Source organism: Hypomesus nipponensis, chromosome 19 (assembly GCF_054491055.1).
Source record: "Hypomesus nipponensis isolate SF chromosome 19, ASM5449105v1, whole genome shotgun sequence".
In the NCBI taxonomy this organism is placed as follows: Eukaryota; Metazoa; Chordata; class Actinopteri; order Osmeriformes; family Osmeridae; genus Hypomesus; species Hypomesus nipponensis.
The window spans coordinates 13,173,750-13,244,989 of NC_140379.1; the positions used below are offsets into that span (position 1 = coordinate 13,173,750).

General features: G+C 45.0%; 2 protein-coding genes across 6 annotated transcripts; one reads left to right on the forward strand and one right to left on the reverse strand.

Moving 5' to 3' along the window:
- Positions 1–399: 399 nt before the first annotated feature.
- On the reverse strand, positions 400–14,988 carry kif18a (kinesin family member 18A). Of its 5 annotated transcripts, none has more exons than XM_084682944.1 (18): positions 14,902–14,988; positions 14,017–14,365; positions 13,693–13,850; positions 13,359–13,463; positions 13,040–13,150; positions 12,702–12,899; positions 10,883–11,059; positions 10,661–10,735; positions 10,312–10,421; positions 9,128–9,290; positions 8,581–8,745; positions 7,606–7,727; positions 7,270–7,520; positions 6,692–6,751; positions 2,484–2,856; positions 1,934–2,026; positions 1,742–1,839; positions 400–809 (listed from the first exon to the last, which is right to left on the reverse strand). In XM_084682944.1, the coding sequence occupies exons 2-18, from the start codon at positions 14,330–14,332 to the stop codon at positions 673–675; spliced, it is 2,712 nt and encodes a 903-aa protein (XP_084539070.1). In that variant the 5' UTR covers positions 14,333–14,365; positions 14,902–14,988; the 3' UTR covers positions 400–672. The 5 variants fall into 5 exon arrangements, with proteins under 5 accessions (XP_084539070.1, XP_084539069.1, XP_084539067.1 ...); XM_084682943.1 differs by having other exon boundaries at positions 14,812–14,926; XM_084682941.1 differs by having other exon boundaries at positions 1,742–1,836; positions 14,840–14,907.
- A 73-nt stretch (positions 14,989–15,061) lies between these two features.
- Positions 15,062–48,465, forward strand: mettl15 (methyltransferase 15, mitochondrial 12S rRNA N4-cytidine). Its single transcript, XM_084683135.1, is given in 7 exon segments — positions 15,062–15,512; positions 15,948–16,210; positions 33,457–33,593; positions 40,152–40,343; positions 41,759–41,937; positions 45,818–46,093; positions 46,096–48,465. Coding segments are annotated over 6 exon segments (1,182 nt in total). The 5' UTR covers positions 15,062–15,512; positions 15,948–15,967; the 3' UTR covers positions 46,251–48,465.
- Positions 48,466–71,240: the final 22,775 nt, after the last annotated feature.

Genomic DNA, 71,240 nt, shown 5'->3' on the forward strand with positions numbered 1-71,240 from the left:
AATCATGTGCATTTGGTGAGGGCCCAGACCTCATTCCCATTAAAGACCTTTGGGATGCATTGGAACGGCGATCGCAAGCCAGGCCTTCCCATCCAACATCAGTGCCTGAACTCACAAATGCTCTTTTAGCTGAATGGGCGGAAATAAACGCATATGCCCCAAAATCTTGAGGACAGCTTTCAACAAGAGTGGCAGCTGTTATGGGGGGGGGGGGGGTAGAGGGATCCATATTAATGCGTGATGGTTGTAGAATTGGGAATGTTCAATAGCGTATTTTAGGTGTCATGGTCAGGTGTCCACATACTTTTGGCCACAGTGTATATTTTATTATAATTTTTTCAAGAATATGAAGGTAGGCAAGAATTTGAATATCAACAAAACAAAAGTACTAAACTAATATGAATTTCATCAACTACATTTATTCACAGTCAAAACAGCATTACGATGCAATGGTCAACAATTGTAAGCCATTAACAGCTATTTTTGAGGATCTGTACAAAAAAAGTTGCAACTATTGAATGTCTAAAAACAATTTAAATGGCAAAAAGGACATATACAAGTAAAATTTCCATGTAGCAAATCAAACATCAAATCCATAGGACTTATTCCATCTCCTCTGCCCAGTATTTACACAGGGATCCATTTTATGCCATAGCATTCCTTTTTTTTTTTTTACAACCTCTTGGCCACTTTCTTGAGCTGTTGCGATGTCTTGTAGAAGAGAGATTTGGGCTTCCTGACCTCCAAGAAGTTGAGGTTCCCCTCCGACACGCTTCTGACCACTCTCCGAGGCTCGTTTTCTTCTGATCCTAAGGACAGTGAGGCCAACAGGAAATAAGAAGGACCGTTATTAAAGATAGACTGAGACTGAAACTAATTAACATTCAGGACAAGGACAACCGATGAGTGGGGGTTAAGGATGTGGCTCCTGCACTGTTAGAAAGGACTTAATTGTATGAGATTCATCAGTATCTGCCGAACATGTTTTTTTCCCATTTATTTTCAACATGCCTCTATAGGGAGTTCTCTCTGAAGTTATATTTTATGTACATGTTTCAAAGAACATTTATTTATTATTATTATTATAAAAAACAAACAAACAAAAACCTACATCTGTGAAGCCTAAATTAGTATAAAAAGGTATGGGAAATAACTGTGGGGAGAAAATCTGAAGGTTTTCACACAACCAAGGAATTGGTGAGTGGTTTAGAAACGGAATCAATGCGTAAACACAGGCCATAGCAGGCCCCTGGTCCTGTCTAGTCCTGACCTACGTTAGGCTGCAGCTGAGAGATGTGTAATAGTCAACATCCTGTGTAGCACAAGGTCAGTGAGGCTAAGAAGATTCCAAAAAACAGAAACGTATTTAAGGGGGAAATGTTAAGATTTTTTTAGCCCCTCAGTTGGGCAACATAGATGCCTTTCCTCTGGCTGACCGAAGCATCACAGCAAACCAAGGCCACTTCACCATCCCATGTCAACATGGGCCAACTAATCAATGAACTCAATACGAGGAGCTTAGAGTACAGGACATCTTGTGTCGTTGACTCGTGTCAGGCTTGGAAAAACATTTAACCCAAACAAGCCTTGTACTGGGGGTCAGCGAGAAGAGAATGGAATAAAAAGAGGGATGCTGTATTTACGGTTCATCCTGAAGATAATCCTGTTCTGTCATTACTTTAAATTCCTTTTGACCCTTATAATCAGTTTTCTAAGGCGTGTTGTTAAGTGGTGAACTCACCAGGCATGCGCCGCACTCGTAGAGGCCGGCTGGCCAAGGAGGCAGGCTCCTGCTTGATGCGCTTTGGTGCTGTGTGGTCTGCAGCCACTTTCATACTACTGAAGAAGAAAAAGCGAGGGAGAGAGAGAGAAAAAAAGTAAATAGATATACATCACGGATAAATAAGTAATGGGCCGAGCGCGAGAATCGTACCAGTATTTGCGTTTGCCCTGCGCGGCAGATGTCATGGCCGTGTAGCGAGGCTTGTTATTACGGCTCAGGTCAAACAGGGAAGGTATAGCCAGCCTGGGGGGCACATATTGGACACACAAAATAAGTAATTGGTTAATTTACCTAAATATCTAATTGAATCCTCAACAGACCCACACAAAAGCATGTTGACAGGCCTCTAGTGTGCTCAGTGCCATGCCAAAGATGTAACAGCTGAAAAAGCAACCGTGTAATGTAAGAACTGGACATGGTTCCTTGAGATGGAAGAGGCTTAAAACAGGAAAATCTAGAGGAATTCTGAAACCGGATCAAAACTTGCTGCTTGAAATGTTTTTTTTTTACCCCATCTGAACAGGAGAAATGTTAATGTAGTCATAGTAGAAGACTTGAATTCTGCCGACAGTCAAAAAAGGCCCTCAATCTCCAAGAGTGCTGTTGACTTTCTCAGTTCTGAATAAGTGGAAGAAGATCTACACCTTGAGACATAAGAATCTGTGGGGGTTTGCAACTATTAATGACATAATCACTGCACCTTTTTGTGGGTTGGATGGAGTCATTCAACCTGGAAGGTTGTAAATGGATGGAACCAGTGGGGAGGGACGATGTGGACTCTGTCTGTCTGCCTGTGGTGTTAGCAGGGTCATCACAGTCTGTGATGTCGAAGGTCATGTTGGGGTCATTGGTGTCAGATGGGCGAAGAAGCAGGAGAGAGGAGGGAGTGTTCTGAATTGGCTCTGGTGTGTACTGGAGTGGATACATTTCTTCCTGTTTCAGTACTTCCTGTAGGACCATGGGGCTGTGCGGCTGCGAGTAGCCAACATTGGAGTTTGGATTGGTAGGAGGAGACACAGCTAGCTTCCTTCTGGTTGGCTTCTTCTCAGGTTGGCCCTGGCTTGTCTGCTCTCCTATTGGGCGTGGAGAACACAATAGTTCGCAACATTGGTAACCAAACCCAAATATTAAAAGGACTAATATCACATTATACAAATATACTGGTGTTTAGTCTATTGTTGAATTCTGCCTGGTTTTCCTTCTCATAATTAACATAAGCTCAAAAGGGCCTTTATGTTTTTTATGAACACAAATTTGTAGTAGTCTATATAATTAAAACATATTTAAAGCCTGTGAACTTGTAAAGCCGAGTGAGTCAAAGCCCTTTGTTCTAACTGAAGATCAGTCATGAATGGTGTTGACGTGCAAACCTTCGATATCAATTCTCCAAAAGCAATATTCTCAGACGCTGTGTCTACACACATCCATAGTGCAACTGAAACATGGAGGATGCTGCTATAACATCAGGACATTCACCAACTTAAGGCACCAGGTTTCCATAGCAATATCATCCATTGCTTGACCCTGTGTCGGAGCACCATAAATTATACTTTATTGAATTAAATGTTTAGATCCTTGGGTGGCAGTACTCGAAAGACAGCATACCACACAAGAAACCACACACACAGGCTAAAGAGGGTGGATAACTGGTGATTGCCAGTAATACGTGTTGTAATCTATCGTCAGCGGGTATAAAACAGACGCGTCTCGAGAATGTGACGCTGGTGACCTTTAACTCACAGCAGACACAAATCAGAGGTGTAGGACACTAAGGGACACGTTTATGCTCACAAATTAAGTTTCACTGGCCCTGACTCATGCTACTGAGACAGGGACATGCAGAGGTAGAAAGATGATAACTTGCAAAACGGAAATTCAGAATGGAATCAAGAGAAAGACAGAAGAAAAGAAGTTCCAGATTGAGAATAATTTCATAAAAATAACACACACACACACACGCACACACACGCACACACACGCACACACACGCACACACACACACACGAGATTAGACAATTACTATGGACAACGACAACACAAGCTGTTAAAACACTTAAATGTAACTACCAGAGACGTAGTTTGATACCAAACTGTCATTTGGGTGTTTATAGCACAGATGAGCAGCTCTAACACAGTAGGATGACTCACCGGCTCTACAACCTGTCGGATAGAGAACTGGGAGGATGACCACGTCACACGCCGTGACTCAAACAGCCAGGGCTACATACCCTTACTTATGTCGAAGACCGAGAAAGCTACTGAACAAAAACAAACCAGCGTATGACTAATCACACAGGCCTGATCTCTAACTGAACAAACAACTCAAAAACAACTCTTCCAAAGGCTAATCATTAAATATTCATCATCATCATCCTCATCACTCGTTCACTACAGAACAGATGCTTTACCCTGGCCCTACACACAGAGAGGACTGCGTTTTAAAGGGCATGGTGTTGTAAAACCGAACGCCACAGGCCCCCATAATCCTACTGAGATTAAGTCTAAAAATATAATCCACTGGAGCTGACATCAAACCAGACCAGAGGCTGTTGGTTGCAATGGTCTGCAGGTGCTCAGGTGTTGCAGGGCCCTGGCTCTGTGTGGAAGCGTGTGTCTGGGGTGAGGAAAGCTGAGCTGGAGTCGGGGAGGCACGTTGCACAGTGGCATGACGCGGGCTCACTTGTTGCAGCGAGACCCACAGCAGCTGCATCGCTCACATGCTGACGCCAAACAGAGCTGCCCGCCCCGCTCCAGTCCCGTGGAGCCAGCTGACACATGGAGCTCTCCAAGTGAAGGGCTGCTACTTCACCACGTCTGGACAGAGGAGTGGAGCAGAGGGCTGAGACCCACCTGCCCACCTTTCGCTTGCTTTCAACCGCTCCAATCATCTTTGTCATAAAAACAGACGACCCTCTGGGAATAGTAATCATTAAAAAAAAAAAACAGTGAAAAAGGCCAGTGTCTTTTAACCGTTCATAGGAAAAAATAAATAAAAGCTAAAATAGAAAAACTGATGAAAATCTAAAGACAAAACTAAAAGGAGGAAGAGCATATTTTCAATTTGTCAAATCGAATTCTTAAACAGAGGAGAGTCGCATACGGTGTGAGAGGACAGTACGCACACAGCCCACACAGTATGATTAATAGACCTATATATTAACGCAAATTGCAGAATGCAATATTTAGCAAATTTGCGTCAGGGCTCAGACAGACAGGAGAATGGGGCAGAGATAAATGGCACTGCTATCTGACGGCAGGGAGGGGGTTTCTGGCCCTGTGGATAAATGGGGGCCAAGTTCCTTCAATCACATATTTTTGGATTGCAGGGGATTAATACATGCATGAGGTGCTATTTCTGGTGGAGAGCGTTGAATTAGGGTCGCCTGGCTGCTGCCTGCTGCCTGTACCACTGAGAGGACAGGCAGGGGTGTACACTGGCTTGCTCTGTCCCTGCAGACACTCTCTCTCCCTCCCTCTCTTCCTGCAGACACACAGTCCCTCCCTCCCTCTTTCCCTCCCTCTTTCCCTCCCTCCCTTAACCACTCTCTCTCTCTCCCTCCCTGTACTTCAACCACTCTCTCTGTCTCTCTCTCTCTCTGTCTCTCTCTCCCTCCCTCCCTGCCTTGTGGTGGATTAGCATTTTCATGAATGAAGCTGGAGAGGGTTGGGAGGAGGCTGGGCGGAGGGTTGGATTCCAGATTGACTGAGTACAACATAGAGAGCAGGAGGGGAGGGGGTACACGCCATAGATGGAGGGAACGAAGGAGTGGAAAGGGGAGGAGGCGAGAGACACAGAGGAGTCCGGAAGGAAGAGAGAATGTAGGAGAGACAAAGGAGAAGGAGGTAGAAGGATATAAGCAGGGGAGGAAGTGAGAGATGAAGGGAAAGACAAAAGAGGTCAGAGCTGTGTGAGAGCGACAGCAAGAGAGAGCAACAGAGAAGAGAGAGGCAAAATAGGAGAGGGGAGACTGGGAGAGAGAGAATCGGGAAAAGAGATGGAGAGTAAAAAAAGAGAGAAAGAGCGAGAGCAGTCCAGGCTGTGCTAAAAGGTGATAACAGGCTGTATACTGGTTACTGCCAGGGTGTCGAGACATGTGGAAAGGTCACACGTATGATAACCTCTCCCCCCCCAACAGACGGGAGCACTGCGGCTCAGGGCAGGAGCTCATCTAATGCTACAGACAACAAGCCAACGTTGCAGGGAACACACTCGCACCTTCAGTCTCATGAAAAACATTCATTGAAGTTGATTTATAATGATGGTGGTGGGGGTGGAGAAACAACAACCAATAACTGCCATTTTCTCTTCACTCCATTTCCTGTCCCTGAGCTGTGGTCGTTGTGTTTTTCCTTAAATCGAAACATTTCCCACGATGCGTTACAATTACACGTCGACCACCTGTTCTGCAGAAAATATCATTACCACCAATTTGGATGTCCATATTTCAACATAGCTGATCTGTGTCCCTAATGGTTACAACCCCCACCTGGTATGCTCCCTTCCTCTGAAGGCACTTTCAGTGTTATTTCATTTCATGAACTGCACCAGAACAGGAAGTCTACTGAGCTGCATGGCGGTAAATCAAATTCATTTCACTGCAGAATTATTTGGCACCCCAGATCCCCTCCGCACGTTCTTTTCTGTAAACTATGATTATGCAGGAAAAGGTCATTTTTATTATCACTTCACTTACAAGATGTCAGAGAGCCACAAATAAATTCTAATACATTTCCACCACACACCCAAGCATTAAATTGTCACTTAAAAAGACTAAAACGGTCCAATAAAATAATTTATCTAACTATTTTAGGAAGGGGTGAGAGAAGGAAAGAAGCCAGCCAGCCAGCCAGAGGCTGTAGGGGAGCAGGGAGGGAAGGCCTGCAGGGGGACAGGACAGACACGTTTACCTTTACATGATGGAGAGGCTAGGAGACGAAGGGACACTCTCCTTTTGTGGCTGTCAGCACCTGGTAGACAGACACACAGAGTTACACACTGCACATCACACACGCACACACACAGTCCTTTTTCTTATCATAATGCACACTTCAGATCAACTGGAGCTCAAGGGATGCATACAGCATAATCCCAAGGCCATCTTACCGAGACACCCCCCCCCCCCCCCCACAAATACAATGAGACCCATTAGTAATGGGTAGTGGATTGTATTGTGTTTGTAGTACTGGAGGGTTGGGGGGAGGGGGTGGATGAGAGGGGGAGAGAGGACTGAGAGGTCGAATGACGGTGCATTACTCAGCTCCAGGCACAGGAGGAGAGGGAGACAGGAGGACAGGCAATGAGAGCGAGGCCTGTGGTGTGACAGGAGGACAGGTGCAGGGTGCCCCAGCTGATGGACAGCATCATAGCCATCGAGGAAGGCTTGCCGGCACCAGGGTCCTGCCATGTTGTCAGCCCCACAGGCGGGATGTCATCAGAGCGAGAGGAGGGATGTATATAAGAGAGAGAGACAGTTGTGGTGACTCACTACAGGGGCTGTTCAGATGGCCGGCGAGGTGAGAAAACGTCAAGATGGACGCCAGCCTGGAACCCTCGGCAAGTGACTCCGCCCCTCTCTGCTGCTCCGTCTTCTCCTGGTCAGCCCAGACCACGCCCCTCTCCCTCAGCACCAGGTGCTCCAATTGCTGGTTCTCAGCGTCATCACTGGTCGTTAGAAGCCCCGCCCCCTTCAGGGTGCCGTAGTGTCTACTATAGGCTGGTAGCAAGACGGTCAACAACCTAGGGAGAGAACACAGCAACATCAATGTCTCTGAAACTTATGTCCTGATCTGATGGGAGAAGGAGGGCAGATGACGCTCCTTACTTCCTGGTGTGCTTGTTCTCCTGGTCTTGCAGGCCAATCAGGTGGGTCATCTGCTCAATGTGCTGCTTCAGGTCCTCCACCTGCAACTGAAGCCTGTGGCTGTGCAGCTCTTTCTGGAGAGGCTGAGAGGAAGAGGGGACAGGTGGAGCAGGGACGGAAGAGAAAGAGAGAGGGTGGGGTGAGACGGTAGGTAGTGACTTATTTAGCGCCAGGCTTCCTCTGAGAAGTCATCTTCCGGGTAAGAGCTCAGGCGTGAGAAAGTCAAGAAGCAGAGAGAACATTTGACCATCCGGTGCGTCACTGTTCTGGTCCACTTCCTGGAAGACTAAGGGGAATGCTTGGAAAAAAAAGAAAAGAAAAAGAAATAAACTGACATGGTAGTAGGTAACTGGCTGAGCAGAGGGATAAGTAAAGATCATTGATTTATTCTCCTCAGAGCTCCACGAGAGAGAGAGAGCGAGCAGGAGAAATAGGAACGAGCACGCCTCTCATTACTGGCCGAACAGCTGGGAGCAAAACAATAGGTATTACAACACCACTGGACACAGCAGCGGACATTCAATAACAAACCAGCCAGCAGAACTACACAGGGCCAACTCATTCTAGGTTTGGCACTAACCACCCACTCAAAGACAGCCTTGGATATATCCCTCTAGGTGACCAGTAGCCGAGCAGCTAGCTTGGTTTGCTGCTGCTAACTACAGTACATCAGTTGGGTATCCTTCTCTGTTGCTTTGAACTTTGTCTCTCTGTCATCCATCTACCTCCCCCTACTCCCTCTCTGCTTCCTGTTTCACTGTCTCACCAGACCCCCTTCCTCCCCCCTCAACCCCAGTTCCCGCCCTCCGCTCTGGGGCACCACCTCCCCCGGCCTCCTCACCCCTCACCTCCCCACCTCCCTCGGCCTCCCCATCTCCCCGGGCCTCCCCACCTCCCTCGACCTCCCCACCTCCCCACCTCCCCGGGCCTCCTCACCTCTGGGGCTTGTGCCTCTTCTCCCAGCAGCTTCATCTCGTTCTCAAGGCGGTGAAGCCAGCCGTCGTTTTCCAGGAAGCGCATCTCCGTGTCCCCGAGCCGCTGGCACAGGTGCTGCTGCTGAGTCAGCAGGGAGGCCAGGCGCCGCTCGTGCTTACAGGTGGCCTGGACAAATAGAAACGGAAAAAAAAGTCAAAATAACAATAAGGACAAACAACTCTGTCACTGCTGACCGTGGACGGGAGGGAGGCTCTGGTCAAGGCTGGGCACCTGTTGTCATCAAAGAAACATTGCTGAAACTTCTCAATGGGGTTTAAAGGGGGAGGTGCTCAGGTAGAACTGGAACAAGGGCAGTCTTTTTGCTAGGACTGAGGGCCTGAGCTTGAGTGAAAACTTTGGGAAACTGACAACATTCCGGTTTAAAGAAGTGTTGGGTGTGTGGTGAGCAAATTAGTAGAGGGAGATGCTGGGTTGATCTCTGCACAGTATCACAGTAAGGCTAGTAGCCTCGGGCGCTCCGCGCCACACGCAGCCTCTGAGAACACACCTTGTCGGTCTTGTCCTTGGCGCAGAAGAGCTGAACCTGCAGGTTGGTCTCTTCGCTGAAATGCTGCCGTAGCTTGTTATCCTTCAGCTGGCGTTCCAGAAGCAGCTGCTCACGTCTGATCTGGGCCTGGCTGGAGAACACGCTGTGGAGAGAATCTGACATCCTGGAGGGGAGGAGGAGGACAGATGTCTTTTTTTAAAAGGTTGTCTGACAAAACACAGGTGGTTGCTGTAGAATCAAAGCATGAAAAAGGGATGAACAGAAAACACTTTATTCAACGACAGGGAAAAGGTTATTGTATTAATGTCAGCCATTTTTCTTTCTCTCCCTCTTTCCCCAATACCATTCTAAAAGTTGTCCATTCAACAGGTATGAATGATGCTTCAACCAGGGAGAGAGGGAGAGATGCGTGTCAATACATGTGCAGTTAGACAGGAGGGAGGGTAGAGGAAAAGGGAAGGCCAGGAGCAGACAAGAGGAGAGGGGAGAGCTAGGACAAGAGCGAGGAGGGAGGGGAGAGCGAGAGGGAGAGATGCGAGGAGAAGAGAGGGAGAGAGGAGGAGGGGGAGCTAGCAGCTTGTCGCTGAGATGTGACTGCACTCTCCAATGTAACCCCAGTGACGTACAAGCCGCCGTGGCCTTGCCAGACTGCTGAATTTTTAATAGTGTGAGAAGCGTGCGGCCTCTCTTCAGAGCCTCTCATTGTGCGAGTTGTGAATTCTGATGCCGGTGAATGAAATGCGTGGGAGTGAGACTCATTCAGCTTTCCCCCCCTTCCACTCCTCCTCCAACCAGAACCACCACCTCCTCCTCCCGTTCTATCTCTCTCCTTTTTTACAGACGCCTCTGCAGAGAGGATAGTGGAAGAGGTATTCTGCTATCTGGGGCATCTAGATTTATATAATGTATAAATGTGTATGTTTATATTAAACAAACCTTGGCTCACAGCTGCCCCCATCAAAAATGCATAAACTCCTCATCCACTGGGCATTGTACTTTCTGCTCGTCGTTTTAAATTATGGATTTCAATAATAAAAATAAAGAATGGTGTGAAAGGACAAAGACCCCAAAGCTCTAGGTTACAATGTTTCAGTATCTTAAGCGAGTTACTTCCGGCCTTTCTGTAACTGTAGCAGCCTGTGCCACCCAGCCTCAGGCCAACACCACCAGCCACCCAGCCTTACTTCTTCATCTCTGCAAGTTTCTGACTGGGGACGGGATTGGAAACGCCTGGCGCCAGGGGATGCATCTTCCTCTCCTCATACTCCTTTATCTTGTTCTTTAACAAGATTATCTGGAAGGCCAAACAAAATGTGTAGACATATTTAACATATAAAATAGACAGAAAGAGATAGAAAGGAAACTAATAATACAATGGACTAAAAAACACAGACAGTGGCCAGGTCTCGGGCATTAAAAACAGAAAAAAAAAAAAAAAAAAGAAGCTAATCAGATATTTAAGGAAGGCTCAATGTTTTTTTTCTTCTTCATTAGGAAGTAGAATGGAGCTATGGGTGCATGGTCTTTATTTACCTCCTGCCGCTGCCTCTCACATATCACAGCGTACTGGCTGATGTGACTGTCCAGGCTCACTACATTACTCTTCAGCTGATACCAGGATGGATGACAAGCACAACAAGAACAGTTACAATAAAAGATAGAACATTGGTGCATTCGAAATAATCAAACTAGCAAATAATAATATTTTCTAAAGTCATTCAGACATTCAAGAGATGAACAGGAAAGGGTACTAACCGAGGACTTGATCTCTTTGGCCCGGTTGGCGTACTTTAACGTGTTGTGGGTGTCGTCGTAGGACTTGGAAGAGGGGCTAACATTGGCGATCATGACGGTCCTACAGTTCCCCCCCAGCGAGTCTTTCAACAGGCGGGTCAGCTTGCTGTCCCGGTACGGGATGTGAGTGTTCTTATTCTGGAAGAAGTCAAAACAAAACAAAAGTTCGATAAGTCAACCACTGAAAATCCAGCTTGAACCAAGACAGCGTGGGCCGTCCGGGTCCACTAGGCAGACAGACAAGCTTTACCAGGCCAAGACCAGCCTGTTGCTCCCACAATACAAAAACAAATCCTCCAATGTTATATTTCCCGTTAGATCTCACATGCTTGGGGTGCTGCGTGACCCCAGCTTGCAGACTCACACTAACAGCACAGATGCATCCTGGGTAAATTACAGCTGTTCAGGAGTGTCACTCACAATATAATGAATTTCAATGACAGAAGTTGACTTGCAAAAATATGGTGATGGGAAAGGAAACAAAGGACCTGGAGCAGCCCAGCTGTTTTCCCAGGTTGAGGGTCCCACATCTGGATTCAGAAACATTATATTTCCATCAGGCCCTTGGAGACACTGACAGGTGGAATATAGCTGGAGCAGATAAAAGGCGGTGGTCCCAATTAAGCACAGCACCTCTTTCCTCAGAACAGGATTTATAGAGTAGGCCGAGGCTGAAGCCAGGCAGACAGGAAGAGGAAACGGACTGGAGAGGAAATGAAGGAGCAGGAGGGACGGATGGGAGGACTGGACTGTGGAACAACTGCTTCGCTCAGTGTTCAGGACAAAACGGAACTAGGCCATACCTGGCTAGGTATGCCTGTCCCCTTACCCCCGAGAGGCAAGAAGGGTGTGTGTGTGTGTGTGTGTGTGGGGGGGTGTGAGGTGAATGAGTGATCACGTTTCGCTACAGCAGTGGCACGTTTGTGCAGCATTTCCTAAATGTAAGTGCCTGCTTGTGGCCTCCCTGGGACAGCAGTAAAATGAGACGACTCGGTGACAGGTTAATGTATGCAACTGGAATGAAATAATACCCAAACACTGTGCTCTGCTCTCCGCTACCCTCCCCGCAGCCTGAGCCAAGACAAGGATCCTTCAGTTACACAGAAATGCTGCTGCTTGTCTCAAACCCAAACGTTGGCTTGAGGAAGTTGTCAGCCGCTGTATGATGTACGATGTAAACTGCAATCTGTTCTAAAAAAAGTTATTGGCTCTAAAACCAAGACAACATTAAAAAAGAATAACACTAAAGACTAAACAAAAAGCAGAATAAATTAAGTCAATGCCTCAAGATTATGAATTAAAACACACTTCATGGGAAAATAAATGAAATGCAGATCAAATCAAACATTTAACAAAAGAATAAAACACCCACAGTAAAAAAGCAGCTGGCAGTGGGGCTTTGACAGTGAGGAACAATGCAGCACCATCAAACACGGTCATCCTTCAGGCTATACTCAGTTGAAAGCCAGAGAGTTCACGTAGCCTAAACATTTAAAATCCCATTTGGACAGCTCGCTTTGTAAAATTAAAAACGTAAGTGTCAGACTAAACAGACGGGAAAGCAACTATGCAACATGTCTTTACTGGGCCATCTACATAGGAATACATGCTGTCTCAGCAGTGAGGCTGACACACACTTTCAATATGATCCGTTAAATACTAATACTAAAAAAATATTGATACTAGCTGCCCACAAGTAAGATCTAAAGACAATTAACATTAATTATCATTGCAATTAATAATCATTACTTGTGAGATTTTGTTTTATATGTGGTTCTACCTTGGGGTTGGCTAGGGCGTTGATGACGTTGCCGAGGGCGAGGAGGGAGCGGTTGATGTTGGCACCCTCCCTCTGCCTCGCCCCCCTGGCGTTGGTGGCGCTTGCCCTCTCGGAGCCCGCCAGGTCGATTAGGCTCATCTTGGCGACGCGCACGTTGGGGTTGAGGCTGGCTGACTTATCCTGCTGTCTCAAGTAGATCTACCAAGGAAAAACTCAATCATACACACTGCAGTGGACTGATACAAGAGGAGAGATATAGGTGGTGAGACGCAGAAGAGGAGATACAGCATAAAGGAGAGACAATTTGGCTTATTTAGACCTGCAGAGCTCACGCCTACCTGGAACACAGCGTGGGACCGCGAAGAGGTGGCGTTCATCTCGGTGGGGTGTTGAGTCCTGTTGCGGTTACCAAAATCCAACGCCTCCAGAATGTGCTCAGCAGACTTGGGCTGAAGAAAAACACATACATTAATAATTAAATAATATCAAAAACAAAAACTCCTACTGTACATTTGTGCATCAAGTTATTTCACTTCTGTTTGTCACTCACTGAGATAAACACAGATTTAAATGTAATATATATATATATATATATACATAAAGAAATTCAAACAAAGGTAAATTCTAAATGCATTTCAAACCCTGGTGTCTCCCCACCTGGTGCAGTGTGAGGCCATGGACCACTACTCCTTTGGAGCTGTCTTCTCTCACAGCCAAGGGACCCACGTTCGCCAGGAGATCCCGGATCTGCTCATTATATACCTGTAAAACCACAATACCACCATCCCCAAGAGAAGCATCAACATGCTTTGTCTTGGTTTACTTCCAGCAAGTACCTCAAACTTAGACATTGTACAGTATGCCCTGATCCGTCCGCGCTACATTGTAACAACATGAACTCAACATGACCCTCTCTCTAGTAAGACAACACTGAAATTATTTGATTAATTTCATCAGTTGGGACTCACCAAAAAAAAAAAAAAAAACTCACCTCAAGATATGAGAAAGCGATTTCAAACACTTTCTCGTCCTTGACCTCGTCCATGCGTCTGAAGAGTTCATTCATGGTACGATACATTACACCTGGGTCACCACCGCAGCCAAGCATGGTGTGTGTCTTGCCTGCTCCAGTTGCACCATATGCAAACACTGCAATTTCACAATTTTATGAGCCCAATTACTTAATAACTTAAATACTAAGATGGTAAGTAAGTGATAGATAAATGACTAAATCTAAATAATATCACATTGGAATCCCCAAACACTGAACACCTATGTTTATGTTTTGCCAGCTTGGGTTAAAACAGTAGCTTACCTGTGCAATTGAAACCATTTAACACTCCGTCCAGCACACCCTTGGTGGTGTTCTCGAAAATGTCCAGTTGCGTAGAATCTTCCCCAAAAACATTATCAAAGACAAACTTCAGGTCCTTGCTGGCCTTCTTGTTAAGATCTCTGTTTCGCAGTCTCTGTGCCCCAAAAGATGGGATTCCCTGCTCCTTGGGATCAAAGATGAGCATGTGGTTGTCCACAACCTGGACAACCTTCCTGGAGTTCTCACTCTGCTCTTTGTCATTAAATGGTCTCACACGTACAACCACTTTGACGTGGCTGCACACGTCGCTGGTCATCGTGGTCTTGATTGGAAACGACCAAACGTTTTTCTGAGAAATAATACAAACAAGTTCAAACGGAGAAAGTAAACGGGTAAATGGCTGGTACTAGCTATTACTATCAGCCTAGCTAAATGGCTATGACACAACAGCAAATAGCTAACTTAGCTAGCCAGCGTATCCATAGATGACAGCTGATTACACAGCATGCAATTTTGTAGTTAGCTAGGAAAACAAAATGCGATCTTAAGCATGCATAGCATAAAGAAACAAAGCTTACACAGAGCAAACTACAGAACTGCACAAGAAGCTTGATTGCTTGCTTTGATTCCGATAGCTAGATAATGATTTAGCGGTGATGTACCACTAGTTAGCTAGCCTAGCCTAGTCAGCTCGACAAGGCAGGCGCAAGAAAAAACAATCTGATCTGCACTTTACATGCACAATTCACTACAAATAACATCACGTCTTAAATAACACATATATTGACTGCTTACTCTCCGCTAATATTCACAAATTGTTTACATTGATGAACATAAAAGACCAGTGGCCATTGACATCATAACGTGTACATTAGCTAAAGATACCTCAACCACGACCCAGCGCCAAGATTTTCAAAAACAAGCGCCTAGCCTCCGTCCTTACAGAAACTCTGATTGGCCGAGAGACTTCCGTCTGCAGACTCTCGTTGGCTAGACAACCGGAACTACCCTTTCCATTCCGATGACGTTACATTCAGGAAGTAAATGCTATTTTTGAGACAAGCATGTATTCACCCCGCTGCAAATAGCAAAATTAACACCGAAAAGTAGGGAATATAAACCTAACGAAACAAACAATTGTATTTACAATTTATTTCACAAGTTGCATTTTATATGTGTGTATCTATACTATCACTGCTAAATATGCTAGACGTCCAAGACAAGATATGCGAAGTAAAACCATAAGGTCGGCACTTTTAATGTAACATTTTGATTTACCCGTGCCATTTATTATAGCGTTACACAGATGTATCTTGCAACCAGGGATACCTCTCTAAGAAAACGTAGCTATAGCTTAACATCGTTCCCGAGCCATCCTGATCCTGAATGCAATCAAGGCTTATGCTCAAAACGGAACACAGTCTGTAACGCATGTTCCAGTGACGAATACTTTTAGGGCGTACACGTGCTGAACCAGGAGAGTGCCAACTTGCCAGGTAGGCACATAGATATATATATAAACATATCTATGGGTAGGCAGATGTGCAGCTCGATTCTTGTTCTTCTTATGAAGCTATCTGGACTTCCTTCCTCTGTGTCTATGCACGTGCCGTTGCTTTAATAAAACCAGCCCCGCATATGTGCGCCGCCCTCTCAGTGACCCTGCCTGTATGTTAGCAAGGACTGTTTTGATTCGCTAGTCAACTAAGTCAAGGGCAGGTTGTATCGGGAGCCCCAACTAGGTAGTGAATGAATGGGTGGTATATAATGATTTTCGCTGTAAGAACTAGTGGATTATATTCTGCTTAACGTCTATTGCAATTACTGTCTATTATTCAGTTAACGATTATTTTAATTGTGCCTTCAAAGTAATAAACAAAAAACGCAGTCTCCTCACGATTATCTAAACATGTCGTTTTCTAATTGTTCAGAGTCTATCTTGGAGGCAGCTATGCCATGCAAACCCATTTTATGCTGGGCCTCCCTGAGATCACTGAGAGGGATCCTGCCTGCTTGTACAGCCAGCCTGAATCGGGGGTGTCATGTGTGGTACTCATCCTGCTCCAACTCGGGCCCTTCTGGTCGTGGTGCACTGGGCAAAGAGCACCCAGCCACCTTATCTGAAGAAGTAGTGCCACACACACCTGTGATGCTCAAAGAGGTGCTGCGCTGTTTGAATATTCAACCTGGCCAGGTAAGCTTCAGTTCATTTACTATGTTCATCAGTTTCCTGAAAATGATGGGAGCAGATAGCTTGGGTAAATCAGCAGTATACAGTTACAGGGTCCAAATTAACCAGGCTAAGTGTGGTATAGGTATTGTCTTAGATTCTTTGAGTGTGTTCCAAATACGTGTGCTTCAATAACATTTACTAATTGCAGTTCCATTAGCCTTAGTGTAAATGCAATATCCCATGGAGTGAATGTGACCCTATCACCAGTGACCAGACTTTTTGGAAAGTTTGTTGCCAAACTTCAACATTTCTCTGCACACACACTCCTTAGTGGAGGGCATACATCGAGTCGCCTGGATGCCACACAGTACCTTCCTTGGCTTTCACTGAGAGTATGTACTATGGGGACAGATGGGCATGAGTCAAAGGGCCTTCTGTTGTGGTGGGCAGCAAGGGGGGGGCATGATAGGCCCCCCCGGAGTGGCCGAGACACGATGATGCGCGGACGGGGCTAGGTGGGGGCCTTGGGTCAACAACTTAGTCAGGCTCTGTGCCACGATGAAGCTGTTGGCAGGATACTGGGTGCTGCACGCTGTCCTCAACTTTAGCACCTTGTTAGGATACTCCTCCACTGTCCGCCCATAAGCCAACTGTCCCAGCATAGCGTGCCAAGCAGTTGCTATTAAAAACAGCATTTGATAGGTTAGCTAATGTCAATTCAGAAACATTGCAGTCACTTACTGTACATTGATGTGAGAAAATGAAAAAGTGTATTGTAAGTGTAAATTTCAAGTCTAGCAATACTAGGACTTTCACTGCTCCCACTGCTAGATCCTTACACAAAGCAATCATTGACACATCAAGGTCGAACTTGATTCAAGCAATTGACAGTTTTAGTTGTAATGTCACATGAAAGGATGAGAACATTCTTTTGGCCAGTGGAGTTCAGGTTAATAAGTGCATATCAGTTTATTATTTTGGAGGAAGCTGCACTTTGTTTGAGTTGAGCTTTAAAAGATCAAAAATATAATTTAAACCTGTGCAGATTCTGACCTATACGCTCCAATTAATAGTATCAGCTTCACAAAATGCAAGTTAAGCTGTTTTACGTGGCCTTAACTAACTTTGTGTCACTTTTGTGAATGGCTTTTACTGTGCTTTTTTTTCTAACCAATTCCAGCATATGTAAATCATTTTAGGCTATTACAATATGAATGAACATAGTTGAAATTCTTTGTGTGTCCGAGGAAGATTACAAAAAAGTCATGTGTGTCTAAGCATTCCCTAATCCATGCACCACCAGTCAGTCAGTTAGTCAGTCAGACAGCTTTATGCTTTCCAATGGAGCTATGAGAGCAGGCCACCATGGCCTCATAGAGACTGAGTGTGGGTGTCGCTGACAAGTCAATGATTGGGGCGGAGGAAAACCCGCCCCCGTTGTCAGCCAAACACTCACTCCAATCACAAGGGGAGTCAGATTAATATTTTGATCTGCCATTGTAAACCAATCAGGCCTGCGTTGTTGCTCTTGTCATCCCTGGCAGAGGAAGTATGAATGGAGCACTTAGGGAGATGATGGGAGTCTGAGAGCAAACACTGCAATTACGCCAAAGTGGGTAAATGCAGCCTTTCAGAGCACCACTGCCTCCCACGTACGCGGTCGGCGTAGATATCCCTCCACACAGGTGCTTGAGGCGCACTGGTGTGTGTATATATACTGTATTTCCCTGTTGCTTTCTCACTTTGTCAGGTCTAAATTAAGTAGTTTAGCCCACATTTGTCTTCCCTGTCTACAATAGAGGGGAACAAAAACAGCCACGCTCAAATCAATACGTGATTTTCTTTGTGACTGGTGTAGGCTATTGGTTCCTTTATCTTGAGATATGGCATGCTCTTAACACTCCCCCCCCCCCCCCCCCGTCTTCCTCACCTTCCCATCAACCATGAATTAACCAAACTGGATTGGCCTCATTGACCATCATTGACCATTAGCTCTTAAAAGATTATAGTTTGTAGAATTCAATATCACTCTATTCACCTTGGAACGTGGTTATGCTCTGCTGGGTGGATAAACATTTTAGCCTAATTATCTTAGCCGTCAGGATGCAATTGTAGCATTTGGCTAATTGAATAATAGGCGGTGTTTGGGCCCGGAGCGTGATTATCGGCCTATTACAGGGAAGACTCCGAGTCTGGGTGGCAGTTTGTGTTTGTGCTTGCCCTCCTCACACAGGAGCAGGTCTTGATTCCAAAGCTGGAGTTAGTTGAATAGATTGAAGCAGGAGGTGTAGCACTGAGTCTGGCCCTGAGAAAAGGCCCATCGTCACCTTGTAATGACATTGTTCAGGCCGTTTCTTACCCCGTGAGCATGATAATGGGGATAGTCCCTAGCAGGGAAACACCAGAAGTCACTTATCCTAGAAACCCTCCCCATACCCTGTCGCTATGCCTGTCTTAGGAAGATGACGAGTCATGGTCTGTGTGTCGTCTAACGAGTCATCAGAACCCTCTGGAGAGGGGCTTCGTATCACTCAGTCAGGACTCCCGTTGGGCGGCCTCGTCATTCAGATCCCAGGGTGAATCACCGTGCAATCATGCTCTGGCCCTGGGGACTAGGAGGAGGAGGGCTGCGTATTACTCAACCTTTCTGACGAGCTTTGATGAGTCCCTCTGTGTCATCCCCAAGTCATGCTTTGTTCTTTTATCTTAAGGTGTGTGATGAAAGGATGAAGAATGTGTTGGATTAGAATAGTTTTGCAATTTCTGGAAAACTCAGGGAAGTTGTGGAAGTTACGGAACATAAAGATTTTCTTTCTTTGCCCAAAACGGGGGAGGGGGGGGGGAACTATTCATCCAACCATCCCTCTTCCACTGCCTTCATAATTGTTATTAGACAGTGTTTTCAAAGTGTACAGAATCTGTCTGTCTGGACCCGATATTGTTGAGCGGGGTTTTTGTCTTTGTGTTTGGTCCACCCACCAGCACGACTATGGATTTCTTTCTCCCTCATTACCAGTCCACAGAGATGGAGTGGGTGACAGTTTTTTTCCACTTGGTGGCTGTGTCATGGGTTCCCTTTCCTCCCTTCCCCTCCACTACCCTCTCCCCTCCACCTCCCTCCTCCTCCCCACCCCACTTGCGTTCACACGCCCACTCACAGCGAGAGGACATCCCAGTGGCACCGCAGGTAGGAAGCGATTTGTTTATTTGTTTTAGCGCTGCCAGGAATCCCTGGCTGTCTGCTTGTTTTGTGTCACCTTCCGCTCCATCCTCCGCTTTTTCCATCTCACCTCAGCGGTGGGGCTGGGCTGGACAGGTGACTAAGCAGTGAGTAACGGGAAGTGGAGGAATCCTCTCCTGGACTCCTCCTGTCCTCTCCTCTTGCCTCCCCTCCTCCTCTCTTCTCTGTAAAATAAAGTTCAGTCACCTGGTTGTCTAGGGAGTAGAGCCAGACTGCTGCTGCTTTAGGAGGGTGAGGTGAGGAGAGAGGTGGATGGCCTGCCTGCTTGCCTTCCTGCCTGCCTGCCAGCCAGCGTGTCTACCTGCCTGGCTGTGTACTTTCAGACTCACCTCGCTCCCCCTTGTGGATTTAACATGGCCTCCCCATAGAGCACCTGCTCCTCTGCCAGTTCCTCTACTGGTTTCCCCCAACACAAGACATTTGCCTGATTAAGAGATTAAATCGCTTTGCTTTATATCATTGGGTCAACCAAGGTTGTGTGCATTTTTCAATTTTTTTCACAGGTTTCAAATGTCCATATTGATGCCAAAAAGGTTTTCAAGTATTTCAGATTGGATATTTACAATACAGTGCTTCATGTCCATCAAAGCTGAGATGGACAGAAAAGTGCTCTCAGGCAAACTCCTTCATGTAAAAATAGCTCAAAATGTGACGACAAGATGCATCAAGGACTAGAAGAAAATCTAGGTGGGCCACTGCATAATTGATAGGTTTAAGGTGAGTAGGCTACATATGTATGAGAGAGGGAGCAAGGAGTTTACTCCTGGGTAAGCTCGGGGCCCCCTCCGTGGGGCCCTGCCTGTGGTTCGCTTCACTCCTCCATTGTTTTCCGGAGCACGGAGTAGTGAAAGAGGAGGCTGGTGAATAATTGATCTCTGTAATTAAACACTCCAGCTAGGGACGTGGTGGCTGATTGACGGCCAGATATTAAGCTCTTGTCTCGTAAGGTTGCAGGTGTAGTCTGGGGTTATCAGTGGCCAGAGGAGTCTCTCTCTCTCTCCCTGGCTCATTACTTTCATGAGTAGAGGCGTTTCATGGCGGCGTGCTGGGGGCGTGGTGTGAAAGACAGTCTGGGACTTCATTAGCCAAATGGCATGGCTCTGGGTCGCCAGTGCACCAGGCGGCTAGGACCAGCAGAGCAGACAACCCCCTTGTGGGCGCTTCACCGAACACACTGTCCTGTTCCTCTCTCTGCCCATCTGTCTGTCTACCTGGGTGTCTGCCTGCCTTGTCTGCCTGTCTACCTTCCTGCCTCACCTGTCTGTCTGCATACCTACTTTACCTGTCTGTCTGCCTACCTGCCTTACCTGTCTACATGCCTGTCTCACAGTCTGCCTTATCTGTCTGTCTGCTTGTCTGTCTGTGTCTGCCTTATCTCTCTGTCTGCCTGCTGTCTGTCTATCTGTCTGCCTATCTGCTACCTGCCTCTGTCTGCAGATCATGTTTCACTTGAATAACAATTTATATGGCAGGCATTAAGTGGCAGGAGAATCACCATAATAAACCAGATGAGGGTATTGTTTTAAGATGATACCCTCACTGGACAGGGCTTCTACACAACAACCATCAGTGCAGTTTTTAAATGTTTAGTGAGAGCACGTGGGGCTGACAGCTTGCACAGTGACACTGTTTAGGATTTGATCTCAGTCCTTGTCTTTGCACAATTTAGACAGCTCTGTCAGTTGAAAGAGGTGGTACTGGACGCAGACTAGACTGGTTTATTGATCATCATGGGCTCCACATTTGCTGCTGTTTGCTTGATGAGATGTCATCCTGAGCAATATGTGTGCTCCTCCTCATCACAGTGCTGAGGTGATGTCTTCTTCTGTGAGTGCACAGAGAGAAGTGAGGACAAACTGGGAAAGGGGGTGAGGGCTGTGGATATCTAAGTGTGCTCACTTTTGGGGCTTGTCAATCAAGTGTGAGGGTCTAACGACTGCACTTTAATTAAATCTGAGGCCGTTTCCAATTAGTTAGTAGAGGCCAGGACACTCTGAATCAGGCAGGCTGACTCATCCACATGCCTAAAAGTCCTTCTCCCCCTCGGAGAGAGGAAATATCAGCTGCAGGAGATAATGCAGGAAGTGAAACTCTGAAGTCGAGACTCCCCCCCTCTCTCTGTGTGTGTGTGTGTGTGTGTGTGTGTGTGTGTGTGTAACTGTCTTCGTCTGTGTCTTTGTGTCTCCATCTCTCGCTCTCCATGTCCCCCAAATGCTGCAAAAGGGAAGCAACACCGGAACAGGTCTGCATCTGAGTGTGCATGTCTACAAGCCATCTGGCCAGAAATGCAGGTTTTTCCATAAACCGGCCATTTCCGCACAGGATCTGTCATGTCACCAAGTTGAAAACATTTGTGTATGACCGTTGGAAATACATATGGTATCAATACTACTGTATAGTAAGAGAACTCTAAGCTTTGTTCACACAGTAAGGGAGTGGACCAGTGAAGGAGGAGACTTCATTTCCTGCCATCTCATCACACACATCACACCCCAATCACAGCCAAACCTCCAGAGCCAGAAGCTTGTTCTCCCAGACCCCCTACTCACCCCACCCTTAATAAACACATTAATAATAACCTCGATCGTGAAAATATTTGTGAAAATCTCTCTCCCACTCTTACTTTCCCCTTTTTCCCCCCCATCTCCAGCCTTCACCATCTACTTTCCCAGTAAACAAAACAAAAAAAAAACATCTTTGTTATGGAAATCTACCGCAATAACAGTTAAAAGCTCATTGAGGTAATGCAGTTTCTAAGCCTTCATACAAACCCCAATCAAGGACATGTTGCAGAGATGAGTCATCCGCTCAATCTAGCTGTCTACAGGGCATACATCTGATTAGCATACCCACGCTCACGCACAGGGCGCAAATGTAAATATTGTAATAAAACCCTCAGTAATAACACAGCTCCAGTGTCTTGGAAGAGACTCCGTTTTGTTTATTTTTCTCACTTTCAGCAATTTTGTATGACTGTGAGCAAGTGCTCAAATAACAGTTATTAAAACTGGATTTCAGGTGCAGCTCTCACAAGTGTGAACCCTAATTTAGTTATTTCATCATCGTATGTCCATGTGCTACTGGAGGCTCCTTTCAGGTGTTGACTGCGTACGTCCATCATTAGACAGATTAGGTCTGTACAAATACTGTTTTTATTTTATTCATCCAAAATGTCACCTTTTGTAAACATAGGCTAATATTGACTCTCCAAATATTAGCCTATGTGGTATCACACACAAACATGTTAATAGTTAAAATTGACATTAATGGATAGCACTTGAAGTATAGCTGAGAGGCTTGATAAATGCGTCCTTTCTCTTTAGCGTATTTTATCAAAATGTCCGTGCACTTAAGTGTTGTTAGTCCTCTCGGCAACAGCAATCAGCCCCCACACAGCTCACTCTCCCATGGGAAGGAGCAAATTGATTAATTAAATACATGACTAATTTATTTATTCATGTAAAACATTGCTTAAAATAGTCAGGATGAAAAAAGAAAAATGCTCTGTGTTCTTAATGATATACGCACAATGGAAAAAAAAAGACTGTGAGAATACAGTTACTCAGCAACACTAAACTTTTTTTTTTTTTCTCTGAAGTGTTACTTAAACAGAAGATCCACAATCATAAAGAAACAGTTTGACAACGGTTTGAGTTCTAGTATTCAGCAGCATTAAATATAAATTACTACGGCGTAAAATGTGTGTCCTTGGGCTCCTGGAAGAGCCTAGTAGACAGACCTGGGTTGAATACCTAGATCGCTAGGTACGGTATTAGGATTATTAGAATGGACCTGATCTGGTCTAGGGTTATGGAGGAGGAAGGAGGGTGATGGGGGGGCTGGGGGGTTTAGAAAGGAGGGAAGATGGGAAGGTGAGTGGGGGGATGCATTACCCCCTGTGGTGCTGGGTTACACCTGGACTCGGTCATCCTGAACGCAGGAATAACGACATGCATATTCTCAGTCTGGCAGATGCATGGTGGGAGCAGGAAGCTGAAGCTGGTGCCCTGGTCTTCCAACCATCCATCACATACAGCACCTGTCTGCCTCAGTCTGGGGGTGATGACTGCACAGATATTATAGGATCAAACTACCCATGGTCTCATTGGTAGCTGCCAAAAGCACACCTAACCCATAGTTTTATTTATATATATATATATATATATATATATATGTGTGTGTCCTTATATATATATATACGGACCGTATATATATGTGTGTGTGTGTATATATATATATATATATATATATATATATATATATATATATATATATATATATATATATATATATATATATATATATATATATATATATATATATATATATATATATATATATATATATATATTAGTCCTCACTGGTCTTATCCTACAACAACGTAACTATTTTCAACACTGAGGTCTTTCAGACAGGCTCCCTAGGTAAAAGCCCTTCGTAGAGCTGGTAAGCTGTTGCTTAGCGATGTTTACAGTAGTAGGCCTACCCCCTCTCTCCCTCAGTGCCCTCGGCCTGCGTGCATGTTGGAAACTGTCCTGCGAGGCTTACCATCTCCGCTTAAGTAATTGTGGCTTATTGTTTGTGGTGGTAGGTCATCTGTTTGCACTGTATCTGTGTTATTGCATGCTGTGTTCAGCTGTAGCTTCCACAGAATAAACAGCGGACTGGTATTGAAATGGCTCCTGTTTGGCTTGTAGGTGGGTCTGGGTTGACTCTTTCATCCCCTCGGTACATGCCTTTATTGTTATAGCCCAGAAAACAGGTCTGAGGCGGAGCATGTGGCAGGTGCATCATGCGGAGCCTGCATTTCACTTCAAAGAAAGTGAAACACAATTATATTATTCAAAGTCAGACATTCTGACCTTCATCTTTTTACCCGTTCTGGTGATTTCCCCTTGTGGCTCCTGGTCGCCAGGGAGTCATATTTTGTAACAATACCCACACCTTTGGGTGCCTTGTGAGTGAACCATACTGAAGTCGTAAGCTGATATTGGGGATAGTGCTTACCCCTGAAACAAAGGGCGCTGATGAAAATTGTCTAGCTCCACGAAGCGGCTTGTCGTTCTGTCTGGAACTCCTCCCAAGCCCAACCGTACACTATAGATCACAGCTAACTTAAAAAGTAGACGAAGCATAACTAATTCAGCTTAATTCAGGCTTGGTTACAGTTTTGTATCATCAGAAATGTTGCTTACTCTATGCTTCACACACTAGTGCTCTAATATATAAAACACCATACATTTGGTGGCTCTGTACTATTGTCAGTTATCACAGAAGTTTTGAACTCGTTGAGGTACTAATGCACTTAAACCCCCCTCCCCCCTCCCCCCTCCTAACAGATACACAGACTGGTGATGGACTGTTGGTGGTGATCCTGTCTGTAACTGCCTGGGGGGGGGGGGGGGGGGGGGGGCTTTAATAGGGGATCTTTACACCGCTGTGATACAGACTCCCTCAACTATGAACGACCCCCCACACACACACACACACCCCATCCATGCATTTCCCTTTCTTTCATAGCTTATTGTCAAAGCAGCCTTCAACTACCGGAAGCATCTCCTTATACACTTCTCTCTCTCTCTCTCTCTCTTTCTCTCTCTCTCTCTCTCTCTCTCTCTCTCTCTCTCTCTCTCTCTCTCTATTTGCAAGGTTTTCACAGGCAGCGAGATCTTCATTTAGCTTGCCTCCCCTTCACAGACCCTAATGGACTTGGTCCCTGGCCTTCTTTGTCTTCCTTTAGTAGCACGGAATTCAGCTTCAGGAGAAGAAGGCATTTCTCCCACTGCTTCTTTGCATTTTGTGAATATAGTTGTAGGATTCCGACCCAGACCCCCTGTCCTTTCAGGCATCTTTCATTAGGAGCTGCTATATATAGTTTGTATTGTTTCCTTTGCACGCCTTGTTGACAATACTGTTACATTCTCTTATCCACGAGGCTAAGTGGAGTCTTTTAGCATGGGCACCAGTGGAGCGCATAGTCATTTTGAATAGATACGCTGTATCATGTTTGACCCTGTTTCTCATTTGTTCTTGTTAAAATGAATTAAGTTGAGAGGGTCTGGTGTGGGTGTGTGTACATTCCTTTCAATCCTTTCCTTGTCTCCTCCAGTGTTCTGGAATGTTCCCTGTCTCCTCCAGCATTATAGAATGTTCCCTGTCTCCTCCTGTGTTCTAGAATGTCCCCCCCTCCCGCTGGCATCAAGAAACATGTCAAACCCAAATTGCAACAAAAGTATACATTTTGTTCTTTCAAACCTGAGAGGAATCTGTTTGTCTTTTTTTCTTTCTGGCATTCAACAAAGCAGTGTGACTTTTTTTGGAGAGACATGAAGAGAGCAGACAGTCCAGAGAGGCTGATGTCCAAGCCAGAATCCCGAGGACAGAACACATGTGGCCTGGAGTAGATAACGCAACCATTCCAAACTCTGGCATGAGAGAAAAGTTAGTGTATTATTAAAGTGTACTTGAACCCTCATCGTTTAAGAGGATTTTCTCCTTCTCTCCTATTTTTCGGTCCTCCCCCGTCAGTACACAGCTGGTATGACTAACATCCTGTCTGTCTGCTGCTGAGACCCCAGTGAGACTGAGACCTTGGGTCTCTCATATAATCTCCTTCAGTTATTATGTTGGAAGATAAGTGTCAATCTATTCATGATACACAGCTAGTGTATCAGTATGTTTTTTTAATACCCCTCACTGTCCCTAACTCGCATATTGGTTGAATAAGCAATCTATAGGTGTGTGATGCACGTTTAATCAGTTTATTTACATCAGTGCTTCTGTTATTTAATAATAGGAAAGAATACTAGAACCAGAGGCACATACATTATGGTGAGGATGATGATAATGATGATGATGATAATGATGATGAAAAGGCTTGTCTGCATGCATTCAGTAAATCACTGCCTGTGTTTTGAGAAGATGAGTGGCTCAGTGAATCTCCAACCTGCAAGGCAAAATCACTGAGTTCATAGGAGGGGGGCGAGTGATGACTCATACACACTTAGAGGAGCTCACTTCTCTCTCTCTGCCTCACCTGCAGTATCCAAACATTTCCTCGCCAGCTGTCATTCACTACTTCCAGAACCATCCGACACACGCAGTACACACACACACACACATACAGGCACGCACACACGCAAACACGTGCACGCACACATCCGTAAATGATTCAACTTGGCAGTTTTCCTCCTACGATGTATGATGTATATTTAATATACGAATACAACTTTTGTTTATCGCTGTCAACGGTGTAGGCCATTGTTTACCAGTGTTGTTCTGCAGACTGAGAGCAGCCTGTATGGTGCACGGCAGGCGTTGGCTTCCCGGCAGAATGGAGTGGTTTCTGTAGAGTCTCCTGCGCCAGTCTCAGGACAGCCTCTGTGGGAGGCCAGCCTGACAGGAGCTTTATGAGAAGGTAGGCTGGGACGGGACTTGTCCATGGCACTGCTAACATCACCCACCGTATCTGGGGGCGGTGATGGAGGGGTAAATCCCCCCCCCCCCCCCTGTCCTCCTCCACTCTTGTTGTGAGTCCCGGGGAATGCCTGCGGTCGATATGCCGTGATTGGTGAGTCTGCCAGAGGTGGTGGGCAGTAGGCACATTACAGTCTCAATCGCACCTATGAGACAATTAACTAGGCATGAAATTATGACAGTCACCATCTCAACGCCCGGGCCAGACTCTACGTTTCAGGCAGATGAATTATGAAGGGGGTTTCTAGAGGCGAGCAGGGTAGGGACAACTGAGAACTGGCTTTTGAAAGCTGAAAAATCTTTAAAGACCATCTTGCACAGAGTTTATTACTTGTAATGTGAAAACAGGGAATTGGGGATATACTTGAGGGATTAAAAAGTACAGAATCATTATTATTATTATTATTACAAAGCATGTTGGGGATACTATTTGGTGGAGAAGAGGGTGGTTTATTGATTAATTCTTGCAGAGTTAGTTCAGTCAACCTATACTCCAGTGAGAAGTAACCTAGACAATGACCCAGATACTTTAGGCAGCTGTTTGGTCCTTGGCTATAGCTGTACTCTCACTTCAAAGGATTACCATGTTCTTGTCAGGACATGGGTTCCACTCATGGCTGCCCTCTTTGTGTTGGGCCGGGGATGGGTCTGGGTCTTGGTGTCTGCTGTGGGAGTCAGTGGGTAATTGAAGCACAGAGGCGGTACACTTCCATTAGTGTTGAAGTGAAATGCTCTGACGTGTTACTCCTGATGAGGATCAGCTGCAGCCGTATTCTGAGGGGAATGGTCTGGGACCCTGCTCAGTAAACGTAATTTAGAAACAAACAAGAAGGTTTACTAGTTCTCTCGTGTCTTCACAAGTCCCCCCCCTCTCAAAATAAGAGCCAATACCAATAATCTTGGCAGTTTTTAAAACACCTCTGAATGGGATTTGTTTTATTTGTTGTAGCTCTGCAGCATTCCATTCACAAAAGCGAGATTATCTTAGCATACAGAGGAAAACAGCCCTCTGGCAAGATTTTTTGGGAATTCCACTGGAACACAGAGACACACGCGTAGCGTGTACACACAGGGGTAAGATTCAGGCCTTACCTATTCAGGTGGGTCCGCTCAGGACGTGTAAAGGCAGGAGAGGCAGACGACCACACATGTCAGCCACCATCTTGATTGCTATCAACATAATAACCTATTGACAGAGCGATAGCCTGAAGCTTTCTCCTCCTTTAGAAAAATAATGCTGCTCTCACCTGCCATCTGGTTGGTGCACCAAGCCTTGACGTGTGGAGCCAGTGGACGGCCTGCTTTATTCTGTTTGAACTCCAGGTCCCAGCTGCACATCTCTGTATGTCCTACCTGCCTACTCTTGATCAGATTAAGAAGACCCCTCTCAGTTTGAAAAGAAGTAACCCAAGCACTACTCCCCCGCCCCTCCTTGTTCAGCACACACTTTACTTAATTAAAGACTGGACACGAGTAGTATAACTCATTTAGACTGTGTGCAAATGTGTGTTTAATAGATTAACGTGTATTTTTAACGGTAGTTTACAATGTCCTAATGGCCTTAACCAGTGCCAGCTGGCCGTCTGCCTCTCGTGCAGCCGAGTGAATCCATGGAGACGAGGTTGCCTCTCAGCCGTGTGACCCTGCAGCCAACCACAACCGCCATCATTCCTTCTGAACCATCACTACAGCCAGCACCTCTACCAGCCCTTACACATCTACCACCAGCACCTTTACCAGCCCTTACACATCTACCACCAGCACCTCTACCAGCCCTTACACATCTACCACCAGCACCTCTACCAGCCCTTACACATCTACCACCAGCACCTCTACCAGCCCTTACACATCTAACACCAGCACCTATTTCAGCTGTTTCTACACATTGTAGAAGGGTATACCTGTTCATAAAGGAATGCAGCATAAGGGTGCACAACATGAAGTGTGCAGATGTGTGTGTACGGTACATGGCATAAGCATGACACACCATGCTAATGCATCGGTATCACCCAGGAATCGCCCCATTTTTATGTGTACCACTATGTAATTTGTCTAGACGTGAACTTTGAGTGACAGAGGGAAACGCAAACCCAGCACCCCCCGGTGCTGCCATGGCGACGGACGCGGTGAGGAAAGCGATCCTGTCGAGGTGGATCTGTCCCACTAATGGTCTGTCTGTTAGTGTAACAGGATCTGTCAAAACTCCCCTCAGCGACATTTTAGATGCTTCACTGTAACTGACCTGGGCTGGGGAGTCACAAGTAGGATTTACGTGTGTCGTCTCTGCTGCCTTCTCTCAGGTTCCTGTCCCCCTTTTCCTAATGAACCCAACCAGAGGAAGAGGACCGGACATGACCGGATTTTCCATATGGTCATGGTCTACACATCAAGAAACTTTACTCATTGACAACTGCTACTTGTTTAACAGTTGTTGTTGTTTAACTGTTGTTAAACACGCAGGCCTAAGCACGTTCTTTCTCCTTTTTGTCAATGGCTCGGCGTGAGAAACGTGGTTGGCTGTGTGGCGATGTTACAGACTAGCTATAGAAGTCAAGAGGAATCCTATGGGGCACTGTTCTCAGCTCAACTGCCAACACGTTGCTGGCTCCAACTGCCACGCTCCAACCACTCCTAACTCTCCTCTCCCCTCTGCTGGGAAAGGCAGATATTACACACCCCGATGACGGAACACTGTCCTGGACGTCCAACTGATGTGGGTGACTCTTCAGTCATCAAGTCAGTGTGCATGCTGCAGGCTACATGAGCTTGCCATGCTCGCTATGTTGTCTTGTGGTGCTGTGCTGGCCACCCAACTATAATGCTGTCCAACTGCTTTAATATTAGGAAGTCTCATCTTGTTTCATCAACACTCTTAATCAGAGTGGACATGATCTGGTCCTTGTTTTAATGGAGAGTGAAAGAGAGAGTAGTTGAGTAGAGAGAGTAGAAGTCGAGAGACACAGCTAAAGTATACACAGATGGAGTGAAAAGAGACATTGCAATGTTTTATTCGGGCTGCGTTCTCTCCTGCTCTACTCTAATCCTGGTTGTCTCAGACCGACCAGTGAGAACTGTTCAGACAACCCTGTCTTAAATACCAATACGCACTAGGAAGGTACTTTTCCAGGTGAAAATGCATTAGCAGACAGCAGTCAAATCATTCAAGATTGTATTTATATTCAGTCGTATTACTTTTGCAATTCTTGAACAAAGGTTTTGTGAGGCGTGAGGAAGATAGTGCCAGTGACTTCTTGGCTAGTCAAATTATGACTCTCCCTCCCGCGGGTAACTGTTTAAACAGTTGCCATGCCAACTGCTATATATGATGGGATTGGTGCTAGTGCAGGGCAAGGTCAGATGAAGTCTTTTTTTTTCGGACTTTAGCTGCTTTAGAGCAGATCTTTCCAATTTGTATACCTTTAGTGTAATAGGATTTTAGTTCTAACTGTTAGACTCCCATTGTTCTGTGGCCATGGCCAATATGGGTTTTGTATTAATTATTGCTGTAAACAAAGAACAGTAAAGGTAGTACCTGTATGACGTAACAGCCATAACGTGCAGCAGATTCTCAACCATCTAAAACTGCAGGGGGCCGATGATTCACAGGGATGAACGATGGACAGGAATTTACTCAATGAAAGAAATGCAGATAACCTTCCAGGCTCCTCCTCACGACACATACTACTAAGCAAAGTATCCAAGACAACTTACATGGTGTTGCTTTCTGCGAGCACCATAATGACTCACTTCAGTGTCAGTCATCATTGCAAATGCCGAGCCCATTATAACCACATGCATCAGGGTGCTGTCTTGTCCTTCTGCTAGTGTTGATGGCAGGTTGCTTAAAGAAGAAGACTCACAGGGAAGCATGGACGCTGTCCATGGTACCCATCCAGCCATGCCAAGCCTTTTCTCTAGGCTTGTCTCCTCTGGCAAACAGACGCAGTTCAATAATCATACAACTTATCAGATGAGCAAACAGAAATTACTGGCACTAAGCTGAGATCTGGTCAACTTTTTGCATGTTGTGATCTCTGCATACTTCTATAATTAAAACAAGTCTAGGGTTAATCGACAGGGAATGCCTTGTTTTCTGGGCAGTAGCTAGCGTTGTGTGCCTGTAATTATGCACCATTCTCAGTGGTCAGGAAAGGGTGACAGAATTTGATGTAGGTGTTATATATGACCTGGTATGAATAAACACAAAGCAATGTTCTCTGACCATGTAGAAAAGTACCAGGTGCTTTATGGTACACCCTGACACACACACACAAACACACACACATACACATATATATACAAATATCCTTCTAAGCAGCACACCGGTGTGCCTTCAGAAGGGTACCGTGTCGCTACACCTTTTCGTAAAAAGCCTGTCTACTTTGCAGCGTTTACATTTTATTTTTTCTTCTATTTTTGTTGTGCTTCTCTCTTCCCTAGTTTGTATTGAATGGCACAACAGGCAAGTTCATTATGCAAGTGAGTCATCCTGCTGGCCCACACCCCTCCTCATCTGCTGCTGTGCCCTAGGAGGGAGAGGCAAACGGCATTGATCACCTCTCCTCTCACACATGCACGCACACACCCCACCTCCAACGTCACCATCGATCGGCATGGTTCATGTGTTTTGTCGGGAACGGTAGGCATCTCCTATTGTGTCATTTTCCATCTGTTTGCCACCAAAAATACATATTTTTTCCCCCCAGTGCAGTGCAAGTCTGTATCTGGAGCCATAGAAACGTGACTGCAGTGTTTTTTTTTTTTCTTCTTCTTAATCCAATCTACAGTTCCTTTACGATTTCAGTCAAACGCAACTGGAACGCATAACTATACATTTAGTGTAAGGTTTAATTGTTACCAGTTAGCCATGACGCTTTTTTCAGGGACGGACGAGCAACTCCCTCATCTTTGCCATACCACAACCACAATGAACCCACACAATATCCTCAACAGATTCAAGCTCAATACATGAAGATTGAATCTGTGAGTTACTAAACTTTTTGTGGAGATGATTCCACAGCGGGTGAAGGCCTCCTACGTATTGAGCTGTTTGTGTGAGAAGTTCAGGCTCCTGAAACTGTAGTTTGCCGGTCACAAATCAAAAGCAAGTGACGCACACAGAGAGAGGGGGAGAGTGAGGGAGAGAGAGAGAGAGAGCGAGAGAGAGCGAGAGAGTATCTCCCACAAGGGATGGATGGCGCACAGAAAATGAAAGCTCTCAGGATCTAAGGAGAGCTCTAATAAAAGCCACACCCAGTGACAGTCTTAACCCCCTGTCCTACGCTGCCTTCAGTCCTTCTGTTCATCATTAATTGTCCTCTTCCTCCCTCCAGCATCTGGCTCTAGACTGGTGGGACTATTAACTGTCTGTGAATGCACTGTGATTATCACACAGTTATTCAGCTATAAAACCCTACTCCGGAAAGTGTTCTTTCCATTTTAAAAGGCCGATGTCACGTACAGCATTATCCAGCAGGGCTAGGGCTAGCCCCAGTTATGTACAGTAGCATGCAGCAGGGCTAGGGCTAGCCCTTGTTATGTACAGTAGCAGGGCTGGGGCTAGCCCTCATGCTTAGCCGGTTTGTCAGTTCATCTAAACGTTGTATCCATGATTGATAAGGTCATCCTGAAGGGCTGTTTCTGCTATTTGAGAGAGATGTTTGGAATGACTCGGTGCATCCTTTCACAGAGGAGATGGTGCTGAAAAATGAGGAGAGAAAGAGAGAGCGAGAGAGAGAAAATATGATTTTCCCTGAGAATAATCAATGTCTAATTTTTACAGCTGCACAGCAACAGTTACCAGAGAAATCAGATAGTGGCTGGTAACAGTACTATTGTTTTAAGATTTTTGCCTCGCTATGTCTTGAAGTTCTGGGCTATTAAATTACACTTGAATCAATACATGAGGGGTTGATTTGAAAAGTAAAATGGGAAATTCAACTTTTTAAAATGGATCTTTAATTGTTTTTATTTTTTTTAAATAAATCATTCAAGCGAACAGCCCTTTTCAAGGTGTCCCATCATGTCCCCTTACAGATGAAAAGAAAGACAGAGAGAAAATAGAGAGACATAGACCGACAGGAGGTGGGTAGGGGGAGGGGCTAGTCAGAGCCCGGCCTGAAGACTCCACAGGGAGATTGGCAGTCAAACTAATTGTAAATGTTTACACAGTGAGTGTGCTATTGGGATAAGTCTTTATTGTTCAGTGGCATTTTATTTGTCAGTACATATAGTGTGAAGTGTGGGGGCGGGTGGACAGTGCCTGGGGAATAGGGGATGGAGTGCATGCAGCTAGGACTGCAGGCTTAGCGGGGAGAGATCTTAACAGGAGGGGCTAGCAGAATGACTCACACATTGACACCCAAAATCGGTAAGTCTTCACCAGCTCTCTAGCTAGTGAAGTGTCTGTTTGGGACACACCAAATCTAAACATCCAAAAAACAGTGATCACCCTCAGCCTCCCTTGGGCACTTCAGCTCACAAATGTCACACACGTTTTCACCTGTCCACCCACTTCCTTTGCCATTCATCGTTTGATCCCTCCCCACAGGTGTTCCTAGACATGACCTTTGGGGGTGGGGGTCACACCAAGGCCATTGCCAAAGCGACCCCAGATGTGACAGTGCTGGCCCTAGACAGGGACCCCACTGCCTTCTCACTGGCCCACCAACTGGCTGAGGAGCACAAGTAAGTTCCTTTTTGCGTGTCATGCCAAAAAGCCACACACACACATAGACAGAAGCACACATTATGGTACTGGACTGTGCATATGCCCCCGTCTTCCTCGTACTCCCCACATGCCCCTGATGTGTAAATGCCCTTGCACCCACAGCCCCCTCCACCTTCTCTGTGTTTTGCTGACAGATATTCATCACTGCCTCAGCATTCTGGTTTTTACAATTCCCTTCCCCTTCCCCACCCCCCCACGCCTAGTTGGGGGGCCCTGCGCGTCATTTGTCAGAGCGGGGGCCCACGTCTGCGCTGCTGTGTGCGAGATGCAGCCACCCACAGAGGTTCCGCCAGATAGGAGTGGGTGGAAAACAGAGAGGAGAAGCCCAGAGAAGTTAAAGAGGAGAGAGAGGGTGGAGGGTGGGAGAGAGAGAGAGAGAGAGAGAGAGAGAGAGAGAGAGAGAGAGAGAGAGAGCGGAGGGAGACACCAGGATGTTTAATAAGACAGAGAGGGAGTATGTGCGTGAGCGAGAGAGGATAAAAACTAGATGTTCCTAAGACCATGCCGTGGGTAGGAATCCTTTTACGTAGCAACATACAGGGAAACCTCTCCCTGCGGAATACTGCTACAGAAAGACGCGTGTGTGTGTGTGTGTGTGAGATAGAGAGAGAGAGAGAGAGAGAGAGAGAGAGAGAGGGGGGGGATGAGGAAGGAGAGAGAGAAAGAGCAGGGCATTCTGTCAGCAGCAATATACCCCTGCTATAAACCCTTCAACACCCACTCATGGTATGAGTTGAGAGAAGCTAGAGAAATCTAGCAATTAGCCAATATTATTGGAAGCCTGTATGAAAGATCCAGCCTGCCCACGCACAGGCTCCTCACAACAGGGCTGTTGAAGCTGCTTTCCTCTGGCTTCTCCCATCCTGCAGAGGCCCTGCAGAAAGCTCCGGCTCGATGCTAACCACTAAAAAGGGATGTGCAATTTTGACTTGTATAATTTCTTAAATAGCAGCCGAGAAGAGGAATGAAACGTGTGATTTTTCACTGTTATTTGTTGGGATTGTGTGGTCTGGATGCGGGAGTCTCGGCCGTGACGCAGTTCTGGCGAAACAACAATGCTTTATTAACGGGCCCTGTGTTCTGGAGTAATGCAGCCGTTTTGGTTTAGCTCTGTTGGCTGTGGTCTTGTGTGTCTGGTGACCAAGCCAGGGCAGAGACCAGGCGGTCAGGGCTTCAAACCCAGACCTAACAAATATTTTGACTCACGCCGTCATCAAGCCAAAGAAATGGTCTTGGAAACGGTAGCAGAAAACATGAATCAAGATGCTTTGATATGTGCCTGATATTATATCATAAGATGATTATATCATCTAAGACCATTTGATGAAAAGTTTTATCTTCTCAAGATCCCAATTTGTTATTTTTTTGTGGGTTTTTAATGAAGCAAAGTGAACGTCGGTAGAATGTGACTTGGACTATTAGTGTACAAACACTTTGTCTGTATCAAGGTTCCCAGCTGAGTCTTGACCAGACTTTGTGAAGGCCATCTCCACCCCCTCCAACACACTGACGGCAGTAAAATCACGTCAGGAATGACTTCAGCTCCGTCTGTTGAGACTGAGAGTCAACTGTGGAGTCCGACAGAACAGAGAACATTTCACAGTTGTCAATATATCATGGATGTGGCACCAAAAAATCTCACAGTTTTGAGTCCATCTTTTTTCCCCCCTGTAAAATTGTCGTTGTCATTACTTGCGTATTAAGTGCACACATTATCTGTGTGCTGTGCGTTATACAGAATTTAAAAGTCGCCACCTGTAACAAATCTCTAAAATTTGGATTGTAGCGTTTTATACATTGGATGTTGGGCAAACAGAAGCTTAACTCGGTTACCAGTGACTCGTGTTAACCTCAGTCATTTGTCGGGTCCTTTATTTTGAAAGCAAATGTATGTATCTTGTTTACAATATCCACAATTCATCTCTCAGTGATTAATTCAAAGATCTGCAACACAGGTGTTCTCTTTTGGAGGGGAAAGAAGGGAAAGACATGTCACAGCTCTCTGTTGTGGAATTAGTAACTCGTCTTCTTTTTCACATCCAAAATCTCTTATCAGGTCATTAGCTTTTTAATGCGTTTCTCAAGTTTCAACTTGAAAGAGGACAAATCGAGGTTGCCCAAGTTCACATCCAGACGAAATTCAAGTTATTGAAAGGTTCTGGCCTTTGGTACTTGTGTACTTCTAAGTGTATGTTCTCCTTTTTTCCCAACTGCACATGTCCTGTAGATATTTTCATCGCTGCTCCCCTGCTGAAAGCAATCAATCAGCATCTTGTCTTCAGCCTCAGTGACGCAGGCGGAGGAACCTGGCAGGTCAGCACTGGGGAATATTTCAGGCTTGATTTGTGAAGAGGCAGCACGTCACGATGGACACAGACACACGCACACATACACACACATTCACTCTCACACACACAGAGAACTCTTGATGTCTTCTGTGCCCACACTTTTAGCTTGGAGGAAAATAAGAGTCCAAGGAGATATTTGTGTCTTCAAGTACATCTTAAAATAGTGAATTTGTTCAGTGTTCTTTTAAAAACCTGAACCTTGAACGACAAGAAAGATATCTTTGCGTTCAAAGATTCAGTATTTGTGGGTGCATTTGTTTTACACAAGTAAATATACCTGGAGAGTCTTTCTGGAGATACCCACAGTCTGCAATTAGAGGGAGGGGAGCACTTAACTAAAAACTTTAAATTAAAATGTTTTACTTTCTCATTTATGTAATTATAGTTGATTCAAACCGTTAACTAAGCTAGCCACAGCTCTCTCTCTCTCTCTCTCTCTCTCTCTCTCTCTCTCTCTCTCTCTCTCTCTCTCTCTCTCTCTCTCTCTCTCTCTCTCTCTCTCTCTCTGACAGTTCTCCTCTCATCATAACTCCAGTCTGTGCTGCACTTTCCTTAGTGTTGCCATAGGCTACCATCTGCCTTCACATCAAGTGTTGCTAAAACTAGCCTATTCATTTACAGGTCAGTTAATAGTCTGCGAAAAAATGGTTTGACTCCATGTCTACATCACTTATATGTAATAACGAACTGTTATTTTTATTTGCACAGAACATGCAACATTATGTGAAGTGTTATTACAAGTTAGGTTTGATTTTTGGAATGCTAGTTGTCACCAGCAAACTTTTCTGTACGTCTAAGATTTTAGTCAGAACTCAGAAGGTCAACCTAATTCTTCCAGGCACATTAGCTTAACAATATTCTCCTATTCCATTGTAACTGCACCCGCAACCAGTTCCCATAACAAACATTTACAGTATGGGAAGGTTTTATAGAAAAGCATTCCTCTTTTATTCTGTGATTGTATAAGTTTAGAATTATGTAGTGGGTTGCAACAACTATAAATAGCTCAATTCTCTTAAGCAATTATAAGCCCACACTCGGACTTCATAACACAGTGCTGAAACTTGTCTTCCTGAATAATACAGCATCTTACATAAGGCGCTGATATATCCAGGCTTGTGTCTAAGCCACATAAAGACCTTAATAATTAAAAAATATTATGTAAGTGTTTTGCATATGTTTAAATTCTGCATTGGTATCAGAGGTCAACCTTTGACTGCTCAGGGGCAGAGGGACGCGGCGTTGCTGAAACAGCTCTGGATGTAGCTTCAGCGTGTCCATGTACTGCAGAGAAAAGTACTTGGAACTGAAGTGTAATGTGTGGTGTAAATGTTGTGGTTGTGTCTGTAATGCTAGTCAACCCTCCAGTCAGGGGTAATGTTGTGGTTGTGTCTGTAATGCTAGTCAACCCTCCAGTCAGGGGTAATGTTGTGGTTGTGTCTGTAATGCTAGTCAACCCTCCAGTCAGGGGTAATGTTGTGGTTGTGTCTGTAATGCTAGTCAACCCTCCAGTCAGGGGTAATGTTGGGGTTGTGTCTGTAATGCTAGTCAACCCTCCAGTCAGGGGTAATGTTGTGGTTGTGTCTGTAATGCTAGTCAACCCTCCAGTCAGGGGTAATGTTGTGGTTGTGTCTGTAATGCTAGTCAACCCTCCAGTCAAGGGCTCTTCTTACAGTGTTCCCATGTACTGTTAGTCTGACCATAGCAGCACATGGGAATTAACCAGGAGCATGTTCTTATTTACACAATCTGTAAAATGATAAAAGGCCTAAACAAGTCCACTTAAGACAAATGTAGGGACTTGGACACCATGTCACACTTATGATGTAGTATTTGATAGTAGAAGACGAACCATCCTTCATCTCCCACACAATGTGAACACACCCCGGCACAGGGGTCAGTGGAACACACACCAGTGGGTCCCCTTTTATCAAGTGTTGATTCTGTCGTTCCTCCCAGGGCAGCCTGGAGCGGTGAGCAGCCACATCTGCAGTGCCCAGGGGCTCAGTGCTCACTGGTGTCCCGGCCGGGGACATGGGTGTCGTTTCATGGGAAATGGGCAGGAGAGCAGTCTGGTTTTATTGTTGGGGTTCTTTGTAGAGGGATCCCATGAGAGAACATGCAAATACAGAGTAGCCCGGTAGATAGGTCACCTGAGCACCGACAGGCACTAAGTGGGAATCAAACCCAGGCCCTTCTTGCTGCAAGGAGGCAGTGCAAGACACCGGGCTATCAGTATCATGTTTACATTTGGACATGCAGGGTAGGACTTATTTGTTCCAGAGTTGTATTTCTATAATAGCATTTGCATTTGGGGGGGTGTAATATTTAGTCATCAATACACAAGCAGATTTTTTTTAGATTTTAGTTTTTTTTGTTGTTATCTCTAGATCTACTTGTTAATCCACCTCCTCTCTCATCCTGCCATATTGCTCAAGTCAAGACCATGTATGATTCATAGTGGTAGGCCTCTGTAAGACATGGCACCATATGTGCCAAGTTTCTCTTCAAATAAACTTATTTTCTCTTAGTCACACTCACTCCGTGCTTCGCCTTTTAGAATTTGTAAGAAATACGAATACATTTGTGTGTGTGTGTATTTTCCTTACTCATAGTTACATTTCCACACAGAGTTAGCAAGTGAAATGATATTGGGATATGTGTTTTTATTTATTATTATTTATTCTCTATTTATTAAGTTTGACCTTACGGACATAAACAGCAGGCAGACTCAACACATGTTTATCTCTGTGTCGAAGCCCAGCTCTTAAGTCCCTCTATGAGGGGGCGAAGGGGGACCCAGAGAGGTAGGGGAGGTTTGTCTGTGTGTGTGGGGTAGGGTGGGGGGGGGCAGGGTAAGTCGGTGGTGGGTGTGTAGAATGTCTTGCTATAGATTTTTCAGCAAATTAATGACAGACAGAGAAAAGTCTTAAGAACTTGTAGAGCTTGGTGCAGGGAAGTCCTGGCAGCGTGGGCGAGACGCTCCCTCGCTCCCCGCTCTCTCTGCTGTCAGTGGGCGGAGAAACACAGAGACCCTCAAGGCCTTCTGGGAAAGACCCCTGGCTGAGACGCCGGTGGAAGACCTTTTAGAAGTGGACAGAGCGGCTCCTGAAATACTTTATCGTTCTTTCTACGGGGGGCGAGGGGGGGGGGGGGTGGTGCTGGTGGCTTAGTTTGCTATTTCATTTTAGTATGACGTCTCGGAGGAGGATGCAAGCGAGGGGGTGGATTAGACGAGAAAATCGGAGCGGATGGGTGGAAAAAGTAGCAGAGCACAAGAGAGGGAGTGGGAGAACGGAGAAGGGTGGAGGTGTCAAGGACGGAGGACACACTATGTGACTCTGTGATGAGTTGGGTCTGCACCCACGCCCTAGTCAGCACCCAGCAGCAAGCCTGGCCCCTGCAGCCCTAATGACCCCACGCCCCCGACGTATGGAGACTCCCTCCCTGCCTCCGTCACTCCATCCAGTCCTTCCGCCCTCCAACCCTCTGTCCCTCCCTCCTTCTCTTCAACCCTCCTCTCCTCTCTCAGCTCACAGTCTGAAAAGGTCACATGAAAAATGCATGAGCGTGACTGGAGTATCCCACGTGCGCGTGTGTGTGTGTGCGTGTGTGTGAGGAAGTAGATGTATGTGTGTCAGGACGTGTTAGGCAGTAGCTTAGTTTTTTTTGGAAGGGGTGTGTGTGTTGCTGTGTCTTGTACAGGTGTTAGGACCAGAGGAATGAGTGCTTTAACCTGGACATTCCTCAGAATTCCAAGGAGACGGGCATTAAAAGCATGGACTGGTTTTACAGCCAGACCGTCATAGCCAATCAATTCTATGTTAATATTTAATAAGTCATGAAGTAGAACATTCCAGACGTCAGCTTGTCCCATGTACAGAACTGCAATCCAGTGAAATACAGTGTACATTACTGCAGTGTTGTTATCTGAACATCGAGCTTAACCTCTTGGTGCAGTATTTGTGTACAGTCATCTGCATGCAGTTCTTTCCTGGTCTTTTGTGACATTTGATAATTTGATCAAAACCCTTTTTTGCTTTCTTTCTTTTTTTCATTCTCCTTTCCTCCTCACCCCTAATTCTTTTTCTCTCTGCCTACCCCATCCCCATCCCTCTTTTTTTCCATCCATCCCTCCCCCTCCCGTCCCCACCGCCCAACCCCCAGGGGTCGAGTGCGGCCCCTGCTGGGTCGTTTCAGTGAGCTGGAGGTCCAGCTGGATGAGTGGGGCCTGAGGCCGGCCAGTGTGGACGCAGTGCTGCTGGATGCAGGCTGCTCCTCCATGCAGATGGACCGCCCAGAGCGCGGCTTCTCCCTCAGCCAGGACGGACCTCTGGACATGAGGATGGATGCCAACAGGTAGGAAAAGGAGGGAGTGATTCAGTGATTCAATACTAATTCAGTCTTCTTTTTTTTTTTTACTTTAATACACACTGCAGTTCTTCAGATACAAGATGGCATTGTTATTTCAAGAACTGTCAAGATTTGAATATTGATGCACCTTAAGTCCACACCAATAGAACCCTCATAGTTGGATGGAAGGTTAGAAAAGTTCAATAACAGACTGCTTGTTTAAAAAAAAGAAAAGAAAACGACAATTGAAAGAACACCCTTGCGTTCCTGTCAATTTCAAATTATGACCAATAAAGAATTCCTCTGTACTTTCAGGGCCTGTGACTCAGAGTACTGTCATTGTATAGCTCTGATTAACAACACTCACCATTAAAGATACTAACATCATTCAACCTAGTTATTTGAGGGGCAATAAACAGTTTATACTTTGTATTATGTGTAATAAGAGAACAATTCTGGATTAAACTACTCTTTGCATCCTGTCTTTCCCCAGCCTCATGGAAAGTTATCTCCTTGCAGTTGCATGCTGGGAAATCTAATACTGTGTTGTGCCAATTTTATTTCCCCTGTTCTGTCATCCTCATGCCATTTGGCTGGGAGATTTATTCTCTCAGCTGTATATATGCACTTCTAACCTTCACAAGGCCTCTAATTCATTGTCTATCAATCTCCCTGGAGCTGGAGGACCATGACAGTGATTTGACATGAGCTATTCAAGCAAACAGGATTATGTAGCACTATCTCTGGGAAGCACTGATTGGTACTGTGTAATGAGGAGACAACTACCATACTGTAGCAACCTTCTACACACAACTACACAAGAATGTCCACTTAAACAGTCCAATAACCAGAGTGTTAATTCATTTGTTTAACAGACTGACTGAGTGACTGAATGAAATAATAAATACATAACCTGCACATCAGTCTCTCAATCACAGTTCACACTTGTAGACCTGTTGCTAATATTTGCTGGTGCATGCTAATGTGTGAAGACATATATACATTACCATACTGATGTTTCACACTGTAAATATATCACTAGCTATGCCATTTTAGCAATTAGTTGAGTTCACATGTATTGAATGTGTTTTGATTTCTAGATTGTTCATGTTTCCTGAAAACCAAGTCCTGAGATGATCTCTCCAACTATTTATGTATATCTCACTCTAACTTTGGGTATCTTACTCTCTTTTTTTTGCCTGTCACTCTTTCTCGCTCTGTCTTTTTCCATATATCGAACCTTATCTCAATGTATCTTTCCCTCCCCCTCTCCCCATCTCTCTCTCTCCATGGTCCTCAGCACCAGAACAGCAGCAGGCACGGTGGTTTTCAGCTCTGTCGGTCTAAAGCTTGTCAGGCTTTGCCTCTGTCAGCAAGGACGTGACGTCAAGCAGCTTAATTGGGCTCTTCTCTGTGCGTAGGTACCCCAACATGCCCTGCGCCACTGACGCGGTGAACGCCTTAGATCAACAGGCGCTTGCGTCTGTTCTCAGCGCGTACGGCGAAGAGAAGCACGCCAGGAAAATAGCCTTGGCCATCGTGAAGGCACGCAGTGTTTACCCCATCACCAGGACCCAACAGCTGGCCAGCGTGGTGGCAGGTAACTTGCCTCCGTAATTCCCTACAGTAATTTGGGGAGGCTGGTGGCAGAGTTGGGCAGACAAAGAGAGAGAGAGAGGGGGGAGGAGTGAGAGAGAGAGAGAGAGAGAGAGAGAGAGAGAGAGAGAGAGAGAGAGAGAGAGAGAGAAGGAGGGGGAGGTATTAAATGCTGGCTGGGTCTCCCTCTTGTATAAATCACGACCAGCGACACTAATCATGAGCATCATCCTCCTCTCTTGCGTCGGTGTTTTGGACGCCTCTCCCACACCCTTCCTGAGGAGATTACAATGCTTAAAGAGTAGAGAAGGAGAGACAGACAGACAGAGGGAGAGGGGGGGGGGGGGTATAGGGCGCGGCTCACAGTCTGACAAGAGACTGACTCTTGTTTTTTTCCCCTCCCTCTCAAAGACCCTGTCCTCTCTCTTCCTCCGCCCCCTTCTCTCCGTCATCTCCTCGTTCTCCCCCTCCTCTTACTCCACCCTCCACCTCCGTCTCTCCCCTTCCTCCTTTCCCTCTCCTCCCTCTCCTCCTCCTGTCCCCCTCCTCCTCTCTCCTCTTTGTTTCTTTTGATTGGTTTCCCACCCAACCTCACTGTATGCCCCTGTCTGCATCCAAACACTCACACGTGTGTTCCCGCGTCCATGCATGCACACGTTGACACACGCACACTCACACATCGTTCTCATGTTCTCTATTGACATTTCCCTGTCATTTTATTATATGTAGTTATATATTTGTATATTTTTTTCATCTCAGAGAGGGGTGGGGGGGTCCTCTAGATGGTGGTGCTGTGTGCGTCATGGCGGGAGAACAGGTGTTAGGGAGGGACCGTTGTTTGATCTCTTTGAAGAGCAGAGCGAGTCACCAGCAATGTTTATTCCAATCAATCCAAGAGGTCCTGACTCCTGTAGGTCCCGTGGGTGGACGGGGGAGGGGGTGGGGGGAACACGGCGCTGACGGCCACTCCATTGCCTAGAGAGGTATGTGTGTGTGTGGGGGGGGGGGGGGGGTGTATGGTCTGCAGTGTTCAGACATCCTGCTTTTGGAGATATTGGAGATATCTCTCACTTCATTCCCCTGCTGCTCTCTCCATCTCATCTCCCTCCATCCCTCCTTCTATTCCTCCTTCCCTCTCTCCTCCCTACATCCCTTCACCTTTCCTCCCTCCATCCCTCCACCATTCTATATTCTGCAGAAGCATATCGCCCAGACGGCAGATCTCTTGAGCCCAAGAGAGGCTGTGACAGAGACACGGACATCCAGACTTCTGGCCGCGATTATGTTCTGGGCTTAACTTGGCCAGGCCTGTGTTTGCACTCTCTTGCGCGTGCGCGCGCTCTCACCATGGACACTCCCCTCCCCCATCCTTTGTGTCTCTGCGGCCACGGCCTCCGAGCTCTCCTCCCATTAGGCTGAAGATTTGGCTTTGACATCAGCCTAACATTGACATCAGCCTAACATTGACATCAGCCTAACATTGACATCAGCCTAACATTGACATCAGCCTAACACTGACATCAGCCTAACACTGACATCAGCCTAACATTGACATCAGCCTAACATTGACATCAGCCTAACACTGACATCAGCCTAACATTGACATCAGCCTAACATTGACATCAGCCTAACATTGACATCAGCCTAACACTGACATCAGCCTAACACTGACATCAGCCTAACACTGACATCAGCCTAACACTGACATCAGCCTGACTTTAGCATCAGCTAACCGTGTTCAAGAGTATGAAAGCAGCATCCCCGCCTATCCCACCCAGCCTTTCTGGGCTGGGCCACGAGGTGACGGCAGGGAACACGGGGCGTTAGGCGCATGTTCTCCAGTTAATGGGAGAGGGTTCCCAGGGGCTTCTCCTCTCCCACCGAGGCTGCGGGGCCATTACCACATCCGAGTGGACTAGGGCCTGTGTGATCGCCTGATTGACACAGCTAGTGGGAATAACATGATTGATTATAGCGAGAGTGTGTCTGTGCACAGTGCCCATGCACACACACACACACACACACACTTAACCTACAGCCTTCCATAACACAGGGACACAGTGAGTCCACGTAGCATGCCTTGTGACAGTCACCATTGAAATCTTGATCAACTAATGAACTGTGGCCGAAGTCACACCTGATTTGAGTGTCTTGGGATGCTTTTTATTTAGAGAAGGTTCTCCTTTAGGTATTTAGAAACTTGCTATAGGAGTATGTGAAACACCATGGATCCATAGTCTTTGTATGTATAGATGATGGCACATGCTTTCTGAGGCAGGCTATAAGCTCAAATGTGGCAACCTCCAGTGTTTAATATTTAGTTAAGCAGAAAAACTAATAAGCTGACACGAGCCTCTGGTCCGTGGAAGGATGTGCAGCGCTCGTGTGGATGCACGCCCTAACAGCCATGATGTAATACTGCCTCTAGTGCTGCCTCCTAAAGCAGGATTTATCAAACAATCATGACGCGGGCGTATTAACCACCGCCCGTCCTGCATATAAACATGCAGCTTGTAAATATCGCCTCCTAAATGGGGCTTTTGGGGTACCTCGAAGTGAATCATATCAAGTGGTTGAACGCAACGTGCCATCTTCTCGTAGGTTGTGTATTGCGCCACGGTGCTCATGTAGAGGAGTACCAGCCCTAATGTTCCTGTTGCTAAGCCAACAAGCCTAGGACTGGGAGAGGGATTAGCCTGAGGGCCAGTGGGCGGTCTACACAGTAGTCCAGGATCTAGACAAGGACCAGGAACTAGAACAGGGACTACCTGAACCTCAGGTCTTGATAGTCTTACCAGTGTCCTGCCTTCCTGCTTCCACAACACTGTTGTTGTTCGTTGCCGTTGGTGATGGGTTTTTGTTGTCGTAGCAGTTGAAGCTGTCCTTAACAACCTGATGAAAGTGAATCTGTTTTTAGTTCAGCCTTAGGATCATTCAGGTTGTTGACATAGTTAGGTACAATAGGTTGGTATTGAGCTGTGGTTTCCCTATAGGCTGCTAGGGGTCTCCTTACATACAGAACCTTTTTCCTCACAAGACACTGTCTGTCTCCATCTCTCTTTCCTTTTCTTCCTCTCAGACTTTTCCCTGCTTCAACCTCTTCCTCCCTCTCCCATTATTTTCATGAAATCTTTTTGAGATCACCTGGAGAGAGAGAGTTAGAGATGGAGAGAGAGATAGAGATGAGAGAGAGAGAAAGAGGTACGGAGAGAGAGAGGTACGGAGATAGAGAGAGAAACAGGGGAGCGATAGAGAAGAAAAGGGATGAAAAGAGAGCAGGAGTTGGTGTGGTCAAGGATGGGCTTTGTATTGATTGCTGGGTGAGTCACACTTAGTGCTGCCGAGTGCAGGAGGGGAGAAATGCCACACTGCTCTCTCACTCTCTCCATTCCTCCCTCCTCTTTGTCTCCTGACATCTCTTTTACCTTATCCCTTTTTACATCTTCTCTCTCGGGGACAACATTTGGGGCACTTTTTCTTGTGTTCGAGATGTGAAAATGTAATACAGATATAAAGAAATGTGATTATAGATTTTCTGCAAACAGCAGATTCCATTGGATTCAGATGGATATGTGTGGGGTCAGGTGTATATGTACAATAAACGGTCTACAATTAACAGAGTCTCATGGGGGTCCGATTGATTGCGCTGTCATTGATAACAGTAGTTCTGGAAACCAGTAATGACTGTCCTCTCCAGACCTGGTCATTTGAGTTGCAGTTCTGTGGAAAATACAATCACTTAATCATATAGTTCACCTTGAGCGTATAATTAGTGTTGTTTCTGGGATGGGACAACATATACGTATTTGTTAACGTTTGGGAAGATGTCGAGGAATGGAGCCTGCTTCAGTAAATCCTCTTCCGTTGTTTCTGTTCCACCTCAGGCTCCTTCTCATCTGCCGCCCTCTACGCTCGCAGTGATCGTCTCCAGCGCCCGTCTCACATAGCGACCAAAACGTTCCAAGCCCTGCGGATGTTCGTCAACGACGAGCTGAACGAGCTCCACGCCGGCCTCCGCTCCGCCCAGACCCTGCTGAAGCCCGGGGGCCGTCTCTGCGTCCTGACCTTCCACTCTCTGGAGGATCGCCTGGTCAAGCGCTTCCTGCTGGGGGAGGACCTGGCGGCCCCCCCCAGACGCAGCCTCCGCCACAGACTCCAGCAGGGAGGAGGGGGGAGGGGGAGGAGCCGGAGGCGGGCAGGAGGGGTGGGGCTCCGTGGGTGCCCCTGCAGAGGGGGGTGTTGATGCCTCAGGCTGAGGATGTGATGGAGAACCCCAGGGGACGCTCAGCCAAGCTCAGGGCAGCACGCAGGCTGTGACCTCACAACGTTGTCCACCTACTAGTCAAGACCGATGCTTGTGTTGGAGGGAACTTTAGTTGATGTCTTTTTGTGTAGCAATGCCATGAGGAAAACAGTCACAGCTCATTTTTATACTAATGTTACCGTCTGTTTTTAGAATCAATACATTTCTTGGAAACTGGGAGAATCGTGAAATCATTCAGTTTCAATTGTCCATTTACAACGCACTGTGAAATTATAACTTTTTATGTTAGAAGTGGTACAGATTAAGATATGGGCAGCAGACAAACTACTCACAACATCTACGGCCTTCTGACTCATTGATGAAGCAGTGGTGTTCTTTGTCATCAGGCAGCATAAGAACACTCCAATCCCAGTTGTCCCCTCCTCTCTCAGAGTTCCACAGTAGTAGTAACAAGTGATGGACCATGCAAACAACTGCAGTTGAACTGCACTGTACTGTGCAACATGAATCAGTTCTAAGTAGAAAATACCATGTGAGTCAAGCCTAATGGAAAAGGAGGTTTGTTGGTGAATGGTGGAGAATGCCTTCTCCAACTGCTACCAGATGAGATGTTCTCTGATCTTCAATATTTGACTTTGTCTGTTTGTAATTGCGCCATCAAGAAGCATCAACACGTTTTGTTTTTTTCTCTCCTTCTGCCTCTTTCTGTACACTCTAAATATACCCGTCTTGTTACCTTGGAAACAAAACGGCACAAGTAACATTTAACAGTGCCTAAATGGCCGTGCTGGTTTAACCTGGTATGAAACACTGCTGTACTGGAGCTCAGAGCCCTTCCCTCAGGGGGACCATCCACGTCATCATCACACTGAGGACAGAGTTGACTTCAATCGTCTATTTTGGACATCCATGAAGAAGAATCTATCCCGGATGTGCAATAACGGTTTGCACCAAAACTTACCTTGGTGTAGCATTTTTAGCCATATGATTGAGCAGCATTAAGAACAAGGTTATAGAACAATGCTGACTGTAGAAGAGCACGGTTTTATTTGTTATTCGCTTATTTGAGTGCTCCACTCAAATCCACATTTGGGCAATGATTCAGGCCCTATGTGTGTCAGTCATAAGGGCGCCTATCTCCTACCCCTACTAACTCCTGACATGGTACTTTCAGACTGTGGTCGTGTCCAAGGGAATGTACACGTGAGTAAATCGTGTAGGGGAAGCAGAAGGAGGGAATGTCGATACTTGGAAATGAGACTCACCTCCAACTGCATGTTCTCAATTACCATGGAAACAGTAGCTTAAGTAAACAGTCGTTGTGACAAGTCATTCTATTTCATGTATTGAGTCAGATGGCTGAGCGGTTAGGGAATTGGGCTAGTAATCAGAAGGTTGCTGGTTCGATTCCTGCCAAATGACGTTGTGTCTTGGGCAAGGCACTTCACCCTACTTCCCTAGGGGGAATGTCCCTGTACTTACTGTAAGTCGCTCTGGATAAGAGCGTCTGCTAAATTACTAAATGTAAAATGTATCAGTTTGTGGCTTGAATCACTACCAAGGAGTGACTATTGAATGAGAACTAAGTTATTGATTAAATTGATTGGTTCACAGAAACCTTATTCTCAGAATGAACATTAGGTAAAAAGAGCAACACACAAGGTCACCATATTTCTATACCTCTGTACCGACACAGTCCGGTAAGTTGCCATAGGAACAAACTCACAAACAGATTTATTGAATTCTTTGTTTCCAGGGAAAAGTTACAGCTTCACTAACTGACAATGAAGATTATGCTTGGAATTGCGGGGTTTCTGAGAAAATAAATCTAATTATTCTTGAAAATTCATGGTGAGGTCTGCAGGGGTGCATAACAGTTGTACTTGCCTGAATGGGATAATGATTTCTGCGAATCTACTTAATTCAGTGGAACTCGACTGTATGAAAACAGTGTTTCGAACCATAATAAACGACCTAACTTACGTCTATCAGCCCACACAGGTTGATCATCTTTAGTGTTTATTGACCTGAACGCGCTAAAAAAGAGTTGGATCCAACACTACCATACGTTCCCTGTCGTCATCACGCCCTGTGGAGGTAGTCTTTAGACACTGACAGTTTGACACCCAGACTATATTACAGGTTGGGCCGTTGTGGAACTGTGACCCACAACACATGCTTCTTTCTTGACATCACATGAAATCCCACTCTACCCTGGTATGTACTTGAGCTCAGGCTATACCAATAAAGACCCTTTCCTCCGCTGTGGTGGTGTATTCCCTCCGTCTCTCAGAGAACGCACAACATGAGAAAACAACTGCTGAGTTGAAGCAAAAACCTATTGAATTATCTTATATCAGATATCCTTCAGGGAGTGGGAGGCATGTTTGAAAGACGGCATCGTTTAACTCCACCCTCCGTTTTCCTGCTCAGTTTCTCTGTTTGGGTAATGAAGACTGCTACACACTTACATTAGTACTACTTAGTCATTATCAGACACCTTTTGTCCATTAGGCAACTACTGTGTGGGCGGATATGTTTTTTGGGGGGTGGGAAGTGGGATGTTTGTGGAGGTGGGGGGGTGTACACACTAATGCCCCCCACAGGCAAGTCACCTTGAAATGGAAAACTCTTCTTTAGTGAAGATCTTTACTGAAAACAGAGCTGAACAGACCAAGCTCTGAAAGGTGTGGAGAAGCCCAGCCAACTGTGAACAATAAAGATGCCAGATAAATGACATTCGTATGTTGTGATTAATTAATTTTTCCCACCATATTGTATCGTCTTCAATGGCACTTCATGATCAATGATCTATTGCTCATACAGTACTATAGCTACTACATAGCCCATCCCAGCAAACCTTGAACCAAGGGATATTCCTTATAATATTCCAGTGTCCTGTTTGAATTCATTACAAAGACAACATACCTTCCTCTTCTGCTTAAGATAGATCTCTTATTCTATGTGATTGGCAGTCTAGTCATGTCAGATCAGATTGTCTGTAGTTCTGTGGCATCAGACATTTGTACATCCTGGCCAATGGTACGCCACCTGAGAGGGGACAGGCGTGTGTGCCGTCCAATGGCTGTCCCTCTGAGAGATGGAGGAGAGGCGGAATCTTGTACAGCTCTGTTAGAGCAGCCCGCTCTAGTCTAGTCAGGTAGGGACAGCGCATCTTCCAACACCCTCCCCTCTCTTCTCCTTTTCCCCTGCCTCACATCCCTCCCACCCCACCACCATCTCTCACTCCCCGCCCTGTCTATGTTGTCTCTGCTATAAAAAGAATTCTCAATGAAACAGACTTTGAGGTCAAAGCCATTTGAATGATTTTTGTGAATGACGCAGGGCCTGCGGGCCTCTGGGGAGAGCGACCAAACCAGGAGGAGGAGACAGGGCTGAGCTGGAACTTTACTCACTGAACCCTCCAGTCCTGCACACGCACGCACGCTAACACACATACAGGCTCACACAGACACACACAAACACAGGCTTACACATACACACAGGTATACACAGCCATGCTTACACACACACAGGTATACACAGCCAAACACACATACAGAGACGGCCACTAGCACAGCTCACGACAGCCAGGGGCTCCCTCTGCCTTTTACTGACATTCAATTAAATACTTAAATGAGTAAAATATGCAATTAATATCATATTTATTATGCAACTCCTTTCTCTCTCCTTCCCCCCTCACTCACTCACTCACCCCACCCTCACCCCTTCTATCAACGCTCTGTTGTGAAAGCATAGCCTGTGCCCTGAACCACCCACAGTTGCTGTACTAGTCCATCCTTTCTCCAGCCTAATCACATGTCTCTTCTCCTTCCCTTTGGCAGGGAGCAGCTCCCACCCTGGTGTCAGAGAGAGGACTGACCTGCAGGACTTCCTCTTGGGAGTGTGTCTGGCTTCACAGGGGAACCATCACCACCTCCCTGGTTGACTTCTGTGACAGTGGTCTGCATTACATACCTCTCTGGGTCAAGGTTGGAAGGCAGGGTGACTGTGAAGTTGGGAGGCAGGATGACAGTGAGGCTGGGAGGCAGAGTGACAGAGAGGCTGGGAGGCAGAGTGACAGTGCGGCTGGGAGGCAGAGTGACAAAGAGGCTGGGAGGCAGGATGACAGTGAAGCTGGGAGGCAGAGTGACAGTGAGGCTGGGAGGCAGGATGACAGTGAGGCTGGGAGGCAGGATGACAGTGAAGCTGGGAGGCAGAGTGACAGTGAAGCTGGGAGGCAGAGTGACAGTGAGGCTGGGAGGCAGGATGACAGTGAGGCTGGGAGGCAGAGTGACAGTGAGGCTGGGAAGCAGAGTGACAGTGAGGCTGGGAAGCAGAGGGGCAGGCTGGCAGAGGGGCAGTTCTACATGTGTGCATGCATGTGTGATTGGATACATGTGCGTTAAAGCTGACTTGTTTCTGCCATGTTTCTTAGACTGCAGATGTATAACATCTGGCTAGGTTTCTGCCGCAGATGTTTCAACGCACAGTAGATAAACAACACCGTGTGGTAAACAAGCACTGAATTTGTCTCTCTGTGAGAGAGACAAGATGTTAGAATAATACGGATATAAAATAGTAAAATGCTGCTTTACTTATTTACGGTTATTGACTGGGCACTTTACTTTTAAATTACTTTTGTCTCAAGGATCGGAGGTATTATGTGTCTTCAGTGCATTCAGGAGGGAGGACGACAGTAGGAAACCAGGCACTGTCTGTAATCAACACCCAGTGAGGCAAGATACTGGAATAGCAGGAGCAGAATGGAATCATCTTCCTCACAGTATGGGTCTGTGACTCAATCTGGCCGCAGCGCCACTCTGCCTCCACCCCCCGGAGGATGGAGAATCACCTGTGTGCAGCGAGGCCGCACACACACCCAGCAGCAGTCCTCAGTCCCTCACAGCAACGCCACTCCACTTACCCATGGCGACTAGGCACGTGTGCACTTTAAACAGGCTCTCGGTGGTTGGTTAATGACAGGGTTTGTGTTGGGGGTGTAAATGACCCCGCCCCCCCTCCCCCCCTTCCCCTCCCATCAAGACCGGGGAACACAGACATCAGCCTCTGCGTCTCTCTGACGGTTTGTTATCTCATCAACGCTTCAACACCATTGGTCAGCCAGGTAGTTGCTGGAGCGAAGAGGAGACCGGCGAGGGTGAAAACAGGAGGCCTGTGGTTGGTCCTGTCTGTAGCCATGACTGCAGCTGTCTCTCATCGTTAGGTTGCGGTAATGGGGTTAGCGGGGAGTGTGATTCCCTTTTGAATCTGGGCCAAAATGACTGTTAACGAGCCGTGCCATCTGATTGGTGGGATGTGATGGGCAATTCAATTAAACCATTGGCTCCTGTGCATGCGGCTCAGATTCCTTGACTCCCTGTTGGTTTAAACATGAACAGGTTTTTCAGGATTCATTATGTGCAAAATGTTCTAACGAAGAACCAAACAGAGAAGTGTTCTTAGTCGTTCTTAGTTGCTGTGACATGCAGTGTGGCACAATTTCGAAATCAAATATTTTAAATACATTCATGTTTGTTAACACTGTCCTGTATATGACACCTGGTCTGGTTCTGAGCAGAACCGTGGGGGTTGATATACTTAGACCTCTCTCTGGGATGTTTATTGATCATTTGGCAGCCATGTTGGTCCTAGACTTTGGACAAAGACAACTTTGCTTTGGGTCAAAACATGGAGGACAAATAAACATGAAGAAGCAGGATGCTGGAGGACAGATGGCGCTCTGTGTCTTGGCCATGGCGTGCCTGAGTCATAGCTCGGCAAACAGCTGCCCCACAGGAAATGACACAGGCCTGCCTTCCTCACTCCATTGAGACTTCCAAACAGTCCTCAGCTTCGGATCTGACGCTGAGATGGAGGCTTCTGATTGGTCAGAACATCAACCCCAGAGTTGGCTGTGTTCATAAATTTGAGTTAATATGATTTGAAACCTGGCATAAACATTTTGTCCCGAACACATTTTTGAATTGGTTTTGTGAAGCAACAATGAGCGACAGTAAGTTATAAAGCTGGGTAACAGAAACTAGCCTATGATACATTTTATTTTTTTACGCAATGTTTTTGATAGCTTTATTCCACAACAGTTGAATGGCTCTCTCTGCCCAGCAGTATGACTAAGACCAACCTAATTGTTAACCACTAATACAATTGCCATTCAATCAGGCAACAGGTTTTTTGACCTCGTACTTGACACTCTACAAAAAATAGAAAATCATGAAACTAAAAGAGAAGGGAACGAAAGGAGTCTGGTAAATCTGGTTTTTACCTCACAAATTATGTGATTATTGCTGATTACTAAAGAGACAGTACATATTGCACTGATGGAGTATTTACCTATTTGCACATTTCAGGAGGCTCACTTGTGACTTTTGGTACACTTTATTTGAAGGGGTGTGAATAAGAGTGACATGACACTGTCATAATCATGACATGACACATGAAAGGATATTTATGAATGTTGTCATTAGGTCTATTTTGTGTCGGTTAATGTCAAGTTGTCATGACAAAGACATTGACAGGTGATGTTGTCTAAGCTAATGTCAAGTTGTCTTAACAAAGACATCACAAACAATGTCAACCTTGCATAGGAAATGACATAATTCACCGAATGACACCTATTGACAACATTCATAAACATCCTTTCATGTGTCATGACATGATTATGACAGTGCCATGACAGTGTCATGTCACTTTTATTCACACCCCTTCAAATAAAGTGTTACTGTATACGTTTTGTTATGAATGTGTGTGTGTGTGAGTGTGTGGACGGGAATGCAAAGAACCAATTTTCCCTTTTCAATATCTCACATCACATTAAGACCACACCTCAGAACAGCTCATCCGATCAGCATTGATTGTTTTGAAGTGGAGCATCAACTATTTCATCCACTTCACAGTCTATAGTCATGCTTCCTGGCCATCATCATTCTGTCCATTAAAGTAGACCAAGAAATGTACCACCAGTCAGACTCTCAGTTGGTATGTCACCATGATGGCTTTTATCAAAACTTTTGGAATGTTTTTCTGTATAATGTATTGTATATTTACACTCTCACACATTCACTCTCAGGGAAATGATCTGTGTGGGTCTTCTTGGGAATCAAGTATATCATACCAGTAAGTAGCTATCAAGTATAATGTCCCAATAAATAACTAATGTTTTTCAATTGAGTAGGTATCAAATTACCACATTATGGACACTGTAAAACATAGTATTCAAGAAAGTATAACAAATTGACATTGAAATTGACAACCCCATAGAATGGTCAGACACACCATTAATAGTGGGGTGTGTCCAATTAACCTGCAAAAACCTCAGAAGTAGACTCACCTCAGAAGTAGACTCACCTCAGAAGGAAGTAGACTCACCTCAGAAGGAAGTAGACTCACCTCAGAAGGAAGTAGACTCACCTCAGAAGGAAGTAGACTCACCTCAGAAGGAAGTAGACTCACCTCAGAAGTAGACTCACCTCAGAAGGAAGTAGACTCACCTCATAAGTAGAATCACCTCAGAAGGAAGTAGACTCACATCATAAGTAGACTCACCTGAGAAGGAAGTAGACTCACCTCAGAAGTAGACTCACCTCAGAAGTAGACTCACCTCAGAAGGAAGTAGGCTCACCTCAGAAGGAAGTAGACTCACCTCAGAAGTAGACTCACCTCAGAAGTAGACTCACCTCAGAAGTAACATCTGATCAGATCTGATTAGATCTATGGGGGTAGCATCAACGTTTGAGTCATGTCAATTAGGTTTATTGTCTATGCAGTCAAAAGCTGAGCACTCCTGATCTTCACTCATCTCAACTAATTGTCATATTATCAAGGTTCATGTTTGATGGAAATGCATGTCCAATAAGTAATTTTGTGTTTCCGAATGTATTTGAACAAAAGGGGATGTTAATAATAAAATTGAAGTTAAATCTAATCTTACTTATCATTGTTGTATATCATTGCACCTTCAAGAAGTGAATCATTGTTTCTTTTAAGGTCTTATTTAATAATTAGACATGGACACATTTTGAACCAAGATGCAATCAGAAACCTCTAAGATCCTTTTATATTTTTCATTTTGACCTTACAGCAAAGCCTTCTGAGTGTTGCCTTGAAACCCTTCACTGATATGCAAAACTATCTCAGACAGAAACATCTACACAGGGTTTTAGTCAATATCAAATAAAGGTTATTTGTTATGTTCTTGGATGGAACCAATTTTGATGCTGCATAAAACCTATGATTTTGAATATCCTTGTTTCCTTGTCTTTGGTAGAATAATCAATGAATTAGGTCCTACATAATGTTAAAAAGATTTTCCACTGCCCTAAAAAAGGTTTCCCCTAAAGGGAGAACATGGCGAACTCTTATTTGGTACTAGCTATATCTTTTTTGAAAGTGCAGCAGAGAACAAGGCTTTGACTCTGGGTTCAGAGGGATTCATTAAGATAGTGTGTGTGTGTGTGTGTGTGTATGAATGCGTGTGTGTAGGTGCGTGTGCGCTTCTATGCACGTGTGTGTGTATTTGCATGTGTGTTTTGTGCATAATGAAATGAAGATTAAGATACCGAAAGAAATTATGAGACCGAAAGTGAGTGAAATCGCAGGACAGCATGTGTCTCTGCTCGTGTGTTTGTGTGTCTGCCGATGTGTGTTTGTGTACGTGTGTGTGTGTGTGTGTGTATTTGTCTGTGTGTCTGCATTTGTGTGTAGATGTGTGTATGTACGTGCTTTTGTGTGCATATGCGTATGTGTGTATGTGTGAGTGCGTGCGTGTGTGTCTCACAGGCAAGGAGGAGTGGATGGTGGGCTGGAGTGCGGCTGCTCGCGAGTGAAGTTGAAGCAGAGAAATGCCACGGTGACGTCAGCCAGCGGCCCCGTGGGGATGAGGTGAGTCAGAGCTAGGGCCGCGGCCTCGCCAGCTCTCCGCAGCCACGAGCGCGTCATCACCAGGCTCACTGACACCCTCTCACATTTCTCTGCATCTGCCTCAATGTGCCTGGCTGCCTGGCTGCCTGAATGACTGCTTAGAAGGCTGCCTGGCTGGCTGCTTAGCAGGCTGGCTGGCTGGCTGCCTGGCTGGCTGGCTGCCTGAATGACTGCTTAGCAAGCTGTCTGGCTGGCTGAATTACTGCTCAGCAGGCTGGCTGGCTGCCTGGCTGCCTGAATGACTGCTTGGCTGGCTGGCTGGCTGGCTGCCTGGCTGCCTGAATGATTGCTTAGCAGGCTGGCTGGCTGGGTGGCTGCCTGAATGACTGCTTAGCAGGCTGACTGGCTGTCTGGCTATCTGAATGACTGCATAGCAGGCTGGTGTGCTGACTGGCTGGCTACGTGAATGACTGGCTGTCAGGCTTGCTGGCTGCCTAAATGACTGGTAAGCTGACTACCTGACTCGCTAAATGACTGGTTTGCAGGCTGACTGATTGATTTTCAGGTTGACTGGTTGGCAGGCTGCCTGGCTGACTGTTTATGTAGGAATGATGACAGAGGTGCAGCCACACCCATCCACCCCCTTTCCCTGTTGTTCTGTACAGCACTATACAACAGCCCCTGTTACAGCTAGCAGACTTGCCTACAGACTAGTCAGGACAAAGGGCAGGCCCCACGTTATCTGCCCATGGTGTAAGACGATGCTACTGTGGGTCTCATTAGTGGAGCTCTCATGGTGGGAGGGGGGGGGGCTGGGAAACGGAAGGGGGGGGGGGGGGCATGATGATTCACCCATCATTAACAGAGATACACTTCATGCACTTTACAAGAAAGCTCAGACACAAACCCTTCCCTCAACCCCTTCCCCCACCCACCTTCTACCGCCCACACCACCCCTCCTCCCTCACCGGCCCCAGACCCCCTCCCCCCATCGTCTATTGATTGTCAATAATGAATATAAAAAGATGAGCAGGAGGCTTGCTTCCCCAGAGATAGTAATCTGCATCATCCCTGTCCTGTCATCCGTCCTGCTGACAACACTGCATCATCCCTGTCCTGTCTGTGTTAGTGTCTTTCTCTTTCCTCCATCTACTGTCTGTGTTAGTGTCTCTCTCTTTCCTCCATCTACTGTCTGTGGTACTGTCTCTCTCTCCTCCATCTACTGTCTGTGTTAATGTATGTCTCTCTCCTCCGTCTACTGTCTGTTTTAGTCTCTCTCTCTTTCCTCCATCCATTGTATGTGTTAGTCTCTCTCTCTCCTCCATCTACTGTCTGTGTTAGTCTCTTTCTCTCATCCGTCTACTGTCTGTTTTAGTCTCTCTCTCTCTCTCTCTCTCTCTCTCTCTCTCTCTCTCTCTCTCTCTCTCTCTCTCTCTCTCTCTCTCTCTCTCTCTCTCTCTCTCTCTCTCTCTCTCTCTCTCTCCTCCATCTACTGTGTTAGTTTCTCTCTCTCACTCTATCATCACCACAGAATCAGTGGATGACTACGTCCAGAGATTAAAAGCAGCAAAATGCCCCAATTAGTCTCTATTTTTTCTCTCCTCCGTGAAGAGCGGGTCCTCGTTACAGCCTGCTGAAAGGTTGTTGCTCTCTGGGTGATTTTTATTTGGTCTGGAAAGTGATACTGTGATATTCTCTTCATTTTACCCTTGTCAATAGGGAAGACCTTTAAACAGACTTATCAGCCAGTAACAAAATTGTTTTCTTTTAGTTAAATACCTTACCACTGAGCACATTTAAATGAAAAAGTACCTAGTTGTATTGTGTCTCCAAATTGTTCTCATGCTCTCATATTTAGTCCTTGAAAGAAAACTCCCAGATTCCTCCATTGTGGAGGAATATTCATTCTTGTTACTGGGCAGCATAATTGAATAAGACGCATTTGAACATGACCATGTCACAGTTCTCAACCAATCAGCTATATCAGCTTCAAATCAAACTGGTACAACGCAGATTGAATGTCAGGATCACCATGCTACTTTGGCTTTCTAAAATATCTGATTAACAGATAACGTGATTTTCATAATAGTTTCACCAATCTTGGTCACCTTGCTGGACATTTCAGTCACTGACGCTATGGACAGATCTGGTATACAGTATTTGTTCCCAAATATGAGGACTTTCGGAAATTGGTGATGTTGGGCCTCTATCCTGTAGACCTCTTGGTGAAGGTACTAAAAGACAAACTTTACTTACTAATACACTTGAAAGCTACCTGGAAACATCCTGCATACCTTTACATCTACGTTTGCGTTCCTTTTCTCTAGATGTCAAACTTTCCAGTTTGGAGTTGGACAGGCAAGAGATCTGCAGTAATGTCTAAATGAGCGTGATGCTCTGGTGTTGGGCCCTCTGACAGGCAGTTCACCAGTAGAAACCAGCTGCTCCAGAGAAACACACTGCTCTGGAAGCACAAACAAGCCTGCAGCAGAAGAAGTAGTAGGAAAAGAGAGCCTAAGACAAAGGAGGAGACAGAGAGAAGGAAAATGAGGGAGAGAAAAAGAAGGAAGGAGGGACTTGGACAGACAGAAGAAAGAGGGCAAGAGAGAGAGAATGGCAATCAGAGAGAAAAAAGGGAAAGAGACACAGAAATACAGAAAATGAGAGGGAAATATACTAATTTTGTATTATTTAACGCTAGTGAATGCCCTGTTCTCCTTGTGCCTGGGGCCCCTTCCCATTGGCTGGTGTCTCTCTGCAAGCTGGCAGCAACGTAAGCACTGAGAGTTCCATTAATGTCAGGTGCTGGTGTCACACAGGGAATGAGGCTGTCTATGTTGAGGATGGGAGGGGGGAAGGAGTGTGTGTGGGGGGGAGGAGAGAGGTGGGGTGTGTGAGGGTGAGTGCGTGTACGTGTGTGTCTTGGGGGGGGGGGGGAGTGGGAGAAAATAGCCAGCTCGGAGAAAGAGGTCTGCACCACATACAACATTCAAACGGGCATCTGACGTCAGCACATCAATAATGAAAGGGTTTTATTCATAGCCTGGGAGGAAAAGAATCAATTGACAAATCACATATTCACTTTGAGTTTCTTCAAACAGCTAGACAATTAAAATGCAGAAGACAGCTGAGGTGTGTGTGTGTGTGAGTGAGAGAAGATGCTACGTACTTCTTAGCTATTTATATCCTCCATGTTATTTAGGATGCATTCCCTCAACGTAACCCAACAACAGGCAGCAGAAATAAAAATCGTGACTCAAGTTTAAAAAGATTTCCACATCTTCAGAGTTAAATAACTGGACAAAAATAACTAGAGTTTGGTTCTAGCTGTCCTAGGTTTCAAGGATTTTATCTTGAACCATTGTCATGCAATTGAGGTTCTTTACATATATGGTCTGACTGCTGCAAAGAACTATTGTGGTTCTTCACATCTTTGACAAACATTTTAGATCATTTGACTTATAATTCCTCTCAGTTTAGCTTGCCGCTAAAACACTGTCAATCACAAGCATGTTCATTTTCATGCTATGTTTCACAGTTACATAAAAATACTTTATTCAAGGGACTAGTAAAAATCACCATGCTCAGATTTGTTTGCCCCAGAGGTTAATGAAACAAAAGCTACAACTACGTAGCTGGACTTTCTCTGTTTTCTCTGTTTCTGTAGAGACTTAAGTCAGCACTAACGTGAAAATGCAGTGAGATCACTTCCTGTACAAATAAATTAAGTCAGCTACAATCACACCATCTACTTGAGGCTACCCGACCCAACCTACTTCATAGGAAACCTGTACAATGCAATACACCAGGAAACTGTTTACTTTTCAATTAATGTCTATTAACCTAAGGTTGAATGCTAAGGATCTAATCACTTAAAGCTCTTCTGTGTCTTAACCAGCCCTTGACACTCAACTGATACTGGCCCATCTTGATTAGTTTGCTTCATTAGTGCCATTGTGTTCTTTCCGGTTTTCTTTCTCTGCCCCTGGTCCTGTCTTTTTCGCAGCTCACCACCTCTCATCCTCTCCAGCCACTGCAATATATAATCATGTTTAAAGCGGCTTGGACTAAATTCCATATTGTATATATAAAGTATAAACAAATTAAATTTCATAACATATTTATGAAATCACATCCTGGTTAGATATGAAACTTTTGTGGCTTTGGTTGCTAACAAACTTGAGTATTTGGGGTTAAGTTTAGGGTGATACTAAATACAAATATGTAAAAATAATTTTCAAACAGACCCCGTTTATTATCCTTACCCCTGCATGGAAAGTTTCTTTGCCATGTTCAACCACTACAACTTTATTCAGCCAGCATTTGATGTAGTAATCACTATAAATGTATTCAGTGTTGTGTCAACACTCTATTTGTACGTGTTTTCATGTGTCATGCTGGTCCAACTAGTAGGCCTGTGCTTACACATGATGGTGAACTGGATATTGTTCAACACACAAGGCAGAATCAAATGAGCAATGACACATTGAACAACATCATAAAAGTTTCATTCATAAGCCTTAACACACTCCAATATGGAGGACAAAACCAATTCTCAGTACCGACAAATGGCTCGATATCGGAGTCTGGTGCTAAATATCCTAATGCATATGAAGGAGGTAATTGATAGCTTTGACAAACAGCCGTGTTCGTGTGGTGCCTGAGCCTCTGGGGACTTGGAGGACTGGAGGACTGTGAGCCCAAGCAGCTTGGCAGGAGGCCCTTATGAAAACATCCAGATGAATGACTGTCCAACATTATTCAAGCATGGTCCCCATGTTTCTACACCGCATCATAATTCATCCTATAAACTTACAGAGGGGACGTTAAGCTGAGGGAGTCAATTAGGCTAAGAGCTAACGTGTTTGGGTCACAGGGCTGAAAATACGGGCCAGTAGCTGTGTAGGGGGGGGGTCCAAACCAGAGAGAATTACACATCCTGATCCATCATGTAGCCTGCCAGGGTGACCACTCTCTATACCTAATGGGCCAGCGCAGGATGAGGGATGGATGTCAGCTGAAGCCTGTCGCTCACTGTAGAGTACAGTTGTCAACAGCGGAGAATTGGGAGTAGAGTGATAGACAAAAATTGAACAGAGCAGAGTAGACTAAAATAGCATAGAGAAACCGTTTCGTGTATTGCAGTACAAGAACAAAACTTCAAAGTATAGGTAAAGAGAACAGAGTAGAGTAAGGAGAGTTTTGAGCAAAGCAGTACTACTAAATTAGAGTAGAGATATTATTGCACAGAAGAGGTGTGGGTAAAAATAGAAGAGCAACACAGTACTTGCGTCTGGAAGATCAAGAGTTAAGTAAATTGCAATTGTTTTCAACATCTCTGCGAAAGCTTACCACAACCGTGCCAGAAACCATTTACAGAGAAAAAGTTTTCAATTTTCACTGTCTGCATCCACTAAATAACTGTTGTCAGCAGTGCAAAATAGACCAGAACCGAACCAGAATCGGTGTAGGGGAACCGTGGGCCACATTTATCATGATGATGAAGTGAGGGATAGCAAGCCTGTTTTTTTTAACACGTACAGACTCTACAGACTGGGCCTGTCTGTGAGGCTTGCTATGCCAGTCCTGCTAGCTTGCCACTCCTGACTCATGCTGTCCTGTGATGGAGAGACAACATAGAGGAGCAAAGGGATGGAGAGTGCCGAGAGGGATGTTGGATGAAGGAGATATTATGAGTGAAGAGGAAGAAAGAGATATCTCGAGAAAGAGAGAGCTATGGAAAGAGAGACACACAGAGATAGAGATAGAGACACGGGGAAAGAGGCTGTGCTCTGAGACTGAGATCAGGGGCAAGTGTTTTCTCCCCCTGCTGACTGAAAAGCATTCTGGTCTCCAATTTCAATTTGCTAAGACGTGTGCACACACACACACACACACACACACACACACACACAAACACACACACAGACACACTCGTACAGACACACAGGGATAGAGTTACAACCCAGAGCTCACTCACTAGAGTAATGATCTGGTGAAAACGGGGGAGCAGCAGGAGTTGAGTTTCTCAGGTATGATGTTAATCAGTGGATCAGGTATGGGTAAAATATCAGAAGTAGAGGAATGAACAGGCCAGGAATTATGACTTTTAACACTTTACATCTCTCCTTCTTTCAATGGATTTCTCTTAGTTTCTCTCTTTGTCGGTGTCTTTCCCTCTCACCATCTCTCTATCTTCGTGGAAAGTCACTCACAGAAAAATAAAGATGTCGTTCAGTACATTCACTGAGATATGAAGATTTTTAGGTGTGCACAACAAGACAAAACTGCCCCAGCCTCCCAACCACAGCGGCTTTGATGGTAACAGCATGCTGTTAACTATCTTCCTAAACCACATGCATTGGATTGCTCAGGTCATGGAGACAGAATTCTAAAGTGGGAGAGCTCATACAACTAATAAACAGTACAAGCTGAACTTCACACACAAACATAAAAAGTACATGTTAAAAGATATATGGAATAATGCATTTTTTATCAGCGAACATAATAGTGCCACTGTTACCTGTCTAAAGAAAGACGTAAGTCCACGTTGAACATGGAGAGATATCGCTCACACACACACACAGTCAAGAATGTGTGTGTGTTTTTGAGTGCACATGTGTATATGTGTTGGGTGTGTCTGTATTTGTTTGTCTGAGTGAGTGTGCGTGTGTGTGAGTGTGAGAGCATGTGACTGTGTGTTATGCATTTGTACTTTGATACTAACATGAAAAGGCACTTCCACACCCAAATATTACTTTCTAAAAATAAAACAGAATGACGTCAAACTCCAGTTATTTCAGTTGGTCAGTTAGCATCCCCTGTACTTTCTCAAGAGGCATACAAAAATAGTGCAACTTTTTGGTCTGGTAGCGAGAAGTATATATATATATGTATATATATATATATATATATATATATATATATATATATTGTTTGTGTAAACAAGTAACAAATCAATGATTCATACTCTGTTTTTGTGCAAAGCCCTCTTGACACCATATTTGGTACAAAAGACATTTACATACACTCTAGACAGTATATTTCACAGCATTTCTTCTTCCAAGTCACACGGCGTATATAGCATACATATAAAGAGATATTCTAAAAAGTTATATTAATATCCTTTCTGCATCACATATGTCAGAGTTCATAAGGCTAGGCTTAGCTGATCTCCTGGGTTTTAAGACCGATTGTCAACTGAGAGTCCCTCCGTAAATTCAGCGTCATGAGGACAAGCGTTAGACTTGAATGACTTTTAGGAACAGTGGGCTTAATAAGTATTCACATCACACCCAGAACTCTGCAGAGGGGCTTGGATATGAGTCATACACTACACTGGATGCCATCCATGAGATTGGAAAAAGGTTCTGTAATAGGATGTGTGTGTGTGTGTGTGTCACCTTTCAACTCAAAACGAAACTCTTTTATTCAGTGAGGGAATTATCAGATCAAAACGTTTTTGGTTTTGATGATTATCAAAGTGAATCTGTTTCTTTGTCGAATGCAACTTCTGAGTCAGGTTGGGGATCATCTTGAAACAATGCACCATGCCTAATCATGTTACAGTTTGTAAATACTGGTATAATGATCATGTTTATTTAACAAGATTGATGAGAGAGTTCTCAGCCATACAGATATAAGCACAGAAAACATGGGTGTTGTACCGTCTTACGAAACTTACTGCAGTAGTGCGAGTTAATGTTTACTAGTGGTAGCTACATGTAATGTTTGATTAGCATTTTGAATTTAGCAGAGCAGGCCTTTCCACTTAACAGTGAGACAGACATAAGATGTGATAGCCTTGTTGGCAGGGGCGATTCTAGGATCAGACCTTTAGGGGTGCTCAGCTCCCAATTAGAATGGGCCATGAATACAGTGCCTTGCAAAAGTGCTAAACCCCCTTGCTAATATAATCCATAATTTCACTGGATAACAATTAATACATTTATGTATTTTTCTGCAAAATATTGAATGAATGAAACAACTAAGGATGTCATTTTCTTCATGAACTACCAGCATCAAATGATAATAAACAATAATATATATATATTTTTTTTAATTATTTTTAGGGGTGCTGAGATGTTTTGTAGGGGTGCTTGAGCACCCCTAAAAGGGGTCTAAAATCGCCGCTGCTTATTGGAAAGTCTACAAAGGTGAAGTACATTAAGCTTTTCAGCTTAAGAAAGTTTGTTTTAAATGAAGTGCATTTTCATACACACAAACACACACACACACACACACACACACACACACACACACACACACACACACACACCCTTCCCCCACACACACACAGGTATAACTGTCAAGGTTAGAGGGAGCTGAGCCACTTGGAGCCAAGGCACCTGGAGTCACTATGGAAACAGAACAGCGTTGTTGCCGCAGAGGAAAGATCAGCAGAAAACTGGATGGAAGTTTCTGGCGGGCCAACAGGGGAAGGGTTCCAGAATCCTCACATTCTGCAGGAGCTGCGAGAACATCAGCAGCAGGAGCTCTTGGACGTGTTTCAAACCTATGGGAGATCTTTCTTTTTACCCCTTCTGTTGGCTGACTTCTAAACTTGCAATCATAACCTCTATCCACCTCCAACCCCCAGTGGTGTTCCTTACTCTCTTTCTGCTCTCTAGTTGCCACCAAACATTCATCATGCTGGCATATTGCACCTTCTGCGCTTCCACAACATTTCATCTCTTGCTATATCTATATTCAAGAATGCTAAGTGTGGATTGTGTTTAATCTTTGCATTATTTTGTGGACATCTGGACTGCTCTGTAAGTGTTTTTGCTTCATAACGAAAACACAGTTTTCCAACAGAACTGCTGGGGAACAACACCATGGAAATAGGCAGACCAGACTGTCCCTATTTTAGGGAACAGTCCCAGCAGTAACTTATCAGTCCCCTGTGATGTTCTGTTTCCAGGCGATGGCCTAGATTTGCAAACCAAACATCAGTCAGGAAGCACTGTACTCTCCACCACACTATAGGATCCTCTGAGTGTCCAACTGTAGTTCCACATGGCGATACTGTACACCTTAACCTAATCTGTTAGGAATGTCTAGGAGAGTTTATCTCACTGTAAACCTGTCAGCCCTCAAGATTATGTTATTGTACATTACTGAATTAATCACTCCCCGCCGGTCTCTAAGTCATAGTTAAGTCTATGATGGTGTAGTTCACTAATGGCCCACTAAAGTACTTCGGGGAAACATCTAGACTAACTACGGAAGAATGAGTCGTATTTTCATAATATTACTTCTGTGTTCTGGGTGGTGGAGAGGTTACAGGACATTGATTCTGCATACCTGAAATTCCTGCAGGTGACATCACAGCATTCTCCACATTCTAAAGATGGCTCCAAGGAAAGAACTGTTCCCTTTTTAAGAACTCTGCCCCAGCTCCGCACAGTTTTAGCCTCTCTTTTGTTGAGTCTGAGGCGTTTCTCATGACAAAGAGGAATGTAAATATTAAGACTTGTCATGGCTGTGGCCCAGGCTTCCTAAGGGAAGGGGAGAGGGGATGGGCGGCAGGGGGTCAAGATATCAGAGGGAGCCAAGGCCAGTTAGCTGATGGGGGTTTACATTTTTTCAGAAAAACATATTTTTGAATGAGCTTTGCATAAACACTCCAGATCAGCTAGGTCAAAAGGAAGCATGTCATGCCAGCAGAGACAGTATGTGTCATCCATCCACTGTAAGTTCATAGATGCCTCTTGTCATTTTCTGCTTTTTGTGCTCTTATTCAAGTCTGAGAAAAGTCAGCAGAAATCCCCCAAATAAATTTTTTCATTTACACTACCTCTATGTTTCCTTGTGCGTCTGCGCTATGATATACAGTGGCGTCTCCTATCGGTTTTAAATGATAATAACATCTTAGTTATATACAGTCAGGCATGAACTTTAGACTTCGACTGTAAGCTATCCACAGTATGTTCCGACACCAGTAATGAGAAGGATCTAAAGTTAAATGTTAAACGCTAATGGAAATGAAATGATTAAGTAGAACTTGCATAGGTAATGAATCCTGATATTCTCTGTGCAGCTTAAGTGTAATTGAATTGAGGTGTAATCGAACTTGAGTAAGATCCAGATCATTAAAGACTATAGATTTAGGTTCCATTATCCTTCAACACTAGCAGGTTAACAAGTGAAAAATAACACAATGTGTTCTTAAAGTCTTGCCGTCAGCAAACACAAACTAGTCAAGAGGGTTGTTGTAGAGATGGCTCAGTAGTGGTGCTTGCAAAACAGTCTTTATTGAGACCAACACATTTTCCCTGGTTTGGATAACACCCTGGTTTGGATAACAACCGGTCTATCATGGTTTCAAGGAGATAGAAAGGACATCAAGTTGTGCTAATTGGACAACCACCTCTTTTCAATCAGCTCGACGAATGTGAGGGGGGATGATGAGGTACAGACATGTGCCTCGGTGTCAGAGGCAGGCCACAGCTATGTGTTCCTCCTCCCAGCCCAGAGGACTGGATCCCTAAGCCCCCTGCCTAACAGATCAGGTGGTAATGTATACAGACATTTGGTGTCTCAGGCCAGGAAATGAATATGTTTGGCGGCATGCTCAGAGTGTCATCCCTCGGATCTTAGAGCTGGAGAAAGATAACCGTCTGGGAGGGAGAAAGGGAGAGAGAGAGGGTGGGAGAGGGAGGGAGTCAGAGGGAGTGAGAGAGAGAGGGAGAGAGAGGGTGGGTGGGAGAGGGTGGGAGAGGTGGAGAGAGAGAAAGAGAGAGGGTGGGTGAGGGGAGAGAGGGAAAAGCAGCCGGGGAATGGATGAATGTGAGCTGTATTTTTAGCATTTCATTCATAAAATACAGCGTGTATTTTTAGATTTTCATTCAGAAAATAACAAGCGAAATGCTGCAGCATATCCTGCCTCTGGGACTGAGCAGGGCGTCTGAGGCAGGGCGTCGTTCCGGAACTAATACGACTTCAATTGGATAGAGAGCACCTTCTTTCCTTGCAAATTAATGCATTGCTATAACGGCTCATTAGTAATATGCAAATGTAGCTAAAACAATAAAAGCCTTTTTTGTTGTATGTATTTTTTGTTTTACAAATGTTGATTTAACAAGGTTAACCCATAAAATCTTTTGGACAATCTGTATGGGCCCATCTAGTAAATCTCTTTTCAGGCTTTGTTTGAAAACCCATTCAAATGTTCAGCTACATATCAATACCAAGGTCTGTTCTGGAATCAGGAAGGAAATTAGTAGCTGTCCACCAATACACATGATCAGTACATAATATAGACATAATCACAGGAACACTGTCTCAGTCTGTGCTCAATATTATTTCAAAAATAAATTAATATTGTAATCACATAGCAATGGGGCAGTATAATCTTTATGTACCCAACTACAGTCTATATCACTGTTATTTAATTGTAATGATTATGTGATTAAGAGGTAGGTCTTCATTATATCACCTCCATGAAAGGCTACTATTCCTGGACAAATGAATCTAAGGAATAATTACTTCATTACAGTTACAATTTAAATTATTTTTTTGTTTTAAAATGGTTTCTCATCCTTTTTAATAAATGTGGCAAATGAATTGTAGACTTCACCCTGAGTGAAGTGCATCGCAAAGCTATGGTTTTGGCATAATTAGTGGGAGATTGAAATTCATTTCACAGAGCAGATTTGCTAATGCCATGGTGGAGCATGTTATGAACAGAGATGAGTCATCCAGTGAATCATGTATCCAGAGGATCCGCATGATCCAGAGCTGAAGTCTAGTCAACACAGGGCCGGCCCTGACACTGTTCAAGCCCTAATCCACATTTGAGATTGGCACCCCAATTCCCATTCCCAAGAACTCTGTGTAATCACACACAGACATGCGCACACAGGCAGACAACAAATATAAAAAATGAATGTAGTTACATCCTTAAATTAAAGGCTACTGTACTGACTAGTTAACTAGGCAAAATCTTACAGTGCATGCGTACAATGGCAGTCATTAAAATAAGTAATGCGTACAACGGCACTTAGGAATGCTTGGCTGGACTTGTTAGTTTCCTCCAGGATCACTATGACTCTTATTGAGTGACTTGTTGCTATTGTAGGTTAGATATAACGAAGTTAAGTCTTGTACTTGCTGTGTAATATTTTACTGTTGATTGTTCTTTTACAGGTACAGTCCTGCACTTTTGTGGTTCATGTTGTTTTAATTTGTAACTTGTATAACTACATGCTCTTATGGGTCTTCCCTTATGGCACTTGTTTAGCTTTTTCACAATGTATGCTTCATGTTTTGGCTGCTTGCAATGTTTGGGACTATCTCATTGTTATGATCAGTGACCTATGCTCTTTTGCTCTCTCTTGGAAGTCGCTTTGGATAAAAGCGTCTGCTAAATGAATAAATGTAAATGTAAATGTAATAATAGAAAATGTTATGGCATAAAATGAAAATCTCTATAGGCTAGATGAATTGTGAACAAGATAGCCATTGCTAGCTAGACAACTGGAAGAACAGGCTATATTTATATAGCTGACATTTCCCGCTTTAGGCAACCTATGTCAACTATGTCTGCTTCAAAAAAGTGTACTTGCTGTATCAAATACTATTTATATATACTTTGTACAACATGAATCACATTTTGTGTATTCTGTGCAGGGGCACTGGCAGAATCTTGAAGGAAAATGTTCTTCCCCATGAAGAGAATTAAACACGGCCCACTAACACATAAATCTAAATATTTCAGATTAAAATAATGTAGGCCTACTGATTCCATAATAATCAACAAATTATTATGTACAGTTGTTGGCCATTGCCTACATAAAGGTGCTGGCTCAAGCTTTGCATCATTGTCAGGAAGAATGCACATTGATGATATAAGTATATGAGTTAAAAGATTGGTTACGGGCTAAATCGAAAACTGTGACAGCTAACAAAACCAGGGAGGCTTGTTAGCAACGTATTTACAGAGATAAGGCTACATTAGTGAGAACAGTGTTCTTGTCGAAAGCTGGTTTGTGGCTTGCAAAATCCATGGCTCCATCGCTTAGTGCAGCTCAAAATGGAGGGGATGCACTTTTATAATAATGGCTTTATTAAGGGGCCCCAATAATCATTCATGGTTTCCCTTATTGACACCCTTCATTTCATGTAGCAGTCAACAATGTTTGTTATAGACTCACCATATCATCCAAATCTAATCACATGAAACCAAACTTTGTGTAGTTCTGTTCACAAGAACAAATTACTGGACCATTGCTTCCAGATAACCAACCTGAAACCCTCAGAGAACCCAATAAATAAATAAATGAACAACTGAAGAAAGCTCAAGAGGTGGAAACTGAAGCTTTGACTGAAGTCCAACTAGAGTAGACCAAGCCGAGCCCACATGAAACACCAGTCATCAAGCATCAGTGATCACAGAACACCAATCAGCCCAGTGTTTACAGGGAAGGTAGGAACCATGGAGACATTTCCTGTTGGTTGTGTTTTGTTGGCTTTGTTGAGCAGCGTGACAACGCCTTGTAACGGGCCTCTGTTTCGTGTTAGTGTGTGGTGGTCCCACCTGCAGGTCGTCTGGGGTGATGTTGGGGTTGCCCGCTGTGATAACCTCTGCAGAATGTCAGCCAGACAGACACAGATACTTAACTGTTCTTTTCCATCACATCATAAAACGGCATGTTGTCTAGAAGGTTCTCTTCTGCTCTCTCTTGGCCTCACCTCGGGTTCAAGTCGAGCACATCCTGTGGATTTACAATGAAGGCTAATGATGAAACACAATTCTGTTTTGGTTAAAGGTTCCAGATTAGCCTGTATGATACATATCCATGTTAACACCTGGAGGCCATCTTGTGTATAATCTTCATGCAGTAGAACAGGAGCCAGATTAAATGCAGCATGTCATGAGAAACGTGTGCCACACACATGTATGTGTTGCGGGGCTCAAATATATACTGTATGAGTCCTGCCACACGTTTGTCACGTTCTCAGCTCTGACTCACACTCCCGTCACCGTGTCTGTTGAGCCACTCAGGGAATACAGGGGTACATAATGTGCTGAGTATCTCACTCTCTCCATCTCTCTCTCTACCTCTCACTTTCTCTGCCTTTCTCGCTCACCCTCCCACTTTCTCTCTCTGCCCGCCCCCACCCCCCCCCCCCCTCTATGTCTATCCTCTCCATCCTGTGATAAGATTGTACTTAGTTTGATAAGTCTAAGTGAGAAGTCACACTTCTGTTCTATTTTCCCCCAGCTAAGTTCCATTCACACATTCCATTCAGCCATATTCCATTCAGCCATATTCCATTCCATCTTCACACGGCTAATTCCATTCATGCAGTTTGATATGTGGAGTAAACCATAATCTGCTTTATGCCTCAAACGAACTGTCCAACCGAACAACCACGACCCTGGGACACAGCGTAGGGCACAGATTAAGGTGTTTTCATCTTCATACAGTATGTGTGCCATGCCATGTGTGTGCTGTCTCAACATACGTGTGGGGTGGAGGGTGGTGTATTGAGAAGCCATACATGAAAACTGGCTGTTTGGAGCCTCGGCATGAGAGGATGCAATAAGTCTTAATGTTGGGTGCTGGGGAGAAGCACAAGGCCACATTACCTCACTAAACACTTTAGGCTTTCTGATGTTCTCACCTTTCTCTCACAACTGACCTATGACTCACCAGGCTCTCTGTCCTAATGACAGACCTCCATTAGATTACCTGAAATCACAAAGCCCAGTGGTTGAGGGAGATTCACTTTATCTTCTTCCTCTCTTTCTCTCTGACTCTCTCTTTCCTTTCTAGCTTTCTCACCTTCTGTTTCTGTTCCCCCTCTTTTTCTCCCTTCTTTTCTCCATTCCCTTCAGTCGCTCTCCCTCCCTCCTTCTCCCTTGGTTGTTGTCACCATTTCACTATCTTCAGACGGAGGTTGCACGTGCGGGGGGTGTGTGACCTGTGGACTTATGTGTTCCCTTTGTTCAGAGGCACTCAAACTCCTTATGTGTCTTATGACAGACGACACTAGCTGTCCACAGCAGGGTGAGCTTGCTTACAGATCCACTCAGTCTGCTGTATCACTTGCTCCAGGCCACAAGGTGGAGAGAGCAATATCAGTCAGGCTGGCATAGAGAAAGAGGGGGGGGGGGAGAGTAACCTCCTGGCAGCCTTATCATTAGATACAACCTCACTGTAGATGGATATAATCATTTGTTGTCAGAGAGAAGGATAGAGAGCGAGAGAGAAAGTAATGGAGAGGTCTTTGTGGTTTTGTTCAACTACTGTAACAGGCATCATTTGAGAAGGTGGTCTTTGATATCAGCATTCACGTGTTCTGAACTGCGTTGCTAGTGGCAAAAACCTGACCCACAAACCAGCTGGGATAGGAGCCACTGGGGGCCTACTCAGCCAGCCTGATGCCGGAGCTGGTTTCTTTCAATGACTCATTACCCCATGATCCTCCTTGATTTATGTGATAATCATCTAGTAGGGTTTAATTACGGTTTAAATATTTGATGGTTTGCAACTAGGGAAACGACAAGAAGAGTTATCACAGGCTAAAAGTCTGGTTTCTAAATATGTGGAACCATTTCCGGCAGAGACATAAGTGAAAGAGGGAGGTGCTCAGATATAATCCCATAATGGTCTAATCAATTTATCTCATCAATTGTTTGACTGGTAATTCATTGGTTTATTACTCAATATTGATGAGAATGCTTGCATCGCTGGGGCTGTGGGAATGTTTTTGTTGTACTGGCTTAAGGTCACAGGTTGTAATCTATCATTTGTCTTTCTAATTGAGGGGTCTGGTGCAGGCCAATCTTATCACACATGTGCCAATTGCTCATGCATGCCCACCTTGTTAATTAGTAACCAACAACACAAACCACTGTAAAGAGATTGAGCCTACATTTCTGGAGTTGGTCCAGGGTATCAAGATTGAAGCATCAAATATGAGAATATCTTTTCACATCCCATAGCATGAGGCAGGATAAGCAGAAAACACAATATAAATACTACAACTCATACCTACACCTGTGCTATTATTTTGTACAGTGTATAGCGTGGCCTGTACTTTTATCCATGTTCTATTGAAAGCTGACTACTTTTTCCTTTTTTATGGCAGACTGATGCTATGTTTACCTGTTTAATTGAAGCATCTTGACAAAATCCCTGATATTTTTAGAA

What these genes read in the sequence shown, in the direction of transcription:
- kif18a (XM_084682940.1), bottom strand. An exon ending in ACGCCCTAGCCAACCCCAAG is followed by an intron (nt 11,060 to 12,701) that starts GTAGAACCACAT and finishes GACTTCTTCCAG; the next exon opens with AATAAGAACACTCACATCCC. An exon ending in CCAAGGACAAGACCGACAAG is followed by an intron (nt 8,746 to 9,127) that starts GTGTGTTCTCAG and finishes CTATTTGTCCAG; the next exon opens with GCCACCTGTAAGCACGAGCG.